Consider the following 72089-nt stretch of genomic DNA (forward strand, 5'->3'; position numbering starts at 1 on the left):
CTGAAACTTGTTACCCAACACAACCAAGACTCACTGTTACAAGTCAATGTTTTTATTATTATTATTATTATTATTATTATTATTATTATTATTATTATTATTATTATTATTATTATTATTATTATTATTATTATTCCTCAGTAATATTTCATTTAATCTGGATAAAAAGACACAATGCCTCTTCCCTCACTATAGCATCATATAATATTAACCAGTTTCCTGTTTTAGGTCAGTTAGATTTATCAAAATGATTTCTGTTTACTAAATGCTAAAATAATCACACAAAGAAGTTCACGTGTAAAAAGGTTTATAAGGCTTTAATGAATTTGGGGGTGAGATTATGATGCCATGCTTGTAGTAAAAACAGTTTTCTATGGCTTAGAACAATTTGGAATTGGTAGAATTTGTGCTTTAGCCTCTGGGAAAAAGGAGATGAAATTTTCTTTGGTACTGGAACTGGTCTGGAGAGAAAACATGCAAGAATATATGAACCTATGATCACAGTTTTTTTTCTCAATTATTGTTGTTTACTGACAACACATATTCATGAAAACAAACACTTAACATTCTAAAATGGAATACAAAGGAATGTTTCATAATTTACAAATTAGGAAAACAAAGTATTGACACAGAGGGGCTGAATACCTTTGAAATATGGTTTAATAAATTGCATCCATTAAACCACGACAACCTGCAAAACCTCCAGGTTTTCACAGAGCACAGCAACAGCACAGAGTGTGTTATTCTGTTAGACCACTGCGTATTTTATCCACAACTTCTTTAATTCTGTGTAATACACCTATATGCACACAAATCGTTTGAAGTCATTTAAAAATTAGATCTTCAAATTTGTAAATTATGAAACGTTCCTTTGTCTTTTATCTTTATTCTATAAAGATATAAGACAAAAAAGCATTTGGTTTTTGTTAGACGTTTGCTGAGCACAAATCTGTTCTCAGCTGCTCTGACCTTGATCTGTCATAATCAGATTAATTGTGCAATCAAATTAGAAATGTAAACACCTTAATAAGATCAAACTGATATGATGCAGATTAATATGGATAAATTAAGAATGGTGGTATAAGCCTTTTCATAAGCTTGTAAACAAAATGCCGACACATTTACATTGTCTGTACTTTCATACTTATTTCTAACAATAACAGAAATATGTAGTAGTAGAACCACTTGTAGTAGTAGTGGTTCTACTACAAGAATTTCAAACTTTTAAGGAGGAATATTTAATATGGCAATTTTTGGACTGGCAGCAGATAGACAAAACCCATGGGAAAAAAATATTAATAAATTCCTACTCCTGCTGGAAAATATTAACAACTTTGACTTGATCTAGTTTAAAATGTGGACAAACCTCAGAGAGGGGAAATCTGTCCGGAGCTCGACATCTCCCTGCTTATCAGCAACAGGACAGCCATGACAGATCATTTTTGTATTCTGTGTTCACCACAGCTGGTTTGAAAAGTTCCTGTTAAACTACTGGTAGACATTTATATAAACTGTAGCACAGGAACTTCTTCTTCTCACTGACTAACATTAAATCAGACATATGTTTTCCTGTTTTCAGTCATTTAGAGAATAATTTTAGTACCTCAGTCCCAAAATATTACACTTTTTTTTTAGTTTTTAACTTTTTTTAAAATTTAGATAATCTTAAACTAACTCTCACAGATTAACATGTCTTTTAAGAGCCACAATTGCCCCATGTATAGAACACATATATAGTTTAACATAAATGGCCCTGGCCTCCCTCAAATTTAGATTATATATATTGGTATTTAAATGAGTGTGTCTGTATGAATGTGAGCTGAAGTTGGACATGTGTGTCTGGGAGGCTGCGTCACGCCTCTTTGCCCACAGATGCTTTCTTTCCTGAGCGTTAGTCCCCAGAGCTGAGCTGTGACTACCCTGAATGGCATGTTTCTTACATCATTTAAAAACAATATTTGACTAGCTGCAGTCCCCAAACTCTCTCTGGTGGGTGTTTTTAGAAAGCCAAAAACAGCTGCAATTTGAGAGCTTGAAAGGAGCCAGAGCTCTTCCTGCTGCTGTCCTCCTCCCTCCTCTTTCCTTTCTCCACAAGGCTTTTCACTTTTATCCTCCTGCTAACTTTTCATGTCTGGAGCACAGAGATCCCTCGGGTTTTAGGTCTGGTGTGGTTTTTCTGCTGAACGTGATATAAAAAAATCCTGAACTTTAAATTTTGCTCGCTCTCTCTCTTTCCAAGAGTGTGTTTGATGTGAGGATTTAAGACTGTGGATGGAAACAGTCTCTCCTGGATGGGAAAAGAAAGAAAATATAGATGGCAGAGCTGAAAAAATAAAAATAAAAAAACTCACAGAGAGGGAATGAGGGAAAAAGACTCAAAGATGGAATAAAAGTCTGCCAGAAATCTGAGACTAATCAATCCATGACCGGCTTCCCAAAATGACTGAATCCATGTCCTGTGCAGTCTATTTGCAGCTATCTGAAGTTGTTGTGACTGCAGCCTTAGTAAATGTGCAATGACTTCTACCATTGTGTTTAATTCAACACAATTTCACAGGCAGTAAAATCACCTGCTGTGGTCACAGCAACAGACATGGGTCAAATATTCATTCAGTAATACACACAAAAATAGATTGAAACCATCAAAAAAACATTTTTCATCATTTAAGTAAACTGAAGAGTGAACTTGAACTTGAATTCTGCAATAAAATAATAATGAACTTTTTTTTTTTTTTACAAATACAGTAAATTTAGTTTTTAATCATAACAACAATAGGTCTTTGATGTATTTTTTAATTTGGTGTAAAACACTAGAACTTGCAAGCAGCATATTAATAAATGTAAAGATCTGACACAATCAAAAGGTCTTTGTGGTGTGGTATCCATTTACACTGAGTTCCAAATAATTATGCAAATTGGATTTAAGTGTCATAAATATAAATATTTTTGTTGTGCTATTAAATTTATAGATGGTATTGTGTGTGAGGGCTCTTTGAATCACTATAATTAATTTCAGAGCTGGTTGATTAATTTGTCTGATGAGCTCAATTAAAGGAAATCTAATTAAGAAGGATGTTCCACATTATTAAGCAGGCCACAGGTTTCAAGTAATATGGGAAGAGAAAGGATCTCTGCTGACCAAAATCATCAGATAGTGTAGTGCCTTATGACAAGATATGAAAACATTAGATATTTAATGAAAACTGAAGCGTTATCATACTGTGAAGAGATTTGTGGCTGATTCAGAACAAGATGGGTTTGTACAGATAAAGGCATAATGAGGAAGGTTCCTGTTAGACAAATTCATGAGATTAAGAGAGCAGCTGCTAAAATATCTTTACAAAGCAGCAAACAGACTTGATCACTTAATGCTACACATTCAAAGAATGACCGTTTGCAGTTCTTTATAATCCATAAAATGTTTAGAAAATCTGCTGTGCAAAATAATTTGGAAAAGTGCATTTTGAGTTTATTAAAAAAAAAATTCTAATGGGGAGCTTTGATCACTAAAATTCAACTTATACTGTAATAGTTCATGACTTGAAAATTACACTGACTATCATTTGCATTGACCATTTAAGAAAATCTGAGAAAAATATCACTTACATAATAATTTGGGACATGGTATATTTTGGTGTTTAAGCATCTCCTGCTGTTTATTTATATTTATGTGTAATGTTGTGTAGAATTGGGTCTTGCCTAACTTGATGAAAACCAGCTCTTTGTTCTTCACAAGTTCTGGACTCTTGGCTGATGAGAAAAGATCGCTTCCTGGAGGCGTGACCTGTGTTGAGTTTTAAAATGTTACCCAATCACTCGCGTTTGTCCATGATGTATGCAATGTGCCAGTCAAATGCTATGAAGCTTACTGAAAACTGTCTGTGCTGTAAACAATCGTCCTCCCCTGGGAATAGAAAATAGCTGATCTGAACTTGCTGGCTTTTAATGTTAATTCAATATTAGGGCGCTTGACCAATACCGACTGAACGGCTTCCTTCACTTCTCTTCTAAAATAAAGCAGAAAATTAACATTCACAAATTCTCCTTCTCTCCACTGGAGGAATACAAGTGGAGGGGAGAAAATCCAGACTGCTTAAAACAAGATTTTATTTTTAGTGGAATAGCACAGGAAGGCTATGGCCCAGCTTGTTTTCTCCATATTCAGTTTATTCCTCTGTGTGCATTGTCATTAGAATGGTGTTATCACAGCAATTCATTCCTTTATGTTTACCCTATTGGTTTGTTCTTGTGTTCTGTTCTTTGTGTTCTGGAAGTTTCCTCTCTCAAATCCATTTACTGTTGGTTAATAGTTTGTCTGGGTCCTTACTGTGTTACTGGTCTTTCTCCTTTGGTTTTCATGCTTACATAGCTGTTCCTAATCACCTCTGATTGCTTCATCTTGTTCAGTTTTCTTGTGTCACCACTGCTTCAGTTCATAAGACCAAATGGTTTTCTTGCTGTTTGCTGGAATTTTCAGTTGATGCATTCCATCAGTTGCTCTCTCTGAGGTCATGGGTGAATGTCCTTTCAAACATCAACATGATAGAAACAGCGTAACGATGCGAGAGGATATTCTGGAGTCCAGCAAACAAAATCAAATGGTTAGAAAAACAAAGAAGACTTAAAAACCCAAAGAAAATGTTGACACTTTTTTTCAGAAAAAAAAAAGATCTAATGACCTTCCTCTGTCGTCTTTAAAGTCTCAACTCATTTGAAAAGCAGTAAAAATGTTTTTATTCAAGCAGGCTTTTCCTTATTATGTTTTTATTCAAGCAGGCTTTTCCTCATTATGAAAAATGCATGGATCGAAAATTTTAACACGATATGCCACAATGATGCACTACACACAGTAAAGTACACTGGATTTGGAGTTTGGTCCTCAAAAAAAAAAAGAAAGAAAGTTAAGAAATACAAAACGAACACCGATACTTCACTAAAAGGAGAACAGGAAACTATGCATCACTCTAAAGCATGGCTAACAGTGATGCATAGTGTTACGTTTTGAACTAAATGCAACAATAGAACTGATTCTGGCATACACTGTCACTCCCACCCATATGTAAATGTTTCAAAAACTCCCAGGCACTATTTGGGGTATGCAACCAAAGCTCTTAACTAGATCTTTCTCTTTCATTTACATTGTAATATTTCTGACATAAACTCTTTCATATAGTTTATCACTTTATGATAAACATAATATCTCTGTGGAATGTGTGGTGTCACTGAGGGCTTCCCTCACCTACCACTAACTTTACTTGAAAAACTGATGTTTTTTTTTTGTTTTTTTTCCTCCCCAGCAAGGAAAATTATGTGAAACAAAGAAGTCAAAACAAACCATGATGTTTAGATGGATTGTTATGAAGGACAAGTCACATGTAGGGGGATGTTCCAGCTCCCAAACAGCTGTATGGAGGTGACGCTTTATTGGGACTGCTGGGTTTATCATTACATAAAGATGTGCACATAACCGCTGTAAAAATATTCAGTTTGAATGAACCGATAGAGGAGCTCATAGAAATGCATGTGTTTTAGGAAATATGCAGAAAAAACCTTGAACTTGAATCAGGCTGATATCTGCCTCTGTTTAGACAGTGGAGTGATGGATAGGGGGCATTCTGAAGCTGAGTGGTGCCGTGACAGAGAAAAACACACACACACAGACAGAGTATAAAGGATCTTATTGTTTTAAGTTCTCTCAAAATGCTGGGGGTGGAGCAGAGAAGGTATTACGTTTCAAACCATGTGAAACACTCTATTTTTGAAACGGGCAGGGTGGAAGATTGTAAGGGAGCAATAAGAAGAAAAACCGAAGGAAAAACAGGGAAGAAGACCTGGAAACAAACTGAGCTTTAGAAAAGAAAATGTATCCTGTAAAACTTGGCTTCTACCCCCTCTATACACACACAAACATAAAAAATGCCTCTTTTTCTCTGTTTATAAAGACATGGTATGAAGTTTCCATCACCGTAAACAGTTTGATATAAACTCCAACTCAGATAACGCAAACTAACAACCACAGCAAAGAAACCCTCCTGAGCTCCATGTGGTCTATGTGAGTATGTTGTGCTCCACTCACGTTCAAACTCTGTGGGACTGCCACAGCCAAATGAGGCAGTGGCTAACCAGGCGGACATGACGGTGGTGGACAAAATTCACAGGAGTTCAGCTGTGACAAAAACAACTATCTCAAGATGGGAAACACAAATAGGATATTTTTCAAGAGGGAATACAGAAGTTGTGAAAAATGGTGCTTGTGGTCATCTGAGAACAGTTTCAACAGAAGTAACCTGGCTTTAGAGGCAGAGCTCAATGTTCACCTGACCCCAAATCCAGACATGATCGCACATGGTATGACGATTCATGGGGGATAATGTGTCAGTGGGGGAACCAAGCAAATCATCAGCTTCAAGAACAATACTTTGACACAATTTACAGGAAGCACTTAAGCATTTCCTGCACAGAAACGTTTGACTTTCTAACCAATGAAACCCCAGACGCAGAGGGGAGAAGTGAACTACATAACCTCAGTGCACCGACGGAAAGAAGAATTCCAGAAGGATCCTGGCCAATCTTGCAGACACAGACTTCCAACAGGAGTATAGACATTCTACTGTGTTCAGGTCAATGCTTTGTGTTTGATACGGAAAATGCAGCTTACAGAAAGAAAGCACACAGCATCTACTCCCTTGGCTGTAACATTTCAGTCTCAACAAAAAAAATACATCTTTTTACAATAAATAACGTTATAAAATGTCAATTTTGTTTGTGTTGACCGCTCAAGATCAGAGGAGGATGGATCACTCATGTTATGACCTGGACCCCTAGACGGGTCGTAACACTCCCCACATGTATGAATCACGTAAAGATGTCATCTGGGATTTGCCTTTTCACACGCTGCAAGCATTCTTGCTGAGCTGCTCCCAGATCTTCTACCAAGCAGGCTCTCAGAGATAGTTAGCATTCATGATATGAATCCTTGTTCTGCTGTGGAGTTTCATTCTGAACATTTCATGCACTACAACAAGTTCAAAGAGATGGAAATACTATACACCCTCGTTGGTGTATAGTATTAGAAGTTGGTAGACATTACTTATCCTTTGACCCCTAAGTGGGAATCTAATTGACTTAGATTCACATTTATGTTTTTGTTTATTTGTATTAGAATATTTACAACTCACAACAAAAATGCCTTACACACTGTCGAAGAGGGTGTGAGCAATGCACCAAACCCCAAAACTTGGAGTTTTCTGGCCATGGAGGGCAAGTTTGAAGTTTGAGTTCAGTTTCTAAGTATTTCTGACTATCTTCATTTTCTCCACAAACTTTGCAACTATATTATTTGACTTTAAATAAGAGATTATCAACATGCATACCACAAGACAGAGGACAAGCTGAACAATCCATGCCTAATAGGCAGACTATAATAAACTTCCTTCAAGAACTCAGGCTGTTTTATGCTTACCACACATTGTTTATAAGTAGCTGTGCTTCACATTACAACCACATCCTACATTTGTTCTGGAATGTGGTTTGAAACCTGTTTGAGCCACATAGATCCAAAAGCATTTAAACCTTTGGTGTGTGAAGTAATGGATGGAGAGTATCTCAGCTAAAAGATGTGATCCTAAACTCAGCAAATGCTGAAGTAGCAGCATTTAGAAGCTGGTTTCATCCAGGCAAAGAACTTCAGTCACAGATGAGAACCTCAAAGCTTTGTTCTTGAACCTCACCAGGCATCATTCCTTCACGAGAGACAACGTTTGACTGATGACTCCAGAGATGCTGGAGAATTTTAATTTTTAATTCTACTAATAAAATAATTATTAATTACAATTATTAATAACTGCATAAGCCACACACCACTGCAAATTCTGATTCCCTATTTTATTCTATTCCATTCTATTCTATTTCTTTCAATAATCATTGAATCATCACTTCTCTTCTAAAGCCTGATGGAACCATTGTTGCTTCCTATTGGTCTGTCTGGACAGGACAAACTGGTTCTGCCCCAGTCTACCCTGGTCAGGTTTGTCTCCATTTACAGATATTTTGCAGTTTCTCCTTGTTTTTCTATAAACTGGGGCAAGCGGCGCAATTGACAGCAGACTGCATTCTTTGATTGGGTTAAGTTTGGATCATAGCTATGTTACACTTCAGGCTGTTTCTCTTTACAATAACATTAAGTATCTGGATTACTTTGAGCCAGCCCGCTAGAAATGACATAATAGTATTTGAAACTTTGATTATAATCACTTCCAACAACTTCTAATAATCACTTTTGCAATGTCTTCATCTTCACCTTTAGACTGGGAACACAAAAAAATCTTGTCATCCTCTATCTCAATGGATTTAAAATCATTTCCATAGTTCTAATGAAAACTTCATTTTGTGGTGCCAGTCGCTGTACAGTTCATGTGTGGTGGCAAATCAACAAACGCAAGAAATTTTTACCTTTTCTTGTTACGGTTTCATGTTTTCCATATAGTCTCTGGTGTTACCTCAGGAGCTTTTCTTCTCTAAGAGGGTTTCTTTAGAACTGTACAGGGGAACGTCAGGGTGCTCCGCAGTAAGCCATTTGATACAATCTAGCCAGCTAGCTCTAGGTCTGCCCTGAGGCCGCCTCCTGTTGGAAAAGTTTTAAAACAACATGTCTGGAAAACGTCCTTATCAAATGCTTACAGAACCTTAACTGACTTCTGAGTTTTTGTTGGATAAAACGTATGTTTACGCTAAGCTAAATTTGCTATACATGTGAAACAATTAAGCATAGTCAGAGTTAAATACATGTTGAAACTCTGGCTGAAGAATAAGTGAAAGAATGCATGCATGCATGCAATACCTTACCAGCATCGATATCTACTAACATTAAGATAAATATTTCTGAATATTTGTTGCCGTGTCCTTATTAATTTAACTCTGGGTGTGCAAGTGGAATCGTATGTTTTCTGTACCTGTTCTTTATAAGCCTTATATTATTTACTATCTCACTCTATGTTGAAACTTTTCAAATGTTTTTTTATGGGCCAAACCAGCATTCTGCCAAAGTAAACTGACCAATCTTGTGCTGTTACTGAATGACTTTTTGCGAATCAGCCAATCAAAAAATACTTGCTATTAGAAGCATTCAACATATATGATTGATGGTTTCCATATTAACTCTCAAAGATTTCAAGTTTTATGAAGTCAGTAGTTTGATCAGATCTTATTCAATGTACATATTCAGGAGTGAACTTACAGGAAGTGGTCATCCACTTCCTGTAAGTTCTGCTCTGGATTTGACAGTAAGGGGTCTCCACATCGTCTGGAGGCAACTGAAAACTGGGCAAGGGGAGCAGAAAGCAGGAGACAGATGGAAACACACTGCAAGGCTCCAGATGAAACTGATTCCCCCAAGAGAAAAAGTGTGGGTGGAGTGCATGCATGTGTATGTCGTGTGTGTGCACTGTCCCTGTGTGTGGGTGTGTGTGCTCACATGTGGGTTCATGGTGAGGTGTTTTCCTCAGACTATGAGGTGGTTAATTTTCATATGCATGCATTGTGTGAATGCTTTCATGGTTTTGTTGGCATGGTGTTTGCCTACATATGGGTGTGCAGTTAATAATGTGTATATCTGTAGTCTGACTTTCAAAATTCCCTTCACACACACACTTACTTTCTCTCTTTATCTCTTTTACTCTCTCTTCTCACACACCCACACACACGTTTTTATGTTGACGTAAAAAAAGACTGTGGCCAAACTGTGGCTCTTAGCGACCCTAGCGTTCATTGCAATGGGGGAGGAGTGGGGTTCTAGTGCAGAGAAATACAAGACGTAACAGAATTTATGGATTTTCATAAGATCCAATATATATTAATATAGTTATCTCTAACTATCGTCTGATCAGCATCCAAGGTAGCAGAAAAATGGATTTTGAAGCTGCCGAATAAACATCTCAGCTACCATTCTCTTCTGCACCCCATGCAGTTTGGGTTCCGTCAGTACCATTCTACCGAGACAGCAAATTGTGTCTTCGTAGAAACAGTGAAATCTCTGCTTGATAAAACCACCTGCGTTGGTGCAGTCTTCTTGGACTTAAAGAAAGCTTTCGATACAGTTAACCATCAGGCCCTTCTCTCAAAATTAACTTACTTTAATTTTGCAGAAGATGCACTAGTCTGGTTTCAGTCTTATTTGTCTAACAGGAGACAATCTGTGAGTGCAGGGGGCACAATCTCGTCATATCTTCAATGTCCAGCAGGGGTCCACCAGGGCTCTATTTTAGGACCAATATTGTTTTCCATTGTGTTCACATGTCCATTTCCAAATGTATGCTGATAATGCAGTTGTCTTTACATCTGCTAAAAGCACCCAGGAAGCTTCATCAATTTTGACATCAGCTTTGGAGAATATACAGCATTGGCTTTTACAGTCGTCTTTATTATTGAACAAAAAGAAAACAGTTTCAATGATGTTCACAAAAAACCCCCATAAAACTGGAGCGGTCCAATGTCTTCCTGGGAGGAACAGAGCTTGACCTTGTGCAGGAGTTCAAGTACCTCGGGGTCACACTGGATCCAACATTGTCCTTTAAAAAACACATTAAACTCACAGCAAATAAAATCAAATTTAATCTGAATAACTTTAAACAAATCAGACCATTAATGAGAATTAACTCCGCAAAAATGTTCCTGCACTCAATGGCATTTTCACACATAGATTACTGGATCACAACTTGGTCACTCGCTGGAGAACAATTATCAAAACCTCTAGAAATGTTATTCAAAAAATCGATAAAAATTCTTGATCAAAAGCCTCTGTCTTATCATCAGTGTCATATTTTGGAAAAATATAATATGCTTAACTTTGAAAACTTTATTAATTTTAAAAAACAGTTGCCTTATTTACAAAGTTCTTCATGGATTCACTTCACCTCCTTTTGCTATATATTTTAAGCAAAGAGCCGAGCGAGGTCTTGGCACCAGGACATCTTCCAGAGGAGACCTGGAGATCCCTTACAGAAAAACAACATTTGGGCAAATGGTTCTATCAGTCAGAGGGAACAGTGTGCTGGCTAGGATCAGAGAGTGTTCCACCTATTTCGTTTTTAAAAAACACCTGAAACTGTTTATTAAAACTTCCCAGAAATGTCATCATTTTAACTAACTTTTTACTGTGTTTTTTGTGAATGTTTGTTAATGTTTGTTAAATGTTTGTTAATTCTTGGTTGTATGTTTATAATGTTTGGCTCTCCTTGTCTAGGACTACAAATGGAAATTAGCAATTATGCTATAATCTGGCTCATTTACAGTCTGTACAGTAGTGTTGATTGTTCATTAATGTGCACTGTCCTTAATAAAGATTATAAGAATTATAAGAATGAATCAGTTTAAACAGTTTGAATCTGTAATCAGACATTTGGAGTGTTAGATTAAGGATGATGGCAGAGAGGCCTTTCAAACTTACATGAGGCCCTCACTAAAGATAAAGTCTTAAATGTCAAACAACATAAATATGTATGCATGTGTGCATACCTGTGCATGACAGAGAGAGTGTGTGAAGGAAATTTTGACAGTCAGTCTACAGAGATCCATTACTGCCACTATTAGCTGCAGTTCCAGTAAAGTACCAGTACTTATTCATTTACATGAATAAGTAGAATTATTTTTTTTTGTCATGCCATTTTTTAAAATTAAAAATCAAACCAAAAATGTTTGTCATTAATCACATATTCTTGTAAGGTGTGCAGAAATATCTGAGATTTTATTTAATTATTAAATAAAATAATTAACAGTAAAATAATATTTTAATGCAGGAATAAGTATCCAGATGTTTTGTTGAGTGTAAGTCTTGAGTGAAAATGAGCAGCAGATTGTTAAATCAACAAAAGAGGAACTCCGGGTGCCTCAGAGCAGTGAGTCTTCATAGTGACGGGGTCAGAAAGTCTTACTTCTTTGAAAGTTCTCTTTTAAAATTGTTAAGATTAATGCAAAAAGTAATCAGATCAACAATCATTGAGATTATTCACTTCCTACAGATAATAAGTGTGTTGAGGATATAGAGAGATTTGACATTCGGATGATGTAACCCCAGGGTTGGCACATAAGACCAGATTTTACAATTAGATAGTTTTATTACAATTTGGGATTTTCATGACTTTTGTTGAAATTAATAACATAGGAACATTTAATTTATTCTATGCTGAAGATTCAGGCTGAACAGTGACAGAGTGAAGTTACAGAAGCAGAGGCAGCATATTGTCAGTCATCTAGAATTATTTGCAGTGATGAGAAATAAAACCGACAGATTTAACAGGGACATTTATCACTTGGTCCTTTTAGACAAATGTTAGTTTGTAGAACCAGTTCATGATTAGCCTTTTACAGGAAAACATAAAACTACCATTTAAAAGCAACAGTATGAAAGTTTAGTACAAACCATGAAGGTGCTGAGCTGTAATGTCTTATAAAATATGTCTAATCATAAGAAGTTGTAAACATGGAAAAGTTTATCTAAGCTGTATGTCATTGATAAGTTAAAACTGTAAGCAATCAGATGACTTTTGATATTGAATTCTATGAATATCAATAATAAATTAATATTGAACTATAATATCAATAATTTGGAAGTAATGTTTTGACTGTAAATGGTAAAATGAAAGGAAAAACATCTAGGAAATTGTCTAAGACAGTTTTCTCATATCTGCCAAAGAACATCTTCTATCCAGGTAGGCCTGAAGCATCCAGCTGGAACCTCACAGTGATGGTCTGAAGATAACATGGTGGATATTCTGAAATGGCCTAGTCAAAGCACATACCTCAAAACAGATAGCGAATTAGTGGCTGGACATTTTCTTCTATGAATATACTTATTGTACAACTATTAACTCAAGTGAATAGAAACAGTGTGAAAACATGTTATGGAGTACACAGTTTTAGTTCTAAATTTCTCAGTGTGCTTTGATGTTGGACAATACCTGATCAACATATTTGAGATTCCTCTGCTCATTTTTTTCTGACTCATCCCATCCCTCTGAAACTGTAGAAAGCAATCAGGAAGCCTGCATTTTTCTCCTTTTGCAGTGTAGCAAAAGTAGGGTAATTTACAAATAAACTCATCATCAATATTCATCCTAAAAACACTACTTTCATCTTTTTACATTTCTGATTGCTGCCTGTTTTTCCACAACACTCAATACTTTTGTGTGTTGGCATAATTCTGTGTAATTTCTCCAAATTCAGATGATGGAGAGAAACAAACAAACTTGTGAAAACCCAAGTGTATCTTTAAACTGGGGGAAAATTAATCAGCTTCTAAAAAGATGGGAAAATTGTTTGCTTTGAAACTTTAAAGGGGGTCTTTGCTCCAACTCCTTGATGATGAGAGACGCTCTCTCATTGGTTATCTGCACAGATAATGAGTGATCTCCCCCAAGGTAGCTCCATGGTGGTGTGTGAGCTCCCTCAGGAACCTTTCACGTGGCAATGCTAATGGGTTTGATTTTACAGTAAGACTAAATAGTGTATGTCAATTCCACACTGAGGAAACAAACTAATTTTGGAGAACTCCTACAGCTCTTCTGTTCTGAGTTTTAATTATTCAACTTGATTCAGTTTATTTGTAGTGCTTCTACACAACAAACACAATTTTGATACACTCAAGACCAACAGATCCAATTAACATCAAAAACCATAAAATCCAGTTCAAACCAAATTCAACTCAAGTTGCTGTATGCTGTAACTAACAAATCAGCTGTTTTGATGCACACATACTTCACCCAAAACACTCTAAACTCCACCACTACAGAGTAACTCATGCAATAGACCCCTAAAAGGTCAGCTTGGGGGTTAAAGGTCACTTGTGGCTTCACAAAAAGTCATGTGTCTGTGAGTGGGGGCTGGGAGGAAATCAATTATTACTGCAGGCGCTGGCCTGGCCTCCAACAATGACAGATCAGCATCTGTATGTTCTGACACTCTGACACTTATCCCTCCATGGGAGGGGGACGTGGCGCAAGGCAGCAGAAGGACAGGGGAGATTGGTAGACATCTGTAGATATGCAACAGCATGTTACTGCTGCAAACTGCGCCGGCTGTCAGGAAACAGCAGATCATCCAACTCCGGCTGCCCTCCATCTGCATATCACTGCAGCCTTTCATTGGGCAGGGTAAGCCTGGCCAGTCAGAGGTGGGGAGTGACAAACTAGCAGACAAACAGGTGCAAAGAGCTTTCCTTCTGCTTGTTTTTAAAAAGCTCTTCACCATCACATGTCCTGATTACCATAGAGATCGTAAAAAAGCAACGTTCACAAAGCTTCCATAGTTCACTCAGGAAAATAAATTCTCAGTTTGCAAACCTGAAACCAACAAAAGATGTTATTTTTTTTAAACTTCTTGAATACAATTCATTTTGGGAATTGTGACAGAATTTCTGTGATTTAGTGTGGACTTATATGTGGGTTAACATTTATGATAAATTCCAAGATTATTAACTCCAGCACCAGGTTTTGGAAACCGGTGAGTTTGCAATAAAGTGGAATTAGTTTGAGAAGCTGAGGGCTGTGCTTCACTGCTGACCTGGTTTATTGTTAACTGGGCTGCCATGCAAAAATTAGCCAGCAACAGATGTCACCTACAAAGGCTCTGAATCAGATGACGACCCTTAGTATGTCCAGGTAGGCTGCTGGGATCAATGGGTGATCTTGAGAAGAACATGATCAGCTAACATGACATTTTTACACAGACTAAAAGTAATAACAGAAAAAGATTCATAAAAAAAATATTATCTAATGTTTAAACTACTGAGGAGTTTTTTAAAAAAACATATACTATTGCCAACATGCATCATCACATTGGTAAACAGATTTATTATTGAAGAATTTTGGAAGAACTTTAAATCTAAATTAATCATGAAACTGTTTAAGTGTAGGATACAGACTTGCTGGCCAGCTGGACATGCAAGATTTGAAATATTACATCACAAAGGGCATAAAAATATTTTTTGTGTAACTGTTGTAATCAGGCAATAACGTGAAACAATAATGTTTCACAATATAATTTTGAATTAAGACAGGTCCTGTCTCACTACAATAGACAAATCCAATTTGTAATAGTGTTTAGGAGTTTAAATATCAGATTAAACCACAGTTTATAATCTCTGAAACACAAAGATGTTGGCTCCATAGAGTGTGAGATGCACTGTCTGTCTTATTGAATTGGTTGGTGAGTGATGGCACCAGTCCCACCCAGTGTAGAATGCCAGTTTCTGGCCAATTGTAGCATGTAAATACCAACTCGTACCATACTGGATCGTTTCCTTTGGATGCTGAACTTGGTGCTGTGCTTGTTATATTGGCAAAATTTAGCTGCAATTAAATCTTCATGGCTTCAGGTCAACCGGCCAGTCTTCCTTTATGCCCAACCCATTTATATTTTTTTTATTGTACCTTAAACAATTTTTAGTGTAAAAGTTGAGAAGAGACCTCCACCAAGCTGCTCAAAAAACCTCTGTGATTCTTTTAAACAGACCGAAGAGTAACAGAGTGAGGAAGAGCAGATTAGAACTGAAGCAACGTGAATACCTGCCTTCAGGTAAGACTAATGAAGAAACTGTCGTGAATAATCCCTGGGACTGTCTATTGAAAATCAACGCCGGAAAGGTAATTAGAGAGCTCTTTCATTACCTTCAGCACCGCTATGCAAACATGTGCTTCTCGTGGGTTCTTGCCTCCTTCACCAGTTGAACCCAGTAGAGAATCCTTCCTGGGAGCTTTCAATGTTTTTGAGCCTTAAGTTTTTATAAACAAAGCCACGCAGGATCAATGGCGTGGAAAAAAGCAGAACAGTAAGAAGGCATGAGCAGAGAAGGAGCCACACTACACCGAGCCAGATCATTAGGTGTTCTGTTAAAGTTATTTTTATCCTCTCTCCAGCTCAGATTCTAATTAATAGTCAAATAGGCTCACTGTTAACATGCATGCAAAGATTTTAAGGAAACTCGTGTGTGTTTGACCTTTCAGTTTTTGTAATGCAAATATCCCCCTGCCTGCCCATCCTGATGTCCTGGGAGTCTGGTTCACAAAGCAACTAGGCTCTGAAGCTTTCTGGTATTTAATTTGTCCCTCCTGATCACACAGGTACAGGTAGTCACAATCCTGGCTCTAGCCCACATTTTAACCATGTGACTTCACACAAAAATATCCACACAGCGAGGGCTTGAATGTGCTGTGTCCTGCGGCTGTCTGTACACCTCCCTTGGTAACGCGGAATGGTTCTGTCTGGAGAACATGAGCATGGTTGATGCCAGGAGACTTTTTAGCTGTCAGAAAATCTTGTTTACTTTTCATTTTTACACTACGCCACAACCCCACTCTGGGGTTTTCATATCCCTGCTACACTCTAAAAACTTGTTCTGCCTGCACTTTTGCTTCTTCTCTGTCTATTTCTTTCAGTGACTCAAAGATGCTGATGGTTGTGAGAGCTAGCTCAAAACAAATAAGTGTTTCCTTAGGCTTACTCTTCCATGTTTTGGCTATAAGTGGCTTATATGTATGTTTGAGCATGAGCTGATGGTATTTTATTCAATAGATTTCTTTCAAATAACCAGACTGGACTGACTTTGTTGATAACCCTGTCTATAATGAAGTCAAAACAAGACTGTAATGATAAACTGCATCTTTAGCTATAGTAATAATAAACTAAAAATTCTGCATGCTTCTCTTAAAGTTGGCCCTATAATAAAACCATAAAAAATCACATTGTCTACCTTTAATTTGCTTATTTGCAAACTAATGGTTGCTTATGGTTGAGCCAAACTCATAGTTTGGAGAGTGATTACACAAGATAATGGGATTCTCGCTGTGTAAATGAGAATCCCATTATCCCATAATAAAATAAATACAAAAAAAAATGAATCGCCAGGTTAAATTTGAGATAAGTTGAGAAAATATGTAACAAGGATGACGTCACAGAAAAACGGCATGAAAAGTGTTACTTTTCATTAAGTTCTAGTTGCATCTCATTAAGTTGCTCTTGACTTAACAACTTAATTACCACTTTACCTTTTAAAAGGTTTTACGTTGTATTAAACAACAAATGCAACCAAATATATTCCAGACATAGAAAGCCTGACTCGAGTGCTTAAAGAATTGATGAACTTTTACAGCTGCTTCTTTTTGTCAATAAATTTGTAATCTCACTTGAACTTTTGGGCCACAGATTCAAAAGGTTTGCTTAAAACAAAAATAACGCAGTACACATAAAGTCCACCATACCTGCAGTGAGACGGGGGTGGCATCATCATATTATGTTTACTTTTCTTAAATAGGATTCCGTTTTTTTCAAGGTGGGTAAAGTTATAAATAGTTCCAATATCAGTCAGCTTTAGTTTGAACTCTTTTTTTGTTTTTTTCTAGAAAGCTAAGGATAAAGAGGGATTTAATGTTTCGCTGCATACGTCCAAATCTACAATGAAATGACTTCATAAGGCGAAAGAATAAAACATTTAGAAAGTCCAATGAGTAAATTTAAAAGTGTTGTAATTTACTAAATTAACTAAACACCTAATTATTTATTTTGTGTTAAATTTTGTCTTAGTCATTATTTGGTAGATATTAGCTTTCTCGTTCCTGCATGTAAATTTTAAGTTTCACAAATTAAAAAACAAAGGGAAAACAGTCTTTCATGTACTCAATTCACATTTGGCTAAAACTTTTCTTTTCATGTATTTCATTGAGTGTCCTTTAGACGTGTTGCAGCGTGACATCATAAAGTAAATATTAACCCTGAAAACAAAAAAACTATAAAGGATTGAATGTTCTTTTCTTTGCTTGAGAAATATTTTGCTTGTCTCTTGCTGTTGATACATTAGTTGTGTTGATGTCAGTTACTGTGGTAACAAGTGTGTGTGTAGAGTACCTGATACAGAGCTCAAGAAAACATAATAATACAAGGCCTTTTGATTTATTTGAAGTTTTTACTTTTGCTGCGATGCACTGCACTACATAAATAATACTTATATCTCCAGGTTTCATTTAGCAAACAGTATTGCTAACTAAATGGATGCCATGTAAAAGAATAGCCCTTTTGCCCTCCAGTGATTGTGTGTATGCAAGAAATTTCAGAATGTAGATAATAACACCTAACATGTCTTTAAAAGAGATGTCCTAAAGTTCCTGAATGACCTGAGCTTGAAGTGGTGCTGCCTGGAAACAGGTGAGAGGATAGCTTTGCATTCTGACACCGCTTCCTGGTCTCAGCTGACCGAACAATTTATAGGTCAAGTAAAGTTCCAGGACAAAGTAAGAAAAAAGTCATTGAGAATCATTTGATTTTGTGGAGTGTAAATGGGTTAAAAAAGCAACTAAAGTTAAAAGAAAAAAACAAACCCTGAAATTGCGTTGGAACTGCCTTAACTAATATGTTTCATAAACCTCTAACGAATCACAAGGACCTCTGGGTCTGCTATTGGGGGGAAGCGGCAGATCTGTGGTTGTAAAGTCATTTTCTTCCCAGGACGGATCTGGAACAGATCCAGAAACCTTGGGTGTTCGACTCATTAGTACTGTCCTGGTTCTATCCCACCTAATGAGTATACACTTTAGGTTCTTTTCCCTTTGGGTCTTTGTGATAAATACAACTGCTCTTTTCATCATGTGAACCTTTTAATTTCTGTCATAAAACAACATCCAGCAGTGATAACTAATGGAGCTGAATTGTCTGAATTAGCCATTTTCTGGAACAGCCTGAAGAAAATGTTGGCATCAGTATGAGGCGCCATAACAAGCAATTATTAACAAAGCTCTGTGGTGCAACAAAGTACTCAATAGGAACATGGCAATTATTAAAGTAGTTGCTGCTACAAGAAAGCCTTGATAAAGCTTTCTTCTAGCTACCTACTTTATGGTTGAATGAATGAATGAACTTGCTCAATAAATACTTTTTTAATCAATAGGAAAACCCTATTATATTTTAACAACTTACATGCTAGTCACATTTTGGATTATGTCAGACTTCTTGTAAATCTGAGATAGTCACATTTCTTTTACAAGATTTTCTTGTTCAGAAAAGTTCAGATTGGTGAACTTTAAACCCAAAGCAAAAGACAACAGATTAAACAGGGAAGATAAATGAAAGAATGTTGTTACACAGCAGAAAGTTAAAAGTTAACCAACATTAGGATAATGTGCAGCCTGCTACCAAAACTGGTCCAGGGACCTTCAAGAGCTTTCACTCAAACAGCCCTGAAATTAAGAACATGTGGTGCTTCAGTGAGAAAGATTCAACCCCCACACCAAAAATGAAAACAAAACAGAGGCAGAAAGGATGGCGCCTGCTTCACAGCTGCCAAGACAAACATAAAATAAGACGATGGGTCTGGTAGGTTACTAGGGTTGGTTAATCTTCATTCTAATGAATGAGCACTCCTGAAAATATGTCCCCCATTGGCCCTACACGTGGTAAACATTCAAATGGAGTCACACAGGAGGCCTTTGTTTGCTGCCTTCCCCCCACTGACAAATGGGTGACTTCAGAGGAACTCCTAGACTGCTGCTCTGGTCTCTGCATTGTCCTCCCGCTATGCATTAGCAACAATTCAGAGATGTTTCTAAAGAAAAGAAGAGGGAGACAGCATTGTGTTTATGAGTCTAATGACTTGTTACTTGACAAATTAGTGAGCTAACCATGATTTGAAAGTGGCAAGAAAGAAGTATCTCCATATATTTAAAATTCAGTTATCCTGGTGAATCTTATCAAGCAAGAACTTAGACTACCATTTACAAGATCAGTGCCTGGAAACTGCCGGTATTTTTGGATACCGGCAGTATCTAGTTTGTGAAAAAAAATTCACAGTTATATTTTACAGCCAACAACCTTAAATCCACTGCAGTTCTCATGCCAGGCCACTGCATGGCGCTGTGATTTCAGTATGCCATTGAATGTGAATGCTCTCTCACCTTTTACCTCCACCTTATTTAGAAAACAGCAAAACGTCTCAGGTAACACATATAATTCTTTACCTAAAGTTAAGTATGATATTTCGTTGTTCCTCCATGGAAGCGGACAGCATCCAGACGGACAGGAAAACAGTTTTTAATATAAGTTGCTGCTTTGACATGATCACAGCACTATCAAAACAAATGTACATCAATCTTTAATAAAACATAACTTTTTTGAAAATCAGACACCAGACAAGTGAATCACAGCAACGTTATCAGTCGGTGTAACACTAAACTGAAGCTAAGAGTAGCAAGAGAACGAAGCTGCATATCTGTAGTTTATGCTTGTATTGGATAAACAATCAGAAATAGAATGTTTGAAATGTATCCTGCTTTAACATCTGGTGGATACTAGTTGACATCTGGTGGATACTAGTTCAAGGCAAAAGACTAAAATGTGGGGTGTGGTTAAATTTATGATACAAAAGCCTCAGAAGTTATTATAGAGAAACAACAATAAGCTGAACTGTAATCTCTCTGTGCTAAGATATGAAAAGAGGGCGTAGACCATGAGCAGCTATTGTGAAGCCTTCAAAACAGGTTATCAAGTAACAGGCAGCATATGCCAGGCGTGTGTCCCTCTGACAGGAGGCCTTTTGCTCCATCCCTGCATGAATGCATGTGTAAAAGTGCCTGTGATCATCTGATCACAGGCACTTTGGAGCATGAAATTTAACACGACCACGTCTTTCTAGGTGAGCTGGAGAAGTCAGTTGGCCTTTGTGGCAATACAAGCAGGCGGCCGAGTGCCAGCAGACAAATACCTATGTAGAGTTTGTTGGCACTGCTCAAATTTACCAAACATGGTTCATGTCAACCAGCTCCTTGCTCAGGATGCTCCTGATTTTTGAAGCTCATTACTATTTTATTTGTGAACCGACTTCATAAAAGGACTACTTAAAATTTGTTTCCCCAGAGCCAAGAATGTGGATGACTTTATGTGAGAACTTCATAAAGAACAATTTTTCGTGACATATCAAGTGATTAATTTTAAAAAGTATATTTTTATGCACATTTTGAAGTATCACTATTGAACAGGTTGATGGAAATGGCAACATTTAAACAATAAAAATAATAATTTAGAGTTTTTTCTAAAAAGAGTTAATGAGCTAAACGGGATTGTTACAGCTCTGGGTAACGTCAGCATTGCTTCAAATCCGCAGATGAAAACATACATAGTTCACATTTTCTTCTTTTTTATTTTCATTTTTGGCAAAAGTTTAAAATTTTCCTGGAAATTTATGTGACAACATAAAGGAAATGTATTTACTGCTTAGTTATTTTGTGAGCGTTGTCCTTCAATATAAACTGTTTATCCTGAAAGGACATTTTCAAAACTTAGAGAAAGCTAATACAGTAAATGGTGACCACAGACAAAACGTACCTCACAAGACAAGAGCCTCTTAGGAATCTGTGGGGCCCATCAACAAGAAAAGGGCTTTGTTGAAAGAATCCCAATGTGACTAGAGTCCTGGGGCGTCGTTAACAAGACTGCAGCCAGGGCAAAAGCGGGATAACAGCAAAGACAATCAGATGAACAGAAACTACCTCAGAAGAACAGCTCAGCATGGACACAAACACATTCAAAATGATGCAAACAGCAGTGTAGTTACAACTCACTGACAGCAAAGCTCACATTTGAACTTGTTTGTCTTGTGCTAAAATTTTGAGCTTCAGCAGATTTTCACTGAGGACTCAGTTCCAGTGTTTCATCTTAAACTCAAACCAGAATAATCACTTCATGCTAACAGAGAAGACCTTTATCATTAGTGAAAACGTGATCAAAGCTGTCTGATATTAAGCAGAATGTGTCTGCAAAGAGTACAATCTCCCAAAATGTATTATCCATCTGTAATATGCTCTTATTTTTATGTTCTACAATCTCAAGTCTCACTCTAGCTGGGTAATGTCTGATTCAGTTCTAGTCAAGTTAGTTGTGTTTCCACTTACTTGAAAATGGGCAAGAATGTGGGCATGGCATGAGGACCTGCGATCAACACCTCGTGCATGTACCCATGGGTAGTCAGGATCTTCAAAAGTCCTTGACCAATGTGTTCATTGCGGGTTGCTTCGTCCAGCTATATTTGCTCTTCTGCCATAATTGACAGAAAGGTTTGAACTTCAGGGTTTGGTCATAAAATTATCCATTTGCTGCTTACAGTCTTGCCATCAGCTATGGTCTTTTCACAGATTCACAGGCAAATTAATGAAAGCAGTGTGGTGTCAATCAAATGGCTTACAGGCAACACCCAGACAGGTCTGGATTGTGCATGCCATGAGTTTGTTCTAAAAAATGTGGAGGAGCCAGAAGATCAGTAAATGGAGACAAATGTGACTGACTAGGAACGAACTGGTTAAAGCCATGACCATGGCAAAGAGGATATAGAAATATGTATTTATAGTTAACATCTTTAATATGAACACAGAACACTGTTCAGTATGTTAAAGTGACATGACAGTTTCGTGATGAAGGCTGATGAAGTTCTAACTGAAGGCATGCCAGTTCAAGATGATGTGACCTCAATGATCTTTATGACTTTGTATTTTTGTGTTTTTATGATGCGAAGCACTTTGAACTGATCTGCTACACAGATAAACTTGATTGAAACTTGATTGTTCTTACATTGTGGCCATTCAAACACTTTGTAAAATGCAAAAAGAAAGAAGGTGAAAGTCTATTGGCTTTCTCTTCTCTGTGTCTGACAAGCCATCAAAATAACAGCTTAATCTAAATGATTAAAATTACAGTGATAAAAAATAAATTATCCATTTGTTTTACTGAAAAAAATCCAAAATAATAATGAAAAAAAAAACAATTCTTTGACTATCTTTCTTCAGTCACTGGATTGATCTACAAACAATAACAAAGAAAGACTTACATTAAATCATTACTGTGTGATCATTCACAAGGAGATCATTTGTCTGAGAAGTTTTACAGTATTAAATGTGTAGGAAGATGATATTGGCTGTGATTTTTTATGTAGAATATTTTCTTCCATGACCATTGAAAAGGTTAATACCAAGCCATGTATAATTCTGCTTCTATTTTTATTTATTTATTTTTTTTTAAAGGAAGAAAAGCATCTAATCTCTGGGATTTTCTGTTGCATTACTATTTACATACAGACTTAAAAATACCTTTGATTTTACTTTTACACTTTTGCCTTACTGTGAAATTCCATTTGAATCTTAAGAGCTTTGTGTTTCATCATGGTGTGTGGACCATGCTGATGCCTAAAAAGCCAAAAGTAAAATAATCTGTAGAAAAATCTGGCATCACTGAGAATGCAGGCCTTTTCAAACCAAAATGTGTTTGTGGAAATGTGCAGGTAATGGTGACTTAGTAACTAACGTCCAGTTTTATACCAAAGCTATTACATGTACTGTGATAGCTTCCATTTGTTTGCATCAGGAACTCTGTGATTCTGTCTACTCAGTGCAGAGCTGAAGGACATCATGAGGCTGACCTGAAATCAGGGAGAGGAGCAGAAACACTTTCACTGTCTGAATTTTTCTCTGTGAATTTACAGCAACATTATTAGTGACCTCCAGTTGGTGCAACCAGGTGTCATCATGAGTGTGTGTATTTATCTTTACTCTTCTATGATGGGAGAGATGGATGAAGTTCTGCCTGTAGACATGATGGAAAAGAGAAGAGAATTTTTGAAAACAAAATTTCTCTCCATTCCCCATCTAGTCCTGCAGGAACGTTCAGTTTGACACGGCGTCACTCTGCTGCCTATGTGACCTGCAGTAGGAGTGTTATACTTTAATGGTGACAAATTACTCTCTTTGATTGTGGGCACTTTAATATGCAAGGTTTTAAATTTCATCCGTTAAAGTTTGTAATGCTCGGGTTTACTGGTGTATATCAAAATATTTTTAAAAACCCAAGCTGCTGGACAAACTGCTTGGTGATAGCAAAGTGTGCAACCTACAACAAAACACACCTCGGATTTCACAAACATGGGTACAATTTATTTAAGAGTTTTAGTTGAATTGACAGGAAGATTTTGCATTAATAAACGACATAAATATTTGTGATCCCTTTTCCATCCCATTGATAATCTAACTGGTTCACTGCATTTGGGCAGCTCTTTTAGACAAAGCTATTGAAGTTGACTTTGTGTACCAAACTTTTCTTTACCAAAGAAAGAGAGTATTTGGGCCAAACTAGGAAAAATAAATTGTTTCCAATTTCAGAATGAAGTGATAATATTTCAGAATGAAGTTGTTCCACAATAAAGTAGTATTAGACAAGAATAAACTAAAATTATTGTGAAAATAAAGCAATATTAACAGAATAAGGATATATATTAGGAGACTTTATGAAAATTCCTCCATGAAAAATAAAATGAGGAATATGGAGCATCTTGTGAAGTTATACTTTTTCAGTTATGGTATCAGTTTTACAAATAAGGAAATACTTCGAACTGCAAAATGTAACATTTAAAAAACAATTTTTTTTTTTTATTTGTTCAAACTATCACCAAATCATGCATGAGGAAAATTGACACCGCTAAGACCATCCTTGTAGGTCTGACTGATTTTTTAATACATCAGTATCAAATTATTATCAGTATAAGGACTTTGAGACAATTGTGCAAAGAACTGTATCTATTTCATGAGAAAGAAACACCGACTAGATGATGTAGTCACATCAGCTCTGATAACTCTATTGAAACTTTTTTCTTATTAAAATGACTTTTTTCTCTTAAACTGCACATCTTCCATGTCAAAATGTTGTGTCTTTGCTGTGTTTTTACTGTGACGTTATTATAATAATAATTAAAAAAAACATCTGTTAATTTGGCCCTGACCAAGGATTCAGAGTTGTCTGTGTCTCTGCCAGTTGATACATGATCTCCTGCTTGTTTCTTCCTTTTAACTATCAGCCGATTCTTTCTACGGAGTCAAAAATTTAACAAAATCAGCTGGGTTTCCTTCCAAGTGGCATTAAAGTCTGAATTTGACTGTAGTGTTTTATCTGAGTTGCTTGCCTCAGTAAGTGTGTTTAAATATCATTTGTTGTAAATTTTTGCACTATAGATGAATCTTATTGAACTGGATTCTATTAAAATCAGTTCTGTGCAGTTCAGTTTAATTCAGATGAACTACATGTCAGTACTGCTCCTTCAGCTAAGTGTGACCACTGTTTGGGTCTGTCTAATGACCAGACTGCACGGCTTTGTGCAGCCGGTCGCGTCTGCAGAATGCCCCATGAATTGGAAAGACAGATATCAGCTTTAGCACCCGGCTACAACTCAGTGCTTAAATGAGACCAGACTTCATTCCATTAACATCTTCAAACACAGCTTGACATTACCTTCCTGCTTCCAGGACACTCTGAGCTTTCTGCCCTTGACTCAGATTATCTCTGGGTGATTTTTGACTGGGCCAATCAGCAAACAGAAAGAGAAGTTGTGAATGGTGATGTCGATTTTCTTCTGTTATAAAATTGTAGTCTGTCTGTAGTTTTAGCAATGGCAGCAGAAGAAGTGAATGAAGCCCTTCAGTCAGTGTTGGTTATGTGTCTAAATATTAGCATTAACATTAATGTCCTCCACTTTTCACAGTGGGATAATGTTAGTGATTGGTTCAAATTTAAAATCTCAACAAAGCCACACCTCCAGGAAGCGATTGTTTCTCAAGAGATGAGAGTCCAGACCCTCTGGACGAAGCTAAGTGTAGAACAAGCGGCTACTTCAAACATAGATGTTATACTACTTATCTGTATTGACATCCTCATTCTTCTTACTTTTATTTTTAATTTAAATTTGTCAGTGTGTCATTCTGTCACAGGCCTGGTGGGTGGGAAAAATCCTGCTTTTTCTCACCCGAAATCCCTTCTGTCTCGCACGAGCTAACAGCATGGTAATGAGACAGCGGCAGATGCTCGCGTGCCTTTACAATCCCTCCAACCTCTGACACACGCTGAGGCTTCCCTCAGCCTCATGAGAAACACATGCTGACTACCAACCTATGAGGACCTATTTATCGGTGGTTGAATAGTAGCTAATAATAAATATTAAATGCTAAAATTGTATTTACCTTTACCTTTACTGTTTTTGCCTAAAACCTGTCTGTCTCTGGCTCTTTTCCGGTTTGGGGAATTTTGTCATTTTTTCGTCTTTTGTAAACTATCAACAAATGACTCCAGGGAAAGCACAGAGTGTATGCTTTCCCGTAATTTAAAAATGCACACTTGACACAATCCCCCTCCTCCAACGCAGCCGTCTTCTCTCCACCTGCTATGCTGCCTTTGTCACAGGGATCTCCTGCTTCATTTCAATGATAAAGTTGTGGAGCCCCTCACCCTTCAGCCCAGCCACTCTACACCATCTCTGAACTCTTTTCACAAATTTTATGGTCCCTGAGGGCAACTCTGCATTCAACCATCCACCCTATCACTCTTCTCACGTCCACATGAAGCATTTGGGGTGATGAGACTTTATTCTCATTGGTAAGACTTGACTCTGTCTTGATCTAGAATGGCTGTGTGCCTGCATGCTAATCTGTTGGTTTGTACAACTATCATAAAGAATATTTCTACTGCAGTGTTGCTGCTGGAACCACTAACTTCTTTCATACTACACTTCCCATCCATTATCTGCTGATACTCTTTACGCCTTACAATGAGCTAAAATTCAGAGCTGGGAATTAAAGCCAACTCATTGTTACCCATTTCCATTTTAAATGTGTGCAAAACCTTTTTTGGTATTCTACTAATCTTGAAGAAAACACAATTTTGCAATTGTGGTGTTTCCATTAAATAAGAAACACATTTCAAACCCAACATGAATAAGTTTGTTAATTTAAAACATATCGCTTCTTCATCCTCCAATCATCAGGTTGTTGATCGCATGACTTGTGTGTTGCAGTTTTGTGAAATATGCTAAAATCTGGTATGGCCAAAAAAACACTTCATCCTATTGCAAAAACTTTTTATTTTATTTTTTTATTTTTTTTTAATTGGCATGTTTCTATTGAGCAAATATATTTTTAGAATTCCATTTTGTGCATTTTTATGTTCAGCGGAAATGTAGCTATTGATATGAAAGCACCACTGACTGTTGCGCATTATGAGTTAAATGGTCAGAATTAATAGTTTAAGGATTCCATTTGATTTTTCAAACAAGGAACACAAGAACTCTAAGTGTTGAGCACAAATGGGGTGCATGATTACACCTGGAGTCTCTAAATGAGATTTAGTTTCCTTTAAGGACTTTAGATCACAAACAATTAAACACAAAAAAAAATCTCTCCCGGGACAGGCAGACATGCAGAGAGACCCGTTAATGTTCTGTGTTCTTGTAGCGACTGGTTTCACCTTTGGAGATTTTCCACTTTACCAAAAGTCATGAGTGCTGAACTTCCACATGCTGTTGAACTGCTGATGTAAAAAAAGACTGATTCAACTGACAGACAGACAGAAGTGACAACATAATGCTGATGTTCACAAACACACGAACATGCTACAAACTCTGCCCCCTGTGAGCTATGCATCATTCGTGTGTGTGTGTGCATGTTTGTCTGCAGCCGATGTCCATGTGTTTGTTCAGAGACAGATGGCGGCGCATTGAGTCCATTCCCACGGCTCATACATAGGAATTTAAAATGCAGATAAAATCCATCACAGAGGCCAGTCCGTAGGAAGATCATTGTGTGGAACTAAATGGTGCTCCCGTCGGCCTCATGCTCTAGATTCCCCTTCAGGCTTTCAGCTCCAGATGAAGCTTCTGGAAAGTGTTTGTGGGCAACGTCTGCATTCACCCTGAATGATTTTCTGTTACCGAAGAATAATTTAGCTTTTGGACAAATTTATGTCTGATAATGTATAATATTCACCAGCTTTAGCAGCTCCACTTTAATGATTACTTAACAACAGATACATAAAACTTGCTAAAAATGCCTCCCCGACTGCTTTCATTAGTTGAACTTTAAATTTTTTTCACGGCAGCAAGAGGAGTGTTAGGTTTTGTCTATCATGGGCTGGAGCTAATTCTCCCTGGCTGGCTGTCGGGTGGGTCTGATGGGGTCATGATAGATGATAATTGTAGGTTTGGGTTGTCTGAGGCTCGGGCCAGATGGCCTGGTGCTGCTTTCATAAAGCGCTGCTCGCCCACTTGTTTGCTCTCTGCAGGCTGATCAGCATAGAAGGCTTCCACAAAACATTGTTATGCAGAAGGCCATGAGCAGGAGGGGTGGGGTCAGAGCCTTAAAGATTCTGACAATCCAATTTAGCCTAAAAGTACTATTGCATCCTCATATGCCAAATCTGTCACCTATTCCCTCTCTGCCTTGTGATTTGCATTTAACAATAAGAATATGCTGGTTTAAAAATAGTATTATCTTTTCACCTTCCATAGAAAACATGTTAGCTTCCATGTTTTTATTTTTATGTTTTTGGAAACAAACTGCAGATTTCGAAAAGTGTCTGCATATTCATTTGAAAAAAAAAAAAACATTTTGCTTCAAACTTTTTTTGTCTCTGACACCAACTTTAGCAAATGGGAACTGAGAAAAAAATCTGACTGATGAAAGATATTTTCTGTATCTCATAGCTCATTCCACCAACATCAATGATATACTTCACCAATCTCCTGAAATGGTCTTGGTTTAATTTAGCTTTCAAAATTAAACTGAATGTGTTTTATGACATTCAGTTTAATGAAATTGAGATGAATCATATAATTTAAGAAACTTTTGCAAATTAGCACGCTTGTTCCTGTTGATGTATCTCTTTCTATTATGTAAATATCTGAAGACGTTCTGAAGGAAAATAAGTTCCGTTGTGAAGCCCACTCACAAAGGATGAAACTAATATTCCAAAACCAACATAAAGGATCAGATTACAGCTTGAAGACGACCTCAGAGACGAACACCTTAGATTTTCTAGAAATATGATTTGGTCTGAAGAAACTCCAGTGAACAAAATCAATTAGGTGATGCAGGACATGATGTGGAAACATGGAAGCAACATTTGAAGTCAAAAGTCAGAAAGTTAAAGTTTTGGGTCTTTAAAATGGATGATAAAAAAATTAAGTCGTGACATAGTAGCTTACTGACAGTGAAGGTAACGCTTAGCAGTGCTGTCTCCTTGTCCTGATCTCAATCTAGAGAAGTTTTGTAGGCAGAGGTAAAAATCACTGTGGCTTAGTCACAGGAGGAACCAATCAAAATATTAAGAAACTGTTGCCAAAAGATTGTGGATGGACACCTAAATGGTTTGAATGAAAGATATTTCTACCAAACTAAGACCTTATACTGGTGGATTCGAAGAAAGTCATGTAAATAAAACCTTGTTTTATCCTGATATAACTTTTGTAATCTGATTTTTGTAAAAACTCTGACCATAACCTAAGACAGAAAGACTTGATATAGTGTCAGGTAGCAGTTTATGTAAATAATGTCTATGCTATATTTTGAATACATCCTGTATGGAAAGGTATCTCGTGTGTAACTGCCCATGAGCTCTTTAAGCAAGGATTTCCGATTAGCAAAATCCTGAAAGTTGCATGGAAACCAAACAGATGAGATAATGCTGAAAGCCTCAATGATTCTTCCAACTTTTAAATACGAAATGACTGGCACCTTCATCTTTTCTTCCTTGTGAGCGCAGTTCAGGCACATAGAGATGAATCCGAGTTGGCACACGTTCTGAACAATGTAAGTCTGTCAGGTCAGTGACGGCTGTGTTAAAAGTAGCAGAGTCCGAATAAATTCTTTTCTGCTCCATTGTTGTGGCACACTTTTAATTCAGGGGTGTCTTCTGTGTCGGTGGGAGGGTGGAAAAGAGAGGTGGACGAGGCTCCCATGAATAATCGCTCCTGTGCTTCCTTAAGGAGGACATTCTAGCGAATTAGGGAAGGAGGGGTGCTGTGTGTGGAAAAAAGAAAAGGGGGAAAGGCAGATGGGTGCGGGGCGGGCGCATAGAGAGAGAAAGGATCGTGGACAGGGCAGACTTCACCCTCCTCCCTCACCCCTCCACTTCTCTCTCACGGTCACACGCAGACTGGGAGAAAGCTGCGCCTTTCTTTGCTCAGACACGCACTCTCATCCATCAGCGCGCACAGCGGAGCCGGATGGACATCTGTACACGCTTACAAGAGTTTATTCTGCAAGGAGACTTAAGTGATCCGTCGCTCTAAAATCATCTACTCTAATTTATCTATTTATATTTATCCCCTGAAATGTGTTGGAGTTTAGTTTAGTTTTTTTTTCTCGTCATTGCGCAGCAACAGAGGACTTAAGATGCCAGACTTCTGAGGTGACATCTGTTTTTTTTTTTTTTCCCCTCCCGTCTTCTGATTTCCCCGTCTTTGTGGAAGTATTCACAACAGTGTGACTACGGAAGATGGGGCCAAACATGATTCAAGCCAAAGGAAATGTCCACTCCACGGTTCCACTGGCGCTGCTGCTGCTTCTGGTGGCTCTTCTCCAAGGTTCCACCGGTAAGACTCTGAAATACAAAGTTTACGAGGAGCAGAGAGTGGGGACAGTTATTGCACGGCTAAAGGACGATGTTGCCGGGGTTTTGTCCAAACTCCCGAATTCCCTGAGCTTTCGGTTCCGCGCGATGCAGCGGGGCAGCACGCAATTACTGTCCGTCCGGGAGGAGGACGGGGAGATCAGCATTGGCACCAAAATCGATCGTGAGAAGCTTTGCGAAAAAAACTTAAACTGCTCAATCGAATTTGACGTGGTCACGCTGCCCACGGAGTACCTGCAGCTGTTTCACGTGGAGGTGGAGGTGCTGGACATTAACGACAATTCCCCGCACTTCTCCCGCGCCATAGTCCCCATCGAGATTTCAGAGAGCGCATCTGTTGGGACGCGCATCCCGCTGGACGGCGCAGTGGACGCAGACGTCGGAGAAAACTCCCTGCACACCTATTCTCTGACGCCCAACAACTTCTTCAAAATAGATGTGAGGACCAGGACGGACGGCGCCAAGTACGCAGAATTGGTGGTGATGAGGGAACTGGACCGTGAGGTACAGTCCAGCTACCAGCTGCAGCTCACTGCTTCAGATAATGGCGTGCCCCCCAAATCAGGATCCACTTTACTCAAGATAAGCATCTCAGATTCCAACGACAACAGCCCAGCGTTTGATGAGCAAGCTTATGTCATCAATTTGCTGGAAAACTCTCCTCTTGGGACTCTGATCATTGACTTAAACGCTACAGATCCAGATGAGGGTACAAATGGGAAAATAGTTTACTCTTTCAGCAGCCACGTTTCACCAAAGATTTTGGAAACATTTAAAATAAATCCAGAAAATGGACATATCACTCTCATCAAGAAAGTGGACTATGAAACCACTGCTTCCTATGAGCTGGATGTCCAAGCCCAGGACCTGGGTCCTAATTCGATACCTGGACTTTGCAAAATTGTGGTGAAAGTAGTTGATGTGAATGACAACAAACCAGAGATAAACATCAATCTGATGTCTCCAGGCAAAGAGGAGGTTGCCTACATTTCAGAGGGGGCACCTGTGGACACATTCATAGCTCTGGTACGTGTTGATGATATGGATGCTGGCCTCAACGGGGAAGTGGTGTGCAGGCTGCATGGTCATGGACACTTCAGGCTCCAGAAGACCCATGAGAAGAACTACATGATCTTAACCAATGTGTCGTTGGACAGGGAGAAGAGGTCAGAGTACAGCTTGACTGTCATGGCTGAAGACAAGGGGTCCCCCAGCCTTTCTACCATCAAACATTTCACTGTTCAGGTGCTGGATGAAAATGATAACCCCCCACATTTTGAGAAAAGTCGCTATGAGGTTTTTAAATCTGAAAATAACTCACCTGGAGCCTACTTAATGACTGTGGTGGCCTCAGATCCAGATCTGGGCACCAATGGTCAGGTCACATACACCATTATAGATGCTGTGATCCAAGCGAGCCCCATTACTACCTACGTTACCATTGATCCTTCCAATGGGGCCATCTACGCCTTACGCAGCTTTGATCATGAGGACGTCAGCCGTGTTGCCTTCACTGTCCAAGCTCGTGACAGTGGGAACCCTGCACTGTCAACCAACACCACTGTTCTCCTCACCGTTATGGATGAAAATGACAACCCACCCATCATCCACTCACCTTCTCTCCGGAACCACACAGCTGAACTTCCAGTGTGGAAGTATGCATCACCTGGTCAGCTGATCAGTACTCTGAAAATCACAGACCGGGACTCTGGTGCTAATGGAGAGGTGAGCTGTTCCATTGTTGGGGGTAATGAAGACGGGTTGTTTGTGATGGATGCCCGGCGGTGTGAGCTCAGAACTAATGCCAGCCTGGAGCAGGCCCCACGGGATGTGATGGAGATTAGTATTGAGGTACAGGACAGAGGAACTAGTCGGCTAACCACAGGAGCCCTCTTTAGGCTCTTTCTGCAGGAGAACATGGACATCCTCCCTCCTCTTTATCCCACTGGATCCAGCCAGGCCTCGCTGGATCTCTCTCTCATTGTCATCATTTCTCTCGGTGGTGTCTGTGCTCTGCTGCTCATCGTGATGGTGATGTTTGCAACGGCCCGCTGCAGCCGTGAGAAAAAAGACCCCAGGCACAACTATAATTGTCGTGTGGCTGAGAACAGTTACCAGAACCACCCTAAGAAGCCTGCCAGGCAGATCCACAAGGCAGACATTACTTTGGTGCCCACTGTCAACGGAACCTTACCTGTTCGGTCTCACCCACGATCTCCCTTACCTTCCCCAACTCCTGAGAGAGGCACTCTGGTGAGCAGACATAGCCATCATAGTCGGCAGTCTCTCAACAGCCTAGTGACTATATCTTCCAATCACGTGGCTGAGAACTTTGCCTTGGAGCTAGCCCATGCCACACCTCCTGTTGAGGTAAAACAACCACTTTTTTATTATTTTGGCCTCATTCTTTACACATTTAGCTCAAAGAAAAATAACAGAACGTGTTTGTATTCACCATCTAAAACAGAAAGAAAAATTGATCCAGGATGTGATACACTGACCATTTATTTGTTTTATACAGAGTCTTTGTTCTGAGTTGTATTCCTTACTTCCATATTTTGTTACTCACAGTCGACCCCCTCATGTTTTTGTCAATCATCATTTCAGGGTCAAATCACAAAGTCATGTCACCTCAGCTTGTAGCCCTTCCCCTCAATGCACTCCCACCACAAACCCAACATTGTCTTGTGGTCTTGCTTGTGGAATCCATTCATTTTCCCCTCTTCATTTTTCTTTTTATTTTTGTCTTTTGTCTTTTTTGTTTCTTTTGGGATTGTAGCAAGTCTCACAGCTTCTGTCCATGCTCCATCAGGGCCAGTACCAGCCACGACCAAGTTTCAGAGGCAACAAATACACTAGGAGCTACAGGTAATGTACATGCAACATTATGTTTTGAAAGCCTTTGGTGTCAGACTTGGGCAGAAATGGATTACTTTTTATGTCAATGCTTTCACATACTTGCTTTATCCATAACCAGTAGGGATATTTTGGCCTGGATCAAAGCTGCATGCTCCACAACTTGAAATTTCCATAATTTTATGCTAAACCCCTTATGCAGAGCACAGTCTGCCTCTGTGAACTTCATGTTTCCTCCCCAACAGTCATGATAGTGTTACAATCTGTGATTAATGCATCAAATCTTATTGTGACTGTGCAGATATGCTCTCAATGAGATGGATAAGTTCAGTCTGAAGGACAGCGGTCGTGGAGACAGTGAAGCTGGTGACAGTGACTACGAACCTGGAAGGGAGTCACCCATCGACAGGCTCCTTGGTGAGGCCTTTACTGAGCTATATTCCCCTGATGGCCAGCACTGTTCGCATGCAGGTACAACCCTGTTCACTACCCGCAACTTCCCTACTGTCTCAACCTCCACCCCTGGGTGCATTCACTCCATCCCAAAACTCAACCCCTCATTTCCCAATGTAGGCTTGAAACTGTGGTCTGTGTTTCCCCTGACTTATGCATATAGTTAGAGGTAGTAACCCCATCTAAAGAGTATCAGACAAGTCCAGCAAAAATATTAAAATTTCTAGAGCTGTACAGCATATAGAAACACAGTCGTCCTCATGCTAATGACAGACTTAGCCAACTGGATCTGTTCTCATACTTTTCTGACAAAACATGAACTCAAGGGAGTGATTTGTAAACCTACTCAGTGATGTCATTTCAACATCCAACAATAATATGGCTCTTTCATCTTTTCCTAATATTCTGCAGCTCTAATATCTACATCAGTTCTTTGGCATGTCTCATCTCTGAGGTTTATTCCTGACTATGTTAATTTGTTTTCTTCTGTCTCTAGCTGTGTCAGGCCTTTGTCATTGTGTTGGTCCATATTAGGGGTGGGTGATATTGGCAAAAAAATAAAAAATAACAATATGTATATTTTTAATACCTTAATGACAACATCACAGATGATATTCCACACTTTCTGCTTTTATTATCTATTTATTTTCTTATTGGATTTGACCAAACAAATAAGTAACTTCAAAACATCTTTGTTTTGCTCTATTCTATAAACTGTCAGAATAGAATAGAAGGTATATTTTCCAAATTAATTTATTTTGTCACTTGTACTTTGTTTCTTTCTAATATTTTCCCTGTAATATTTATGCCGCCTCTTTATTAATACGATAATAAATCTTTCAAATTGTTCAACAGCAAATTACATGTCATCGACAACGCCATTGAAGTAATATCTATCGGTGTTCAGAGGTTTGGTTTTTAAACTACTTTTAATGCGATAAGCCAGAACCCTAGTACAAGAGTATTTTTCTCATCTCAACTTAAATGAGCCAGCTGTAATCATCACAAAAGAATACTTAAAATCACACACTGACTGAAGTCCAGCAAAGAAATGCAAATGGGGATCAAAGTGGGGCCTCTTCAGCCTCTATAGAAAATGGCCTCTCTAACAGCAGACCTAAGATTTTGCATTGCATTATTTGCTCTGATTTAATGCAGCAATGATGCAGAAGGAAGACAAAAGCTGTAGACTTTTCTAAACAACTCCATATAATCAGTATAACTATTCGGCACTTAATAACTCATTCATGCTGACTATGAGCTTTGTCTTTCCTGTTAAAGCATCAGTCTTCAACCATATTGTGAAGTGTGCACTGTTAGAATGATGAATGGTAAAGAAGTTAGAGAAAGGTGAAAACCCTACACTGAAAAAAATCTCACATTGAGCTGGAGTGATCGTTTTGCACTAACTGCTTTTGCCTTGGAAGATGGTGACTGCTGGCATATGCACATCTATCCTCAGTGTGACTAAGTTCTATAGATATCTTTCCAAATATCTCTAGTGATCCTCCATTACAGCCACCCATTGCTTCTCTGTGCTGTCACACTGCATGGACTTCCATCCTCTCTATTGCCCAGTGAACAAGTAAGAACTTAGAACACTTGTTGAGTATCCTGTCTGACTTTGAAATGCTGAGCTCTCAAGCATCACATATATGCCAGCTTGTCTATTAGTTGTGAAGGACACAATTGGTCACTTCCTCCAAAATTCCTCCTTCTGTCTCCTGTCTCAGCAGACGTTACCGAAGTTACAGAGCAGCTTCTTTTATTACCCCATCCGTTTTCTCCCAGTGCTGGTGCCTCCACTCATCCAGCCAGCTTCCCACACAGCCATCACTCGATACGCCATTTGAGATACATCCCAATTAAAGTGTCTGCAGACGGGCAGAGAGTCTCATCACTAACACCTCCTACCCCATCTCCCCTCCTTTACAGCTGTGTGGAGGAGCTCAGCTCGTTAGTCAATTTCTTTTTTTCCTTCCTTCCATCCTTCAAGCTTTCACTCATTGAATCTGAACCTCTCCTACTTCCCTGATGAAAAGGAGCCATTTAATTGCCATGTGGCAAATAGTTGCTATGGAGTCAGATCTAAGTAGTTCTCATGATTAGGGCCCGAAGAACATAATTGCAACTCAAAGCTCACCTTTCTCCATATGCAGACTGGGCCCTCCTGCTGCCTCCACGTTCACTGCATGATGGAGGATTCTGAGCAGCATTTAGTTTCCCCTTTACAATTATGACTGGGTTTGAGGACCTCTGCAGACTGCTAAATGCGGTAAACACTGGGGTTCTGTAAGAGAACCCCAGTGTCAATGTACTTTTTGATCTCTATGCAGCATTTAACTGAATACTGTCTGACTTTCTTCATTGGAGTGAGAGGATATTGAAAATAGATGCAGCATGCTTTGACAGTCATCAGTCTTTGCTCACTTTTGCTTCTGGCCCTGATCAAACTAACAGATATTTAGCTAAATCTACATATTTTACTGCATTTGTACCACCAGTCCTGACCTAAAAATGTATAAAAACTCTTGTTTGTGGTGCATGTATTGACTGAATCTCCAGAAATGATTGAAAATCACAACATTTGTGGTGTTTTTGTAACCTTGCCCATATCTGTCTCACTTTATGCTGACTTCACATTCTAAACATCACCCCTTCCAAAGAAAATTGGAGCTGTAATTACTGTTGCTCAAAGATAGTTCAGTGTCTTTAGTTGATTTTCTTCTAATCGTGCTAGCTGTGGTTTCCAGAATTTTACAATATTAATACGGTAAATTATATTTCATCGTAATTTAATCGAGATGTATCTCAAATTGTGTGTCAAGTTTGGTTTCTTTGTTTTCTGGGGGTTTTTAACAGTGTGATTAAAATACTATAAATATGTTTCGAACGACAAATTGACTTATGAAATGATTTCATTATATATATACTTAACCTGAACCTGTACTAAGTAAATCAGTTTTTATTATATCAAACTTAACCAAAAGACAATTATCAGACACAGAGGTGAATGAGTGAATGAGTTACTGAGGTTATGTGAATCAAATGTTGGGATTTATCCATCTCTGACAGTTTCAGTTAAAAAAGAGAAAAAAAAAACAAAAAAACATTTGACTGTAAAAAAGAAAAAATTGAAAAACTCAGGCAGGCAGGAAAAGCACTTAAGATCACTTTAAGGTTCATTCTGCTTTTCTTAACCTTTCCATACAAAGCCAGACTTCTGTATTACATCAAGGACATACTGGAAAGTTGTAGCAGAATAATTCTGATTCACATCAGCAGGGTTTTATTTGTAAAATTTAAAAAGTGATTAAGGTATATTGCCAGTTAATCTTCTTCACAGATCATTTTTGCTGTTTTGTTGTTTTTGCCTGCTCAGATGAATAGAATTGGTAATTGGTAGTAAACAATTACATTCTTTGCAATTTAGCTGTGTCAACTTGAATAACCTTGTCAAATGATTTGCTGGCAAATAAATCAGTTAAACTTAGACCCAGCCAAGCTTTCAGGCAAACTTTCCTTGATGTATTCTTCTTTTTATGTTCACACACAGATCACTAGGGTTAAATCTTTTATTTTCATCCTTTCATCAGTGGGGCAGCCAATCAGTCTCTGCCTACGCAATTTTTTTCTTTTTCCTTCCAGTGCGCCCAAATGCACTTTTCATCTGCTCTAAGATGTATTATAAATGTTCCTTTCATGTTAATGAGGGGATAATGAAGTCCCTCAATGACATCACTGAAAAGCACTGCACTCCTCTAATGAAGGCTTTACGTTGACATTTTTGATTTGTCTAATTTATTCTTCTGAGATTTTCTATTTGAAGATTTAATATTGAAAAGAGTGACATGAAAGGGGAAAATGCAAGGCTTTTAAAGAGGGAGTTATTTTCAGTGTGTAATAGGCATTGATCGGCCTTGCTGAATTGTCTCTCCATGGTAAATACATTGGAAGGTAGCAGGCTGAGCTCCTGCAGAGAGCCTTTCAGACTAATTAGGGCAGATTTCTACCATGTTTAGAGAGCAGGGGGAAAAAACACTTAAGAACTGGCAGGGAGATATCAACAGAATAAAAAAAAAGACACGGGGCCGACTTTTTTTCAGCTTTGATTTTTACATTTGACTTATAGTTCCTTATTTTACACATACAGAATATTAATAAAGTGATCAAATATGTTTTTATCAGTTAATTAGCCCCACTAAAAGTCCAATTTTATTTTTTGTAGGCATAAAAATCTCTCAATACAGAGATTGTTTTTCCCTGTTTCCTGTGAAGAAACAACAAAAAAATGAATTTTATGCTTTTTAATATTTTATGATCATTGGTATTTTGTTATTTTCTTTGTCATTAAGTTTTTTAATGTATGTAAGGTTTCCAAACTTTCTGTGATTCATCCTAGAATATAGATCAAGAGTAAAATGTGGCTTTTCCCAGTGTGGAGGAGTTCTAAGTGAAGCTGTTCTATTGTCAGTCTTCACATGATTCTCTGTATCTTACATTAATTTAAAGAATAATGAAGTCTATCATGAAATAATGTCATATTGTTCCTGTTTTCCCCAAAACATTTGAGACTCTGGACACCATTTTTAGTTTTATTTTTAGTTGAAGAAAAGTCAGACATGGTCAGATATTTTCTGCTAAAAGGATAATTAAGACATTAATTAAGGATAATTAAGATGTTCATTTTACCATGACTTTTGACATTAATAAATATGAATGACTTTTTAACTTTGAAAATGTTTTTAAAGTATTCTTCTGGTTTCTTAAATTCTTAGACATGTTATACCTGAAACTGAACAGCATAACCAACATTCTCTCAAAAATATTCAAGATAATCAAAATGTCCCCAATAGCTTTACAATAGAACGCTTTCTACTGTGTAGTAATGAGGATTTGTCTTTCTTGTTGCAGCTATGAAGCTCTGCACAGAGGAGTGCCGAGTTCTGGGCCATTCCGATCAGTGCTGGATGCCCCCACTGGGCTGCCCTGCTTCTTCCTCTGCTGACTACCGTAGCAATCTCTACATTCCTGGGGAGGAAGCTCATCAGGCCACTGACATCACTCAGGAACAGGTCCCCCAGCCTTGCACTGACACCTGCACTGCTCGCAATCAGAGCTTTTCCACTTTTGGCAAAGACCTAGGTGGGGAAGATGGTGCAGAAGAGGATGGGCTGGAGGGGGGCTCCAAGTCTACAGACGAAGACCTGTGTGGGACCACCTCACTGCTGTCGGAGATGAGCAGCGTGTTCCAGAGGTTGCTACCGCAGGGTCTGGATTCTTATGTCCAGGTCAATGAGAACCAGAAGGGGACTAGCTTGAGTGGTGTTGGCGTTCCCATGACGGGATCTTTAGACCGTCGGAGGGGTCATCTACCTGGAAAGCCCAGCCCCTCAGTTTACCAGCAGGGTGTAGCAGCCTGGGCTGCCAATACTCACTTCCAAAATCCAGGAAGTAGCATCGGCCCATCTGGGCAGCATCAGGGTGGCAGCTATCACACCCTCAAAGCCAACACTAAGCTCAGCTGCCAAAGCAGCAACAATAAAGGATCACAGGCACCTAAAAACAGCCCCCAAAACAGCGGCCACAGCCCGAAACCCACCAGCAACCCCCTCCTGACCGGACTGGTCAGCCCAACACTGGTGCAGACTTCTTTGACCCAGCCCCCAGTACAAGCCATGCTCAATGGGCCCTCTTCAAAATGGCTTCCAGCCATGGAGGAGATCCCAGAGAACTATGAGGAGGATGATTTTGACTCGGTGCTCAGCCACCTTCAGGGCAAGCGCAGTGACAGCCGGCATGAGCTGGTGGACGCCAGCGAGCTGGTGGCTGAGATCAACAAACTCTTACAGGATGTCCGGCAGACATAAAGGCCCATCTGCTTATTTATTACTGGATGCTCATTGTTTCCTTTTATGAAGAACAAAACTGTGGGTAAGCATAAAAGAAAAACAGCTAAGTAACTCTTGTAAGAATAAAAAGACATAAAAGTGAGACCTGCAATTGTCGTTAAAGTTGCATTTCTTCTGAAATGTTTGTGTTTTGTGAATGCTAAATATCCAAATAAAATGTTTGTAAATGCTGTTTGGTACACAATGTACAATATGTGACTGTATTTATCTTTGTATTTTAAAAATACATTTGTATTCTTATATTTATAAAAAAAAGTGTATATAAATTTAATCAAAAGTCTATTTTTATAATTTAATGCATGTTGAGTACAGGAACGATGAATCAAAACTTTGACATGCGATTGACATTCTGCATATTTAAAACTCTTTTGTATTGTGATTCTTTTTTAACTGTCAATAATATATGTATACCTGAGTATACATATATTATGTATATTATATTATTATATTATATATTAAGTGTCCCATAATTATTGGACACTTATTGTTGTGACTTATTGTGAAGAGAAGAGGAGGGTAGAAGAATAAAACAATTGACAAACCTCTGATGGTTATGTTTTTGCTGGTGATTGTCAAATGTAAATATTCATTTGCTAGCATAATGAATATTTATGCTAGTGTAACCTGGTTGAATTTATATGTTGTTATAATTACTCAAAATGTTTTTCTTTGGTTATTTGTATGGGTTCCTACCTGACTGAAAATCTGTTATTGTTTTAACTGTGTTACTTTAAGAACGGAAGCCCCTCCCCTTTTGTTTCTTCCTCTGTGGTATTGCCTTTAAAATGTTTGCGTCCCTTAGACCCTCCCCTTTTGTTGTCCTGTGGGAGAGGTGTGTACTATTTATTTTGTATCTAAATACATCCAGTTTATTTATAGATTTATTAAGTTAATTTCTGTTATGTACTTTTGTTTATGTAGGGCTTGGAGCGGGCAGCCTGAAAAAACGGTTATTTCTATTTGTTATTCTTGTCAGGTATGTTGTATAGAAAGGTTTATTTTGCATATTTAACATGTTGTGAGCTAAGACCCGCCCCTTTTTGTCGTGTTGTCCTGTGGGAGAGGGCTTGGAGCGGGCAGCCTGTAACACGGTTATTTCTATTTGTTATTCTTGTCAGAATAAACCCTTTTAAAGGTGAACCACGGCCTGATCATTTAAAACCAGCACAACGCAGATCGGATCCGGTTACACTAGCAAATTTATGCTAGCAAATTTAGCTGAGACAAGATTCTCAGCTTAAAAAAGGGGGAAAATACAACATTGATATTTAGTTGCATCCCCAGACTAATGCTCAGAGATGTGACCAGAATGAAAGAACCAAGCCACTGCTCTTCAGATCAGAAATGTCCTTGTTCACTGGCCGGATGGAAACATGAAGCATTTTCTCAAAAATCACAAAACAATAAAGGTCAATAAAGATCTCCCTGTGGGAGACACAACTGTGGAGGCAGATGGAAAAAGCTACTGTGAAGAGACAAAGAGGTGCTGAGAGCTTCATGGAGGATTTTGTTAAATCCTCTATCCCCCCCTCCCTCTGGACCTAGCCCCTGGGCCCCGGCCTCTGTCCCCTGGACCACCACATCAATCCCCAGCCCCCTTGTGCAGCTGGAACAGCAAGATACTGAGTGACACCTAGAGGTTCAACGTGTGCACTGAAACCTCATGACTCCAGCTCTGAGCTCCCGGCGCCTCATCACTACCACTGCAGCTATCAGCAGCTAAACACAGCAAGTAACCAAACAGAGCCCCCTGGAGGGAGCTTTGCTGAACTGCAGTTTGATGAAAAAAGGAAAACAGACACCGATGTTTCCTTAAAGGGTAATGAAAGCGAAAGCAAAATTTATGCCATAGTACCCGAGTATAGCTTTATAGTTTATATTCATACTTAATTGGTTCAAGAAAGTTTCCATTAAGTCTTCATGCTTAGTGGATTATTTAAATTTAATTGCTTATAGATTACTATCTTTATCCACAACTTTGAGCTAAATTAGGTTCAACAATGACAGGTTTGGAGGAAATTTGACATGTTTTATTGTTTCTAAGTGAGGGGGCGGGGCTAATGGTCACCACTGTTTTCTTAAAGCAAGAAGGTCCAAGTTTGTCTGTGGCACTTGATGTTCACATGTTCTTCCTGCATTTAGGTGTTAATTAGAAAGTTGTGTGAATGTGTGTGGATAGTTGATAGTTTCATCATTAAAAGTTAAAAGTCTTCAGCTGATCATAAATGCTGCAGCAAGAGTTCTGATGAAAATTAAAAAGAGAGATCATTTTTCTTCTATTTTAGCTTCTCTTCATTGGAGGACCAACTGACCATTTCTCCTCATGCTGCCTTCTCTTCCTTTTGTCCAATTTTGCACAATTTGCTGTTATTTCAGATTTTATTTTCATATTTCCATCAAGTCTCCTTTTATAGATGATACAATTGGCTTGTCTTTCCATGTGACCATATCTATGTCGACAATTAGCAATCGGCTGGGGTTTTGCTGTGGCTAACTGTTTGTCCTCTTTCACCGAACATCATTAAATCCATCTCAGAGCATATCTTTTAAGATGTTTCTCTCCTTTATGAAACCAATAAAGTGCTACTATTGTCATTAACTTATTATTTTTCTCTAACAGAAAAGTACTGAGCAGGAGTTCATCTCTTTCTTCTTGTGCATTTGGGTCTGAAAGCTCATACTAAATTAGATTCTGGTTCTGCTGGAAGTTTCTTCCTTTTAAAGGGGAGGGAGTTTTTCCTCTACATGCACGCTCTGCATGACGGACTGCTGTAAAAGCAACGACAACGCAGAATCTTGTGACTTCATGTTTGTCCACCATTCACCTCCTGTGAACACAAATCATCTGAAGGCACTGCACTAAAAAGTAAATTCAGTCATGCACAGTTCTTTCCAAATGATGCTGGTTATTACCAAACTGTGGATTCTTCTTTGCTTTGGTGCAGAGTGCCATGACCTGAATTTAGCTTGTGCTAAATGACAAATTATGTTCGTGCCAGACAACAACAATACCAAACACGCAACACACCATTATATACTTACATCTCACCATCATGTGTATATTCAGGCCAAGTCTTCTGGTATATCCTCTGGTATTTGATAGTTTTTAGAGGACTTCTTCCTGAACTGATCTGAACAATCTACAACTTTCTTTGCCAATATCCCAGGAACATTGCAAGAAAAGATCAAATGAAGTCATCCAGTTCTGTTCTCCATGACTGGGAGGGAAAATGCATGAACACATGTTCTGTATTGCAGTCGACGGGAATATAGTTTCCTTTTCCAGCAGCCATTATTCCCAAATGGTTGCCTTGTGAGTGGGTGGACCAAAAGTGAGTTTTGCATAATAGTGGATCTTTAATGTAATTCTGAGCTTTTTACAATTAAATTCCTAATCAGTTTTATCAGAGGAGAGGACAAAATGCAGACAGAGTGAAAGGCCTGGTATTGGAGGCAGCAGTCAGGTTCTCACTCGAACTGTCTCTGATGTTCATGGTATGGTGCAGAAGATAATCAATCTGTTTTCACTTTGGTTGTCACCTCTCACAAAGCAACACAGCGCTCTCAGCTGTCAAGACAATATGCTTCTGTTTTCAGTTTACATTACAGCAACACTAAAAGATGTTTTTTTTTTCATTTAGTTTTTTTTTTGCACCAGAATTACAGGTTCGACAATGCTGCTTTTGTCTCTGAGTGTGCCTCAGTGAAGCCGCTGTGTGTTTGTTTCTGTGTGGGGTGAATGTAGTAGTGCTGCTGCTGTGTGACAAAAAGCTTGTAGCCACGGTGGGAGGAGTGCTGTCCACAAATACACGCAGGCACATTGATGATGGAAGGGCTGGCTGTAGTTAGATAATGGACCATCAGCTGAATAATGGCTGCTGAATGTGTGTGGTTTATTGTTTGTGTGCAAATGTCTTATTATTTCTTTGTGTAAGTGTGTTTTCTTACCTTTTCTTGTGCGCTTCATTTTGACCACACACATTTTTTATTTCTGATTGTTTCATGTAGCACTTTTTGTGTAATGATGTTTTTAGTACAACACTGACACATGAATGTATCCTCCTGCATGTGTAATTCAGGCCTATATCTGTACCCACTGTTTTTCTGCTTTTAATGGGTCGGCATGGGTGTGCGTGTGTGTGTGTGCTATAGAGAGAGAGGGGGATAACAAAGCAGCACAATGGGGAGTGGATGTGTGTGTTCGGGCTCAATAAGCCGGTGTAATCTTTGTGTATATGTCAGTAAACACCTTGGTGGGTTTCTGGCCACTATCTGTGAACATGCTGGGGGTGCCCACAGCAGATTAACCTGATATCAGTGTTTATGTGTGTGGAAGCGACAGGATGTGTCAGACATACAAAGAAGATGGAAGTCAGTGTGTGCAGCTTGGCAATAGTTTTGGACAGATAGCACAAGTTTTTTGACTCTCTCTGAGATATGTGCTGAGCATTTATAAAGCAAGATTAGAATAAAAACAGAAAATCACCGTAATGGAGCTGTTTCGTCTTATTTTTTACCAACATCAGTTGACAAGAACAAGAAGGACAATAAATTACTTGTGGTATACAATTGTTCTCTAAATAATTTATTTGAATTTAGGATCCCAAGAGGGATTTGCATGGACGGTCCAAACTCCCAAAATGAGTTTCACAACTCATTTTGGTTGTGAAACTCATTTTGGGAGTTTCAATGGACCACATGAGGAATGGACCTCATGTGGTCCATTCCTTCTTGTCAGAATCCCCTAGCAAACTTTTAACATACATTTGTTTGCAAATTGGTCTGAATTTTATGGGTGTTTTTGTTTTTGAGCAAAACATTCAACCTCCATATGCTGCTTTAACAGCAAAGAAGCAGAAAAAAAAAGGATTGAGGGTTTTGAGGAGCAAATATGTGAGGCTGTGAGGAAATGCGTACTGTTGGACCACAACACAGAAGTCCACGGCTCGGTTCTTCACAGGAGCTCAACTCAGTGGGACTTGTGAAATGTGTGTAAAAATAAACGTCCAGAGCCATGTAACTGCTCTTCCACTGTTTAAGACTTTAAGATAGTAACTCTTTTGATTCTATTCTGACATATGTTATGGTTAAAGCTATACTCCTATGACAATTCTGGATTTGGCACCACCCATTCATTTTGCTGTTCCAGTGTATGAACAGAATCACCACAGCATGATGATGCCAACACCGTGTTTACGTTTTCTGGGTCCCCAACATGGCTGCCAGTAAACTTTAAATAGAACACTCTTACACTCACCTATCAAGCCACCTTGGCTCCACCGCTTTCTACTGCTCTGCTTTGTTCCTTGGACCTGGTCTTAGTCTTATTTTTGACTTCTTTCACTGAGATCAACACAGGAATTGTTCAAAACACTAAAATATACTACTTCTCAGTACTTCTATGCTGCTTCAAAGACTATAAAGCTGAACTTTCATGAATTTGCAGAAAATTACACAGTGGTGCATTTTTGACTTATTTCACTGAGAGAAAGCTTTTTTCGTCTTAGTCTTATTTTTGACTTCTTTCACTGAGATCAACACTGGAATTGTTCAAAACACTAAAATATACTGCTTCTCAGTACTTCTATGCTGTTTCAAAGATTATTGAGCTGAACTTTCATGAATTTGCAGAAAATTACACAGTGGTGCATTTTTGACTTATTTCACTGAGAGAAAGCTTTTTTCGTCTTAGTCTTATTTTTACTTCTTTCACTGAGATCAACACTGGAATTGTTCAAAACACTAAAATATACTGCTTCTCAGTACTTCTAAGCTGTTTCAAAGATTATGAAGCTGAACTTTCATGAATTTGCAGAAAATTACACAGTGGTGCATTTTTGACTTATTTCACTGAGAGAAAGCTTTTTTCGTCTTAGTCTTATTTTTGACTTCTTTCACTGAGATCAACACTGGAATTGTTCAAAACACTAAAATATACTGCTTCTCAGTACTTCTAAGCTGTTTCAAAGATTATGAAGCTGAACTTTCATGAATTTGCAGAAAATTACACAGTGGTGCATTTTTGACTTATTTCACTGAGAGAAAGCTTTTTTCGTCTTAGTCTTATTTTTGACTTCTTTCACTGAGATCAACACTGGAATTGTTCAAAACACTAAAATATACTGCTTCTCAGTACTTCTAAGCTGTTTCAAAGATTATGAAGCTGAACTTTCATGAATTTGCAGAAAATTACACAGTGGTGCATTTTTGACTTATTTCACTGAGAGAAAGCTTTTTTCGTCTTAGTCTTATTTTTGACTTCTTTCACTGAGATCAACACTGGAATTGTTCAAAACACTAAAATATACTGCTTCTCAGTACTTCTATGCTGTTTCAAAGATTATGAAGCTGAACTTTCATGAATTTGCAGAAAATTACACAGTGGTGTATTTTTGACTTATTTCACTGAGAGAAAGCTTTTTTCGTCTTAGTCTTATTTTTGACTTCTTTCACTGAGATCAACACTGGAATTGTTCAAAACACTGAAATATACTGCTTCTCAGTACTTCTAAGCTGTTTCAAAGATTATGAAGCTGAACTTTCATGAATTTGCAGAAAATTACACAGTGGTGCATTTTGACTTATTTCACTGAGAGAAAGCTTTTTTCGTCTTAGTCTTATTTTTGACTTCTTTCACTGAGATCAACACTGGAATTGTTCAAAACACTAAAATATACTGCTTCTCAGTACTTCTAAGCTGTTTCAAAGATTATGAAGCTGAACTTTCATGAATTTGCAGAAAATTACACAGTGGTGCATTTTTGACTTATTTCACTGAGAGAAAGCTTTTTTCGTCTTAGTCTTATTTTTGACTTCTTTCACTGAGATCAACACTGGAATTGTTCAAAACACTAAAATATACTGCTTCTCAGTACTTCTAAGCTGTTTCAAAGATTATGAAGCTGAACTTTCATGAATTTGCAGAAAATTACACAGTGGTGCATTTTTGACTTATTTCACTGAGAGAACGCTTTTTTCGTCTTAGTCTTATTTTTGACTTCTTTCACTGAGATCAACACTGGAATTGTTCAAAACACTAAAATATACTGCTTCTCAGTACTTCTAAGCTGTTTCAAAGATTATGAAGCTGAACTTTCATGAATTTGCAGAAAATTACACAGTGGTGCATTTTTGACTTATTTCACTGAGAGAAAGCTTTTTTCGTCTTAGTCTTATTTTTGACTTCTTTCACTGAGATCAACACTGGAATTGTTCAAAACACTAAAATATACTGCTTCTCAGTACTTCTAAGCTGTTTCAAAGATTATGAAGCTGAACTTTCATGAATTTGCAGAAAATTACACAGTGGTGCATTTTTGACTTATTTCACTGAGAGAAAGCTTTTTCGTCTTAGTCTTATTTTGACTTCTTTCACTGAGATCAACACTGGAATTGTTCAAAACACTAAAATATACTGCTTCTCAGTACTTCTAAGCTGTTTCAAAGATTATGAAGCTGAACTTTCATGAATTTGCAGAAAATTACACAGTGGTGCATTTTTGACTTATTTCACTGAGAGAAAGCTTTTTTCGTCTTAGTCTTATTTTTGACTTCTTTCACTGAGATCAACACTGGAATTGTTCAAAACACTAAAATATACTGCTTCTCAGTACTTCTAAGCTGTTTCAAAGATTATGAAGCTGAACTTTCATGAATTTGCAGAAAATTACACAGTGGTGCATTTTTGACTTATTTCACTGAGAGAAAGCTTTTTTCGTCTTAGTCTTATTTTTGACTTCTTTCACTGAGATCAACACTGGAATTGTTCAAAACACTAAAATATACTGCTTCTCAGTACTTCTATGCTGTTTCAAAGATTATGAAGCTGAACTTTCATGAATTTGCAGAAAATTACACAGTGGTGCATTTTTGACTTATTTCACTGAGAGAAAGCTTTTTTCGTCTTAGTCTTATTTTTGACTTCTTTCACTGAGATCAACACTGGAATTGTTCAAAACACTAAAATATACTGCTTCTCAGTACTTCTAAGCTGTTTCAAAGATTATGAAGCTGAACTTTCATGAATTTGCAGAAAATTACACAGTGGTGCATTTTTGACTTATTTCACTGAGAGAAAGCTTTTTTCGTCTTAGTCTTATTTTTGACTTCTTTCACTGAGATCAACACTGGAATTGTTCAAAACACTAAAATATACTGCTTCTCAGTACTTCTAAGCTGTTTCAAAGATTATGAAGCTGAACTTTCATGAATTTGCAGAAAATTACACAGTGGTGCATTTTTGACTTATTTCACTGAGAGAAAGCTTTTTTCGTCTTAGTCTTATTTTTACTTCTTTCACTGAGATCAACACTGGAATTGTTCAAAACACTAAAATATACTGCTTCTCAGTACTTCTAAGCTGTTTCAAAGATTATGAAGCTGAACTTTCATGAATTTGCAGAAAATTACACAGTGGTGCATTTTTGACTTATTTCACTGAGAGAAAGCTTTTTTCGTCTTAGTCTTATTTTTGACTTCTTTCACTGAGATCAACACTGGAATTGTTCAAAACACTAAAATATACTGCTTCTCAGTACTTCTAAGCTGTTTCAAAGATTATGAAGCTGAACTTTCATGAATTTGCAGAAAATTACACAGTGGTGCATTTTTGACTTATTTCACTGAGAGAAAGCTTTTTTCGTCTTAGTCTTATTTTTGACTTCTTTCACTGAGATCAACACTGGAATTGTTCAAAACACTAAAATATACTGCTTCTCAGTACTTCTAAGCTGTTTCAAAGATTATGAAGCTGAACTTTCATGAATTTGCAGAAAATTACACAGTGGTGCATTTTTGACTTATTTCACTGAGAGAAAGCTTTTTTCGTCTTAGTCTTATTTTTGACTTCTTTCACTGAGATCAACACTGGAATTGTTCAAAACACTAAAATATACTGCTTCTCAGTACTTCTAAGCTGTTTCAAAGATTATGAAGCTGAACTTTCATGAATTTGCAGAAAATTACACAGTGGTGCATTTTTGACTTATTTCACTGAGAGAAAGCTTTTTTTCTTAGTCTTATTTTTGACTTCTTTCACTGAGATCAACACTGGAATTGTTCAAAACACTAAAATATACTGCTTCTCAGTACTTCTAAGCTGTTTCAAAGATTATGAAGCTGAACTTTCATGAATTTGCAGAAAATTACACAGTGGTGCATTTTTGACTTATTTCACTGAGAGAAAGCTTTTTTCGTCTTAGTCTTATTTTTGACTTCTTTCACTGAGATCAACACTGGAATTGTTCAAAACACTAAAATATACTGCTTCTCAGTACTTCTAAGCTGTTTCAAAGATTATGAAGCTGAACTTTCATGAATTTGCAGAAAATTACACAGTGGTGCATTTTTGACTTATTTCACTGAGAGAAAGCTTTTTTCGTCTTAGTCTTATTTTTGACTTCTTTCACTGAGATCAACACTGGAATTGTTCAAAACACTGAAATATACTGCTTCTCAGTACTTCTAAGCTGTTTCAAAGATTATGAAGCTGAACTTTCATGATTTGCAGAAAATTACAGAGTGGTGCATTTTTGACTTATTTCACTGAGAGAAAGCTTTTTTCGTCTTAGTCTTATTTTTGACTTCTTTCACTGAGATCAAAACTGGAATTGTTCAAAACACTGAAATATACTGCTTCTCAGTACTTCTAAGCTGTTTCAAAGATTATGAAGCTGAACTTTCATGGATTTGCAGAAAATTACACAGTGGTGCATTTTTGACTTATTTCACTGAGAGAAAGCTTTTTTCGTCTTAGTCTTATTTTTGACTTCTTTCACTGAGATCAACACTGGAATTGTTCAAAACACTAAAATATACTGCTTCTCAGTACTTCTATGCTGTTTCAAAGATTATGAAGCTGAACTTTCATGAATTTGCAGAAAATTACACAGTGGTGCATTTTTGACTTATTTCACTGAGAGAAAGCTTTTTTCGTCTTAGTCTTATTTTTGACTTCTTTCACTGAGATCAACACTGGAATTGTTCAAAACACTAAAATATACTGCTTCTCAGTACTTCTAAGCTGTTTCAAAGATTATGAAGCTGAACTTTCATGAATTTGCAGAAAATTACACAGTGGTGCATTTTTGACTTATTTCACTGAGAGAAAGCTTTTTTCGTCTTAGTCTTATTTTTGACGTCTTTCACTGAGATCAACACTGGAATTGTTCAAAACACTAAATATACTGCTTCTCAACTTCTATGCTGTTTCAAAGATTATGAAGCTGAACTTTCATGAATTTGCAGAAAATTACACAGTGGTGCATTTTTGACTTATTTCACTGAGAGAAAGCTTTTTTCGTCTTAGTCTTATTTTGACTTCTTTCACTGAGATCAACACTGGAATTGTTCAAAACACTAAAATATACTGCTTCTCAGTACTTCTAAGCTGTTTCAAAGATTGAAGCTGAACTTTCATGAATTTGCAGAAAATTACACAGTGGTGCATTTTTGACTTATTTCACTGAGAGAAAGCTTTTTCGTCTTAGTCTTATTTTTGACTTCTTTCACTGAGATCAACACTGGAATTGTTCTTAACCCTGAAATATACTGCTTCTCAGTACTTCTAAGCTGTTTCAAAGATTATGAAGCTGAACTTTCATGAATTTGCAGAAAATTACACAGTGGTGCATTTTTGACTTATTTCACTGAGAGAAAGCTTTTTTCGTCTTAGTCTTATTTTTGACATCTTTCACTGAGATCAACACTGGAATTGTTCAAAACACTAAAATATACTGCTTCTCAGTACTTCTAAGCTGTTTCAAAGATTATGAAGCTGAACTTTCATGAATTTGCAGAAAATTACACAGTGGTGCATTTTTGACTTATTTCACTGAGAGAAAGCTTTTTTCGTCTTAGTCTTATTTTTGACATCTTTCACTGAGATCAACACTGAATTGTTCAAAACACTAAAATATACTGCTTCTCAACTTCTATGCTGTTTCAAAGATTATGAAGCTGAACTTTCATGAATTTGCAGAAAATTACACAGTGGTGCATTTTTGACTTATTTCACTGAGAGAAGCTTTTTTCGTCTTAGTCTTATTTTTGACTTCTTTCACTGAGATCAACACTGGAATTGTTCAAAACACTAAAATATACTGCTTCTCAGTACTTCTATGCTGTTTCAAAGATTATGAAGCTGAACTTTCATGAATTTGCAGAAAATTACACAGTGGTGCATTTTTGACTTATTTCACTGAGAGAAAGCTTTTTTCGTCTTAGTCTTATTTTTGACTTCTTTCACTGAGATCAACACTGGAATTGTTCAAAACACTAAAATATACTGCTTCTCAGTACTTCTAAGCTGTTTCAAAGATTATGAAGCTGAACTTTCATGAATTTGCAGAAAATTACACAGTGGTGCATTTTTGACTTATTTCACTGAGAGAAAGCTTTTTTCGTCTTAGTCTTATTTTTGACTTCTTTCACTGAGATCAACACTGGAATTGTTCAAAACACTAAAATATACTGCTTCTCAACTTCTATGCTGTTTCAAAGATTATGAAGCTGAACTTTCATGAATTTGCAGAAAATTACACAGTGGTGCATTTTTGACTTATTTCACTGAGAGAAGCTTTTTTCGTCTTAGTCTTATTTTTGACTTCTTTCACTGAGATCAACACTGGAATTGTTCAAAACACTAAAATATACTGCTTCTCAGTACTTCTATGCTGTTTCAAAGATTATGAAGCTGAACTTTCATGAATTTGCAGAAAATTACACAGTGGTGCATTTTTGACTTATTTCACTGAGAGAAAGCTTTTTTCGTCTTAGTCTTATTTTTGACTTCTTTCACTGAGATCAACACTGGAATTGTTCAAAACACTAAAATATACTGCTTCTCAGTACTTCTAAGCTGTTTCAAAGATTATGAAGCTGAACTTTCATGAATTTGCAGAAAATTACACAGTGGTGCATTTTTGACTTATTTCACTGAGAGAAAGCTTTTTTCGTCTTAGTCTTATTTTTGACTTCTTTCACTGAGATCAACACTGGAATTGTTCAAAACACTAAAATATACTGCTTCTCAGTACTTCTAAGCTGTTTCAAAGATTATGAAGCTGAACTTTCATGAATTTGCAGAAAATTACACAGTGGTGCATTTTTGACTTATTTCACTGAGAGAAAGCTTTTTTTCGTCTTAGTCTTATTTTTGACTTCTTTCACTGAGATCAACACTGGAATTGTTCAAAACACTAAAATATACTGCTTCTCAGTACTTCTATGCTGTTTCAAAGATTATGAAGCTGAACTTTCATGAATTTGCAGAAAATTACACAGTGGTGCATTTTTGACTTATTTCACTGAGAGAAAGCTTTTTTCGTCTTAGTCTTATTTTTGACTTCTTCACTGAGATCAACACTGGAATTGTTCAAAACACTAAAATATACTGCTTCTCAGTACTTCTATGCTGTTTCAAAGATTATGAAGCTGAACTTTCATGAATTTGCAGAAAATTACACAGTGGTGCATTTTTGACTTATTTCACTGAGAGAAAGCTTTTTCGTCTTAGTCTTATTTTTTACTTCTTTCACTGAGATCAACACTGGAATTGTTCAAAACACTAAAATATACTGCTTCTCAGTACTTCTAAGCTGTTTCAAAGATTATGAAGCTGAACTTTCATGAATTTGCAGAAAATTACACAGTGGTGCATTTTTGACTTATTTCACTGAGAGAAAGCTTTTTTCGTCTTAGTCTTATTTTTGACTTCTTTCACTGAGATCAACACTGGAATTGTTCAAAACACTAAAATATACTGCTTCTCAGTACTTCTAAGCTGTTTCAAAGATTATGAAGCTGAACTTTCATGAATTTGCAGAAAATTACACAGTGGTGCATTTTTGACTTATTTCACTGAGAGAAAGCTTTTTTCGTCTTAGTCTTATTTTTGACTTCTTTCACTGAGATCAACACTGGAATTGTTCAAACACTAAAATATACTGCTTCTCAGTACTTCTAAGCTGTTTCAAAGATTATGAAGCTGAACTTTCATGAATTTGCAGAAAATTACACAGTGGTGCATTTTTGACTTATTTCACTGAGAGAAAGCTTTTTTCGTCTTAGTCTTATTTTTGACTTCTTTCACTGAGATCAACACTGGAATTGTTCAAAACACTAAAATATACTGCTTCTCAGTACTTCTAAGCTGTTTCAAAGATTATGAAGCTGAACTTTCATGAATTTGCAGAAAATTACACAGTGGTGCATTTTTGACTTATTTCACTGAGAGAAAGCTTTTTTCGTCTTAGTCTTATTTTTGACTTCTTTCACTGAGATCAACACTGGAATTGTTCAAAACACTAAAATATACTGCTTCTCAGTACTTCTAAGCTGTTTCAAAGATTATGAAGCTGAACTTTCATGAATTTGCAGAAAATTACACAGTGGTGCATTTTTTGACTTATTTCACTGAGAGAAAGCTTTTTTCGTCTTAGTCTTATTTTTGACTTCTTTCACTGAGATCAACACTGGAATTGTTCAAAACACTAAAAATATACTGCTTCTCAGTACTTCTAAGCTGTTTCAAAGATTATGAAGCTGAACTTTCATGAATTTGCAGAAAATTACACAGTGGTGCATTTTTGACTTATTTCACTGAGAGAAAGCTTTTTTCGTCTTAGTCTTATTTTTGACTTCTTTCACTGAGATCAACACTGGAATTGTTCAAAACACTAAAATATACTGCTTCTCAGTACTTCTAAGCTGTTTCAAAGATTATGAAGCTGAACTTTCATGAATTTGCAGAAAATTACACAGTGGTGCATTTTTGACTTATTTCACTGAGAGAAAGCTTTTTTCGTCTTAGTCTTATTTTTGACTTCTTTCACTGAGATCAACACTGGAATTGTTCAAAACACTAAAATATACTGCTTCTCAGTACTTCTAAGCTGTTTCAAAGATTATGAAGCTGAACTTTCATGAATTTGCAGAAAATTACACAGTGGTGCATTTTTGACTTATTTCACTGAGAGAAAGCTTTTTTCGTCTTAGTCTTATTTTTGACTTCTTTCACTGAGATCAACACTGGAATTGTTCAAAACACTAAAATATACTGCTTCTCAGTACTTCTAAGCTGTTTCAAAGTTATGAAGCTGAACTTTCATGAATTTGCAGAAATTACACAGTGGTGCATTTTTGACTTATTTCACTGAGAGAAAGCTTTTTTCGTCTTAGTCTTATTTTTGACTTCTTTCACTGAGATCAACACTGGAATTGTTCAAAACACTAAAATATACTGCTTCTCAGTACTTCTAAGCTGTTTCAAAGATTATGAAGCTGAACTTTCATGAATTTGCAGAAAATTACACAGTGGTGCATTTTTGACTTATTTCACTGAGAGAAAGCTTTTTTCGTCTTAGTCTTATTTTTGACTTCTTTCACTGAGATCAACACTGGAATTGTTCAAAACACTAAAATATACTGCTTCTCAGTACTTCTAAGCTGTTTCAAAGATTATGAAGCTGAACTTTCATGAATTTGCAGAAAATTACACAGTGGTGCATTTTTGACTTATTTCACTGAGAGAAAGCTTTTTTCGTCTTAGTCTTATTTTTGACTTCTTTCACTGAGATCAACACTGGAATTGTTCAAAACACTAAAATATACTGCTTCTCAGTACTTCTAAGCTGTTTCAAAGATTATGAAGCTGAACTTTCATGAATTTGCAGAAAATTACACAGTGGTGCATTTTTGACTTATTTCACTGAGAGAAAGCTTTTTTCGTCTTAGTCTTATTTTTGACTTCTTTCACTGAGATCAACACTGGAATTGTTCAAAACACTGAAATATACTGCTTCTCAGTACTTCTAAGCTGTTTCAAAGATTATGAAGCTGAACTTTCATGAATTTGCAGAAAATTACACAGTGGTGCATTTTTGACTTATTTCACTGAGAGAAAGCTTTTTTCGTCTTAGTCTTATTTTTGACTTCTTTCACTGAGATCAACACTGGAATTGTTCAAAACACTAAAATATACTGCTTCTCAGTACTTCTAAGCTGTTTCAAAGATTATGAAGCTGAACTTTCATGAATTTGCAGAAAATTACACAGTGGTGCATTTTTGACTTATTTCACTGAGAGAAAGCTTTTTTCGTCTGAGTCTTATTTACTTCTTTCACTGAGATCACACTGGAATTGTTCAAAACACTGAAATATACTGCTTCTCAGTACTTCTAAGCTGTTTCAAAGATTATGAAGCTGAACTTTCATGAATTTGCAGAAAATTACACAGTGGTGCATTTTTGACTTATTTCACTGAGAGAAAGCTTTTTTCGTCTTAGTCTTATTTTTGACTTCTTTCACTGAGATCAACACTGGAATTGTTCAAAACACTAAAATATACTGCTTCTCAGTACTTCTATGCTGTTTCAAAGATTATGAAGCTGAACTTTCATGAATTTGCAGAAAATTACACAGTGGTGCATTTTTGACTTATTTCACTGAGAGAAAGCTTTTTTCGTCTTAGTCTTATTTTGACTTCTTTCACTGAGATCAACACTGGAATTGTTCAAAACACTAAAATATACTGCTTCTCAGTACTTCTAAGCTGTTTCAAAGATTATGAAGCTGAACTTTCATGAATTTGCAGAAAATTACACAGTGGTGCATTTTTGACTTATTTCACTGAGAGAAAGCTTTTTTCGTCTTAGTCTTATTTTTGACTTCTTTCACTGAGATCAACACTGGAATTGTTCAAAACACTAAATATACTGCTTCTCAGTACTTCTAAGCTGTTTCAAAGATTATGAAGCTGAACTTTCATGAATTTGCAGAAAATTACACAGTGGTGCATTTTTGACTTATTTCACTGAGAGAAAGCTTTTTTCGTCTTATTCTTATTTTGACTTCTTTCACTGAGATCAACTGGAATTGTTCAAAACACTAAAATATACTGCTTCTCAGTACTTCTAAGCTGTTTCAAAGATTATGAAGCTGAACTTTCATGAATTTGCAGAAAATTACACAGTGGTGCATTTTTGACTTATTTCACTGAGAGAAAGCTTTTTTTCGTCTGAGTCTTATTTTTTACTTCTTTCACTGAGATCAACACTGGAATTGTTCAAAACACTGAAATATACTGCTTCTCAGTACTTCTAAGCTGTTTCAAAGATTATGAAGCTGAACTTTCATGAATTTGCAGAAAATTACACAGTGGTGCATTTTGACTTATTTCACTGAGAGAAAGCTTTTTCGTCTTAGTCTTATTTTTGACTTCTTTCACTGAGATCAACACTGGAATTGTTCAAAACACTAAAATATACTGCTTCTCAGTACTTCTAAGCTGTTTCAAAGATTATGAAGCTGAACTTTCATGAATTTGCAGAAAATTACACAGTGGTGCATTTTTGACTTATTTCACTGAGAGAAAGCTTTTTTCGTCTTAGTCTTATTTTTGACTTCTTTCACTGAGATCAACACTGGAATTGTTCAAAACACTAAATATACTGCTTCTCAGTACTTCTAAGCTGTTCAAAGATTATGAAGCTGAACTTTCATGAATTTGCAGAAAATTACACAGTGGTGCATTTTTGACTTATTTCACTGAGAGAAAGCTTTTTTGTCTTAGTCTTATTTTGACTTCTTTCACTGAGATCAACACTGGAATTGTTCAAAACACTAAAATATACTGCTTCTCAGTACTTCTATGCTGTTTCAAAGATATGAAGCTGAACTTTCATGAATTTGCAGAAAATTACACAGTGGTGCATTTTTGACTTATTTCACTGAGAGAAAGCTTTTTCGTCTTAGTCTTATTTTGACTTCTTTCACTGAGATCAACACTGGAATTTGTTTCAAAACACTAAAAATATAGCTTCTCAGTACTTCTAAGCTGTTTCAAAGATTATGAAGCTGAACTTTCATGAATTTGCAGAAAATTACACAGTGGTGCATTTTTGACTTATTTCACTGAGAGAAAGCTTTTTTCGTCTTAGTCTTATTTTTGACTTCTTTCACTGAGATCAACACTGGAATTGTTCAAACACTAAAATATACTGCTTCTCAGTACTTCTAAGCTGTTTCAAAGATTATGAAGCTGAACTTTCATGAATTTGCAGAAAATTACACCAGTGGTTGCATTTTTGACTTATTTCACTGAGAGAAAGCTTTTTTCGTCTTAGTCTTATTTTTGACTCTTCACTGAGATCAACACTGGAATTGTTCAAAACACTAAAATATACTGCTTCTCAGTACTTCTAAGCTGTTTCAAAGATTATGAAGCTGAACTTTCATGAATTTGCAGAAAATTACACAGTGGTGCATTTTTGACTTATTTCACTGAGAGAAAGCTTTTTCTCGTCTTAGTCTTATTTTTGACTTCTTTCACTGAGATCAACACTGGAATTGTTCAAAACACTAAATATACTGCTTCTCAGTACTTCTAAGCTGTTTCAAAGATTATGAAGCTGAACTTTCATGAATTTGCAGAAAATTACACAGTGGTGCATTTTTGACTTATTTCACTGAGAGAAAGCTTTTTTCGTCTTAGTCTTATTTTTGACTTCTTTCACTGAGATCAACACTGGAATTGTTCAAAACACTAAAATATACTGCTTCTCAGTACTTCTAAGCTGTTTCAAAGATTATGAAGCTGAACTTTCATGAATTTGCAGAAAATTACACAGTGGTGCATTTGACTTATTTCACTGAGAGAAAGCTTTTTCGTCTTAGTCTTATTTTTGACTTCTTTCACTGAGATCAACACTGGAATTGTTCAAAACACTAAAATATACTGCTTCTCAGTACTTCTAAGCTGTTTCAAAGATTATGAAGCTGAACTTTCAGAATTTGCAGAAAATTACACAGTGGTGCATTTTTGACTTATTTCACTGAGAGAAAGCTTTTTTCGTCTTAGTCTTATTTTTGACTTCTTTCACTGAGATCAACACTGGAATTGTTCAAAACACTAAAATATACTGCTTCTCAGTACTTCTAAGCTGTTTCAAAGATTTGAAGCTGAACTTTCATGAATTTGCAGAAAATTACACAGTGTGCATTTTTGACTTATTTCACTGAGAGAAAGCTTTTTTCGTCTTAGTCTTATTTTTGACTTCTTTCACTGAGATCAACACTGGAATTGTTCAAAACACTAAAATATACTGCTTCTCAGTACTTCTAAGCTGTTTCAAGATTATGAAGCTGAACTTTCATGAATTTGCAGAAAATTACACAGTGGTGCATTTTTTGACTTATTTCACTGAGAGAAAGCTTTTTTCGTCTTAGTCTTATTTTTGACTTCTTTCACTGAGATCAACACTGGAATTGTTCAAAACACTAAATATACTGCTTCTCATTACTTCTATGCTGTTTCAAAGATTATGAAGCTGAACTTTCATGAATTTGCAGAAAATTACAGAGTGGTGCATTTTTGACTTATTTCACTGAGAGAAAGCTTTTTTTGTCTTAGTCTTATTTTTGACTTCTTTCACTGAGATCAACACTGGAATTGTTCAAAACACTAAAATATACTGCTTCTCAGTACTTCTAAGCTGTTTCAAAGATTATGAAGCTGAACTTTCATGAATTTGCAGAAAATTACACAGTGGTGCATTTTTGACTTATTTCACTGAGAGAAAGCTTTTTTCGTCTTAGTCTTATTTTTGACTTCTTTCACTGAGATCAACTGGAATTGTTCAAAACACTGAAATATACTGCTTCTCAGTACTTCTAAGCTGTTTCAAAGATTATGAAGCTGAACTTTCATGAATTTGCAGAAAATTACAGAGTGGTGCATTTTTGACTTATTTCACTGAGAGAAAGCTTTTTTCGTCTTAGTCTTATTTTTGACTTCTTTCACTGAGATCAAAACTGGAATTGTTCAAAACACTGAAATATACTGCTTCTCAGTACTTCTAAGCTGTTTCAAAGATTATGAAGCTGAACTTTCATGAATTTGCAAAAATTACACAGTGGTGCATTTTTGACTTATTTCACTGAGAGAAAGCTTTTTTCGTCTTATTCTTATTTTTGACTTCTTTCACTGAGATCAACACTGGAATTGTTCAAAACACTAAAATATACTGCTTCTCGTACTTCTAAGCTGTTTCAAAGATTATGAAGCTGAACTTTCATGAATTTGCAGAAAATTACACAGTGGTGCATTTTTGACTTATTTCACTGAGAGAAAGCTTTTTCGTCTTAGTCTTATTTTTGACTTCTTTCACTGAGATCAACACTGGAATGTTCAAACACTAAAATATGCTTCTCAGTACTTCTAAGCTGTTTCAAAGATTATGAAGCTGAACTTTCATGAATTTGCAGAAAATTACACAGTGGTGCATTTTTTACTTATTTCACTGAGAGAAAGCTTTTCTCGTCTTAGTCTTATTTTTGACTTCTTTCACTGAGATCAACACTGGAATTGTTCAAAACACTAAATATACTGCTTCTCAGTACTTCTAAGCTGTTTCAAAGATTATGAAGCTGAACTTTCATGAATTTGCAGAAAATTACACATGGTGCATTTTTGACTTATTTCACTGAGAGAAATTTTTTCGTCTTATTCTTATTTTTGACTTCTTTCACTGAGATCAACACTGGAATTGTTCAAAACACTAAATATACTGCTTCTCAGTACTTCTAGCTGTTTCAAAGATTATGAAGCTGAACTTTCATGAATTTGCAGAAAATTACACAGTGGTGCTTTTGACTTATTTCACTGAGAGAAAGCTTTTTTCGTCTTAGTCTTATTTTTGACTTCTTTCACTGAGATCAACACTGGAATTGTTCAAAACACTAAAATATACTGCTTCTCAGTACTTCTAAGCTGTTTCAAAGATTATGAAGCTGAACTTTCATGAATTTGCAGAAAATTACACAGTGGTGCATTTTTGACTTATTTCACTGAGAGAAAGCTTTTTTCGTCTTAGTCTTATTTTGACTTCTTTCACTGAGATCAACATTGGAATTGTTCAAACACTGAAATATACTGCTTCTCAGTACTTCTAAGCTGTTTCAAAGATTATGAAGCTGAACTTTCATGAATTTGCAGAAAATTACACAGTGGTGCATTTTTGACTTATTTCACTGAGAGAAAGCTTTTTTCGTCTTAGTCTTATTTTGACTTCTTTCACTGAGATCAACACTGGAATTGTTTCAAAACACTAAAATATACTGCTTCTCAGTACTTCTAAGCTGTTTCAAAGATTATGAAGCTGAACTTTCATGAATTTGCAGAAAATTACACAGTGGTGCATTTTTTGACTTATTTCACTGAGAGAAAGCTTTTTTCGTCTTAGTCTTATTTTTGACTTCTTTCACTGAGATCAACACTGGAATTGTTCAAAACACTAAAATATACTGCTTCTCAGTACTTCTAAGCTGTTTCAAAGATTATGAAGCTAAACTGTCATGAATTTGCAGAAAATTACACAGTGGTGCATTTTTGACTTATTTCACTGAGAGAAACTTTTTTCGTCTTAGTCTTATTTTTGACTTCTTTCACTGAGATCAACACTGGAATTGTTCAAAACACTAAATATACTGCTTCTCAGTACTTCTAAGCTGTTTCAAAGATTATGAAGCTGAACTTTCATGAATTTGCAGAAAATTACAGAGTGGTGCATTTTTGACTTATTTCACTGAGAGAAAGCTTTTTTCGTCTTAGTCTTATTTTGACTTCTTTCACTGAGATCAACTGGAATTGTTCAAAACACTAAAATATACTGCTTCTCAGTACTTCTAAGCTGTTTCAAAGATTATGAAGCTGAACTTTCATGAATTTGCAGAAAATTACACAGTGGTGCATTTTTGACTTATTTCACTGAGAGAAAGCTTTTTTCGTCTTAGTCTTATTTTTGACTTCTTTCACTGAGATCAACACTGGAATTGTTCAAAACACTAAAATATACTGCTTCTCAGTACTTCTATGCTGTTTCAAAGATTATGAAGCTGAACTGTCATGAATTTGCAGAAAATTACACAGTAGTGCATTTTTGACTTATTTCACTGAGAGAAAGCTTTTTCGTCTTAGTCTTATTTTTGACTTCTTTCACTGAGATCAACACTGGAATTGTTCAAATCACTGAAATATACTGCTTCTCAGTACTTCTAAGCTGTTTCAAAGATTATGAAGCTGAACTTTCATGAATTTGCAGAAAATTACACAGTGGTGCATTTTTGACTTATTTCACTGAGAGAAAGCTTTTTCGTCTTAGTCTTATTTTTGACTTCTTTCACTGAGATCAACACTGGAATTGTTCAAAACACTAAAATACTGCTTCTGAGTACTTCTAAGCTGTTTCAAAGATTATGAAGCTGAACTTTCATGAATTTGCAGAAAATTACACAGTGGTGCATTTTTGACTTATTTCACTGAGAGAAAGCTTTTTTCGTCCTTAGTCTTATTTTTGACTTCTTTCACTGAGATCAACACTGGAATTGTTCAAACACTAAAATATACTGCTTCTCAGTACTTCTAAGCTGTTTCAAAGATTATGAAGCTGAACTTTCATGAATTTGCAGAAAATTACACAGTGGTGCATTTTTGACTTATTTCACTGAGAGAAAGCTTTTTTCGTCTTAGTCTTATTTTTGACTTCTTTCACTGAGATCAACACTGGAATTGTTCAAACACTAAAATATACTGCTTCTCAGTACTTCTAAGCTGTTTCAAAGATTATGAAGCTGAACTTTCATGAATTTGCAGAAAATTACACAGTGGTGCCTTTTTGACTTATTTCACTGAGAGAAAGCTTTTTTCGTCTTAGTCTTATTTTTGACTTCTTTCACTGAGATCAACACTGGAATTGTTCAAAACACTAAAATATACTGCTTCTCAGACTTCTAAGCTGTTTCAAGATTATGAAGCTGAACTTTCATGAATTTGCAGAAAATTACACAGTGGTGCATTTTTGACTTATTCACTGAGAGAAAGCTTTTTTTCGTCTTAGTCTTATTTTTGACTTCTTTCACTGAGATCAACACTGGAATTGTTCAAACCCTGAAATATACTGCTCTCAGTATTCTAAGCTGTTTCAAAGATTATGAAGCTGAACTTTCATGAATTTGCAGAAAATTACAGAGTGGTGCATTTTGACTTATTTCACTGAGAGAAAGCTTTTTTCGTCTTAGTCTTATTTTTGACTTCTTTCACTGAGATCAACACTGGAATTGTTCAAACACTGAAATATACTGCTTCTCAGTACTTCTAAGCTGTTTCAAAGATTATGAAGCTGAACTTTCATGAATTTGCAGAAAATTACACAGTGTGCATTTTGACTTATTTCACTGAGAGAAAGCTTTTTCGTCTTAGTCTTATTTTTGACGTCTTTCACTGAGATCAACTGAATTGTTCAAAACACTAAATATACTGCTTCTCAACTTCTATGCTGTTTCAAGATTATGAAGCTGAACTTTCATGAATTTGCAGAAAAATTACACAGTGGTGCATTTTTGACTTATTTCACTGAGAGAAAAGCTTTTTCGTCTTAGTCTTATTTTTGACTTCTTTCACTGAGATCAACACTGGAATTGTTCAAAACACTAAAATATACTGCTTCTCAGTACTTCTAAGCTGTTTTCAAAGATTATGAAGCTGAACTTTCATGATTTGCAGAAAATTACACAGTGGTGCATTTTTGACTTATTTCACTGAGAGAAAGCTTTTTTCGTCTTAGTCTTATTTTTGACTTCTTTCACTGAGATCAACACTGGAATTGTTCAAAACCCTGAAATATACTACTTCTCAGTACTTCTAAGCTGTTTCAAAGATTATGAAGCTGAACTTTCATGAATTTGCAGAAAATTACAGAGTGGTGCATTTTTGACTTATTTCACTGAGAGAAAGCTTTTTTCGTCTGAGTCTTATTTTTGACTTCTTTCACTGAGATCAACACTGGAATTGTTAAAAACACTGAAATATACTGCTTCTCAGTACTTCTAAGCTGTTTCAAAGATTATGAAGCTGAACTTTCATGAATTTGCAGAAAATTACACAGTGGTGCATTTTTTGACTTATTTCACTGAGAGAAAGCTTTTTTCGTCTTAGTCTTATTTTTGACTTCTTTCACTGAGATCAACACTGGAATTGTTCAAAACACTAAATATACTGCTTCTCAGTACTTCTATGCTGTTTCAAAGATTATGAAGCTGAACTTTATGAATTTGCAGAAAATTACACAGTGGTGCTTTTTGACTTATTTCACTGAGAGAAAGCTTTTTTCGTCTTAGTCTTATTTTTGACTTCTTTCACTGAGATCAACACTGGAATTGTTCAAAACACTAAAATATACTGCTTCTCAGTACTTCTAAGCTGTTTCAAAGATTATGAAGCTGAACTTTCATGAATTTGCAGAAAATTACACAGTGGTGCATTTTTGACTTATTTCACTGAGAGAAAGCTTTTTCGTCTTAGTCTTATTTTTGACTTCTTCACTGAGATCAACACTGAAATTGTTCAAAACACTAAAATATACTGCTTCTCAGTACTTCTAAGCTGTTTCAAAGATTATGAAGCTGAACTTTCATGAATTTGCAGAAAATTACACAGTGGTGCATTTTTGACTTATTTCACTGAGAGAAAGCTTTTTCGTCTTAGTCTTATTTTTGACTTCTTTCACTGAGATCAACACTGGAATTGTTCAAAACACTAAAATATACTGCTTCTCAGTACTTCTAAGCTGTTTCAAAGATATGAAGCTGAACTTTCATGAATTTGCAGAAAATTACACAGTGGTGCATTTTTGACTTATTTCACTGAGAGAAAGCTTTTTCGTCTTAGTCTTATTTTTGACTTCTTTCACTGAGATCAACACTGGAATTGTTCAAAACACTAAAATATACTGCTTCTCAGTACTTCTAAGCTGTTTCAAAGATTATGAAGCTGAACTTTCATGAATTGCAGAAAATTACACAGTGGTGCATTTTGACTTATTTCACTGAGAGAAAGCTTTTTTCGTCTTAGTCTTATTTTTGACTTCTTTCACTGAGATCAACACTGGAATTGTTCAAAACACTAAAATATACTGCTTCTCAGTACTTCTAAGCTGTTTCAAAGATTATGAAGCTGAACTTTCATGAATTTGCAGAAAATTACACAGTGGTGCATTTTTGACTTATTTCACTGAGAGAGAAAGCTTTTTTCGTCTTAGTCTTATTTTTGACTTCTTTCACTGAGATCAACACTGGAATTGTTCAAAACACTAAAATATACTGCTTCTCAGTACTTCTAAGCTGTTTCAAAGATTATGAAGCTGAACTTTCATGAATTTGCAGAAAATTACACAGTGGTGCATTTTGACTTATTTCACTGAGAGAAAGCTTTTTTCGTCTTAGTCTTATTTTTGACTTCTTTCACTGAGATCAACACTGGAATTGTTCAAAACACTAAATATACTGCTTCTCAGTACTTCTAAGCTGTTTTCAAAGATTATGAAGCTGACTTTCATGAATTTGCAGAAAATTACACAGTGTGCATTTTTGACTTATTTCACTGAGAGAAAGCTTTTTTCGTCTTAGTCTTATTTTTGACTTCTTTCACTGAGATCAACACTGGAATTGTTCAAAACACTAAAATATACTGCTTCTCAGTACTTCTAAGCTGTTTCAAAGATTATGAAGCTGAACTTTCATGAATTTGCAGAAAATTACACAGTGGTGCATTTTTGACTTATTTCACTGAGAGAAAGCTTTTTTCGTCTTAGTCTTATTTTTGACTTCTTTCACTGAGATCAACACTGGAATTGTTCAAAACACTAAAATATACTGCTTCTCAGTACTTCTAAGCTGTTTCAAAGATTATGAAGCTGAACTTTCATGAATTTGCAGAAAATTACACAGTGGTGCATTTTTGACTTATTTCACTGAGAGAAAGCTTTTTTCGTCTTAGTCTTATTTTTGACTTCTTTCACTGAGATCAACACTGAATTGTTCAAACCCTGAATATACTGCTTCTCAGTATTTCTAAGCTGTTTCAAAGATTATGAAGCTGAACTTTCATGAATTTGCAGAAAATTACAGAGTGGTGCATTTTTGACTTATTTCACTGAGAGAAAGCTTTTTTCGTCTTAGTCTTATTTTTGACTTCTTTCACTGAGATCAAAACTGGAATTGTTCAAAACACTGAAAATATACTGCTTCTCAGTACTTCTAAGCTGTTTCAAAGATTATGAAGCTGAACTTTCATGAATTTGCAGAAAATTACACAGTGGTGCATTTTTGACTTATTTCACTGAGAGAAAGCTTTTTTCGTCTTAGTCTTATTTTTGACGTCTTTCACTGAGATCAACACTGGAATTGTTCAAAACACTAAAATATACTGCTTCTCAACTTCTATGCTGTTTCAAAGATTATGAAGCTGAACTTTCATGAATTTGCAGAAAATTACACAGTGGTGCATTTTTGACTTATTTCACTGAGAGAAAGCTTTTTTCGTCTTAGTCTTATTTTTGATTTCTTTCACTGAGATCAACACTGGAATTGTTCAAAACACTAAAATATACTGCTTCTCAGTACTTCTAAGCTGTTTCAAAGATTATGAAGCTGACTTTCATGAATTTGCAGAAATTACACAGTGGTGCATTTTTGACTATTTCACTGAGAGAAAGCTTTTTTCGTCTTAGTCTTATTTTTGACTTCTTTCACTGAGATCAACACTGGAATTGTTCAAAACACTAAAAAATACTGCTTCTCAGTACTTCTATGCTGTTTCAAAGATTATGAAGCTGAACTTTCATGAATTTGCAGAAAATTACACAGTGGTGCATTTTGACTTATTTCACTGAGAGAAAGCTTTTTTCGTCTTAGTCTTATTTTTGACTTCTTTCACTGAGATCAAAACTGGAATTGTTCAAACACTAAAATATACTGCTTCTCAGTACTTCTAAGCTGTTTCAAAGATTATGAAGCTGAACTTTCATGAATTTGCAGAAAATTACACAGGGTGCATTTTTGACTTATTTCACTGAGAGAAAGCTTTTTTCGTCTTAGTCTTATTTTGACTTCTTTCACTGAGATCAACACTGGAATTGTTCAAAACCCTGAATATACTACTTCTCAGTACTTCTAAGCTGTTTCAAAGATTATGAAGCTGAACTTTCATGAATTTGCAGAAAATTACAGAGTGGTGCATTTTTGACTTATTTCACTGAGAGAAAGCTTTTTTCGTCTTAGTCTTATTTTTGACTTCTTTCACTGAGATCAAAACTGGAATTGTTCAAAAACACTGAAAAATATACTGCTTCTCAGTACTTCTAAGCTGTTTCAAAGATTATGAAGCTGAACTTTCATGAATTTGCAGAAAATTACACAGTGGTGCATTTTTGACTTATTTCACTGAGAGAAAGCTTTTTTTTTTTAGTCTTATTTTTGACTTCTTTCACTGAGATCAACACTGGAAATTGTTCAAACACTAAATATACTGCTTCTCAGTACTTCTATGCTGTTCAAAGATTATGAAGCTGAACTTTCATGAATTTGCAGAAATTACACAGTGGTGCTTTTTGACTTATTTCACTGAGAGAAAGCTTTTTCGTCTTAGTCTTATTTTGACTTCTTTCACTGAGATCAACACTGGAATTGTTCAAAACACTAAAATACTGCTTCTCAGTACTTCTAAGCTGTTTCAAAGATATGAACTGACTTTCGAATTTGCAGAAAATTACACAGTGGTGCATTTTTGACTTATTTCACTGAGAGAAAGTTTTTTCGTCTTGTCTTATTTTTGACTTCTTTCACTGAGATCAACACTGGAATTGTTCAAAACCCTGAAATATACTACTTCTCAGTACTTCTAAGCTGTTTCAAAGATTATGAAGCTGAACTTTCATGAATTTGCAGAAAATTACAGAGTGGTGCATTTTTGACTTATTTCACTGAGAGAAAGCTTTTTTCGTCTTAGTCTTATTTTTGACTTCTTTCACTGAGATCAACACTGGAATTGTTCAAAACACTAAAATATACTGCTTCTCAGTACTTCTATGCTGTTTCAAAGATTATGAAGCTGAACTTTTATGAATTTGCAGAAAATTACACAGTGGTGCATTTTTGACTTATTTCACTGAGAGAAAGCTTTTTTCGTCTTAGTCTTATTTTTGACTTCTTTCACTGAGATCAACACTGGAATTGTTCAAAACACTAAATATACTGCTTCTCAGTACTTCTAAGCTGTTTCAAAGATTATGAAGCTGAACTTTCATGATTTGCAGAAAATTACACAGTGGTGCATTTTTGACTTATTTCACTGAGAGAAAGCTTTTTTCGTCTCTTAGTCTTATTTTTGACTTCTTTCACTGAGATCAACACTGGAATTGTTTCAAAAACACTAAAATATACTGCTTCTCAGTACTTCTAAGCTGTTTCAAAGATTATGAAGCTGAACTTCATGAATTTGCAGAAAATTACAGAGTGGTGCATTTTGACTTATTTCACTGAGAGAAAAGCTTTTTTCGTCTTAGTCTTATTTTTGACTTCTTTCACTGAGATCAAAAACTGGAATTGTTAAAAACACTGAAATATACTGCTTCTCAGTACTTCTAAGCTGTTTCAAAGATTATGAAGCTGAACTTTCATGAATTTTGCAGAAAATTACACAGTGGTGCATTTTTGACTTATTTCACTGAGAGAAAGCTTTTTTCGTCTTAGTCTTATTTTTGACTTCTTTCACTGAGATCAACACTGGAATGTTCAAAACACTAAAATATACTGCTTCTCAGTACTTCTATGCTGTTTCAAAGATTATGAAGCTGAACTTTTATGAATTTGCAGAAAATTACACAGTGGTGCATTTTTGACTTATTTCACTGAGAGAAAGCTTTTTTCGTCTTAGTCTTATTTTTGACTTCTTTCACTGAGATCAACACTGGAATTGTTCAAAACACTAAAATATACTGCTTCTCAGTACTTCTAAGCTGTTTCAAAGATTATGAAGCTGAACTTTCATGAATTTGCAGAAAATTACACAGTGGTGCATTTTTGACTTATTTCACTGAGAGAAAGCTTTTTTCGTCTTAGTCTTATTTTTGACTTCTTTCATGAGATCAACACTGGAATGTTCAAAACACTAAAATATACTGCTTCTCAGTACTTCTAAGCTGTTTCAAAGATTATGAAGCTGAAACTTTCATGAATTTGCAGAAAATTACACAGTGGTGCATTTTTGACTATTTCACTGAGAGAAAGCTTTTTTCGTCTTAGTCTTATTTTTGACTTCTTTCACTGAGATCAACACTGGAATTGTTCAAAACACTAAAAATATACTGCTTCTCAGTACTTCTATGCTGTTTCAAAGATTATGAAGCTGAACTTCATGAAATTGCAGAAAATTACACAGTGGTGCATTTTGTGACTTATTTCACTGAGAGAAAGCTTTTTCGTCTTAGTCTTATTTTTGACTTCTTTCACTGAGATCAACACTGGAATTGTTCAAACACTAAAATATACTGCTTCTCAGTACTTCTAAGCTGTTTCAAAGATTATGAAGCTGAACTTTCATGAATTTGCAGAAAATTACACAGTGGTGCATTTTTGACTTATTTCACTGAGAGAAAGCTTTTTTCGTCTTAGCTCATTTTTGACTTCTTTCACTGAGATCAACACTGGAATTGTTCAAAACACTAAAATATACTGCTTCTCAGTACTTTCTAAGCTGTTTCAAAGATTATGAAGCTGAACTTTCATGAATTTGCAGAAAATTACAGAGTGGTGCATTTTTGACTTATTTCACTGAGAGAAAGCTTTTTCGTCTTAGTCTATTTTTGACTTCTTTCACTGAGATCAACACTGGAATTGTTCAAAACCTGAAATATACTGCTTCTCATTACTTCTAAGCGTTTCAAAGATTATGAAGCTGAACTTTCATGAATTTGCAGAAAATTACAGAGTGGTGCATTTTTGACTTATTTCACTGAGAGAAAGCTTTTTTCGTCTTAGCTTATTTTTGACTTCTTTCACTGAGATCAAAACTGGAATTGTTCAAAACTGAATATACTGCTTCTCAGTACTTCTAGCTGTTTCAAAGATTATGAAGCTGAACTTTCATGAATTTGCAGAAAATTACACAGTGGTGCATTTTTGACTTATTTCACTGAGAGAAAGCTTTTCGTCTTAGTCTTATTTTTGACGTCTTTCACTGAGATCAACACTGGAATTGTTCAAAACACTAAATATACTGCTTCTCAACTTCTATGCTGTTTCAAAGATATGAAGCTGAACTTTCATGAATTTGCAGAAAATTACACAGTGGTGCATTTTGACTATTTCACTGAGAGAAAGCTTTTTCGTCTTAGTCTTATTTTTGACTTCTTTCACTGAGATCAACACTGGAATTGTTCAAAACACTAAAATATACTGCTTCTCAGTACTTCTAAGCTGTTTCAAAGATTATGAAGCTGAAACTTTCATGAATGCAGAAAATTACACAGTGGTGCATTTTTGACTTATTTCACTGAGAGAAAGCTTTTCGTCTTAGTCTTATTTTTTTGACTTCTTTCACTGAGATCAACACTGGAATTGTTCAAAACCCTGAAATATATCTCAGTACTTCTAAGCTGTTTTCAAAGATTATGAAGCTGAACTTTCATGAATTTGCAGAAAATTACAGAGTGGTGCATTTTTTACTTATTTCACTGAGAGAAAGCTTTTTTCGTCTTAGTCTTATTTTTGACTCTTTCACTGAGATCCAAAACTGGAATTGTTCAAAACACTGAAATATACTGCTTCTCAGTACTTCTAAGCTGTTTCAAAGATTATGAAGCTGAACTTTCATGAATTTGCAGAAAATTACACAGTGGTGCATTTTTGACTTATTTCACTGAGAGAAAGATTTTTCGTCTTAGTCTTATTTTTGACTTCTTTCACAGAGATCAACACTGGAATTGTTCAAAAACTAAAATTTACTGCTTCTCAGTACTTCTAAGCTGTTTCAAAGATTATGAAGCTGAACTTTCATGAATTTGCAGAAAATTACACAGTGGTGCATTTTTGACTTATTTCACTGAGAGAAAGCTTTTTTCGTCTTAGTCTTATTTTTGACTTCTTTCACTGAGATCAACACTGGAATTGTTCAAAACACTAAAATATACTGCTTCTCAGTACTTCAAGCTGTTTCAAAGATTATGAAGCTGAACTTTCATGAATTTGCAGAAAATTACACAGTGGTGCATTTTGACTTATTTCACTGAGAGAAAGCTTTTTTCGTCTTAGTCTTATTTTTGACTTCTTTCACTGAGATCAACACTGGAATTGTTCAAAAACACTAAAATATACTGCTTCTCAGTACTTCTAAGCTGTTTCAAAGATTATGAAGCTGAACTTTCATGAATTTGCAGAAAATTACACAGTGGTGCATTTTGACTTATTTCACTGAGAGAAAGCTTTTTTCGTCTTAGTCTTATTTTTGACTTCTTTCACTGAGATCAACACTGAATGTTCAAAACACTAAAATATACTGCTTCTCAGTACTTCTATGCTGTTTCAAAGATTATGAGCTGAACTTCATGAATTTGCAGCAAAATTACACAGTGGTGCATTTTTGACTTATTCACTGAGAGAAAGCTTTTTTTCGTCTTAGTCTTATTTTTGACTTCTTTCACTGAGATCAACACTGGAATTGTTCAAAACACTAAAATATACTGCTTCTCAGTACTTCTATGCTGTTTCAAAGATTATGAAGCTGAACTTCATGAATTTGCAGAAAATTACACAGTGGTGCATTTTTGACTTATTTCACTGAGAGAAAGCTTTTTCGTCTTAGTCTTACTTTTTGACTTCTTTCACTGAGATCAACACTGGAATTGTTCAAAACACTAAAATATACTGCTTCTCATACTTCTAAGCTGTTTCAAAGATTATGAAGCTGAACTTTCATGAATTTGCCAGAAAATTACAGAGTGGTGCATTTTTGACTTATATTCACTGAGAGAAAGCTTTTTTCGTCTTAGTCTTATTTTGACTTCTTTCACTGAGATCAACACTGGAATTGTTCAAAACACTAAAATATACTGCTTCTAAACTTCTATGCTGTTTCAAAGATTATGAAGCTGAACTTTCATGAATTTGCAGAAAATTACACAGTGGTGCATTTTTGACTTATTTCACTGAGAGAAAGCTTTTTCGTCTTAGTCTTATTTTGACTCTTTCACTGAGATCAACACTGGAATTGTTCAAAACATAAAATATACTGCTTCTCAGTACTTCTAAGCTGTTTCAAAGATTATGAAGCTGAACTTTCATGAATTTGCAGAAAATTACACAGTGGTGCTTTTGACTTATTTCACTGAGAGAAAGCTTTTTCGTCTAGTCTTATTTTTGACTTCTTTCACTGAGATCAACACTGGAATTGTTCAAAACCCTGAAATATATACTTCTCAGTACTTCTAAGCTGTTTCAAAAGATTATGAAGCTGAACTTTCATGAATTTGCAGAAAATTACAGAGTGGTGCATTTTTGACTTATTTCACTGAGAGAAAGCTTTTTTCGTCTTAGTCTTATTTTTGACTTCTTTCACTGAGATCAAAACTGGAATTGTTCAAAAACACTGAAATATACTGCTTCTCAGACTTCTAAGCTGTTTCAAAGATTATGAAGCTGAACTTTCATGAATTTGCAGAAAATTACAGAGTGGTGCATTTTTGACTTATTTCACTGAGAGAAAGCTTTTTTCGTCTTAGTCTTATTTTGACTTCTTTCACTGAGATCAACACTGGAATTGTTCAAAACACTAAATATACTGCTTCTCAGTACTTCTAAGCTGTTTCAAAGATTATGAAGCTGAACTTTCATGAATTTGCAGAAAATTACACAGTGGTGCATTTTTGACTTATTTCACTGAGAGAAAGCTTTTTTCGTCTTAGTCTTATTTTTGACTTCTTTCACTGAGATCAACACTGGAATTGTTCAAAACACTAAAATATACTGCTTCTCAGTACTTCTAAGCTGTTTCAAAGATTATGAAGCTGAACTTTCATGAATTTGCAGAAAATTACACAGTGGTGCATTTTTGACTTATTTCACTGAGAGAAAGCTTTTTTCGTCTTAGTCTTATTTTTGACTTCTTTCACTGAGATCAACACTGGAATTGTTCAAAACACTAAAATATACTGCTTCTCAGTACTTCTAAGCTGTTTCAAAGATTATGAAACTGAACTTTCATGAATTTGCAGAAAATTACACAGTGGTGCATTTTTGACTTATTTCACTGAGAGAAAGCTTTTTTCGTCTTAGTCTTATTTTTGACTTCTTTCACTGAGATCAACACTGGAATTGTTCAAAACACTAAAATATACTGCTTCTCAGTACTTCTAAGCTGTTTCAAAGATTATGAAGCTGAACTTTCATGAATTTGCAGAAAATTACACAGTGGTGCATTTTTGACTTATTTCACTGAGAGAAAGCTTTTTTCGTCTTAGTCTTATTTTTGACTTCTTTCACTGAGATCAACACTGGAATTGTTCAAAACACTAAATA

The 72089-nt window shown here is 36.3% G+C and overlaps 1 protein-coding gene across 4 annotated transcripts; it reads left to right on the forward strand.

The window, feature by feature from the left end:
* The first annotated feature begins 29998 nt into the window (after positions 1-29998).
* On the forward strand, positions 29999-40826 carry pcdh18b (protocadherin 18b). 4 transcript variants are annotated; one of them, XM_055023329.1, is made up of 4 exons: positions 29999-32835; positions 33245-33333; positions 33623-33792; positions 38689-40826. In XM_055023329.1, exons 1-4 carry the CDS (start codon positions 30331-30333, stop codon positions 39642-39644), a joined length of 3720 nt encoding a protein of 1239 aa, XP_054879304.1. In that variant the 5' UTR covers positions 29999-30330; the 3' UTR covers positions 39645-40826. The 4 variants fall into 4 exon arrangements, with proteins under 4 accessions (XP_054879304.1, XP_054879306.1, XP_054879305.1 ...); XM_055023331.1 differs by having other exon boundaries at positions 33623-33738; XM_055023330.1 differs by having other exon boundaries at positions 33278-33333.
* The last annotated feature ends 31263 nt before the right edge of the window (positions 40827-72089 follow it).

This window comes from Poeciliopsis prolifica, unplaced genomic scaffold, assembly GCF_027474105.1.
Source record: "Poeciliopsis prolifica strain line A6 unplaced genomic scaffold, Auburn_PproV2 SCAFFOLD098, whole genome shotgun sequence".
Classification (NCBI taxonomy): domain Eukaryota; kingdom Metazoa; phylum Chordata; class Actinopteri; order Cyprinodontiformes; family Poeciliidae; genus Poeciliopsis; species Poeciliopsis prolifica.

Coding starts and splice junctions, on each gene's coding strand:
- pcdh18b (XM_055023329.1), top strand. CDS start 30,331: ATGGGGCCAAACATGATTCAAGCCAAAGGAAATGTCCACTCCACGGTT. Junction 32,836..33,244: donor ATGCCACACCTCCTGTTGAG/GTAAAACAACCA, acceptor TTGGGATTGTAG/CAAGTCTCACAGCTTCTGTC. Junction 33,334..33,622: donor AAATACACTAGGAGCTACAG/GTAATGTACATG, acceptor GTGACTGTGCAG/ATATGCTCTCAATGAGATGG.